We start from the raw sequence: 70,655 nt of genomic DNA, 5'->3' as shown, positions 1-70,655 counted from the left end.
TGCAGGAGGTTAAAATGCAGCTTAAGTAAAGATGACATAGCTGTGCAATATTTGCAGTGAATCAGTCCCAACCTCTGTCAACACTGTAGGACTAACAGTAGCTTCTAAGAGCAGATTTTGTGGTCAGCCACAGGGTCCGACAGAGAACCTCGTCAGCATCTAATATGCGTCATGCAGTGAACTGAGCAGAGAGAATGGTGAACAGTGTGGGTCAGAGCAGAGACTCACATCTCAGGAAGTCCTCCCTGTACTGAGGCTCCTTGACTGGCACAGACTTGTACACGGGAGCTTCGTCACCTGTGAGAGGAAACACAGAAAATGAGACAGAGTTGTGTGTCAGCAGTTTTTAATGTGCTGCACCTGAACAGCTAATACGTGTGCAGGAGGTCACGTTCTCGTCACACTATCAGTGATCAGGCAAACACCTCGTAAAGCAATCTAACAGGAGAATGGAAAGAACTGAGGAAACAGGGCCAGATGATGAAACGCCTGAGCGTTACGACTCAACACCACATCTCCTGGCTTTAGCCTGACTCTGTGCTAAAGTTGTTCCGCCCTCATTCATTGTTGTGTGTATGAGCAAGTTGTGAAATGATGCTCTTGAAAGACTGACTCACTTTTTATTGATTGATATTGTTTCTTCTTGGAATCCTCCAGCTCACAGAAGGTCATTTTGTTAACTGCAAATACAGAAAAACCGCTCAGTCATCGTGCTTTCTTCATATGTTTGAAATAACACAGTGAGATTACAGCTGGGGTGGCCAACTCCGGGCCTCGAGAGCCGGTGTCCTGCAGGTTTTAGATGTGTCCTTGATCCATCACAGCTGATATAATGGCTAAATTACCTCCTCAACATGTCTTGAAGTTCTCCAGAGGCCTGGTAATGAACTAATCATTTGATTCAGGTGTGTTCACCCAGGGTGATATCTGAAACCTGCAGGACAGTGGCTCTCAAGGCCTGGAGTTGGCCACCCCTGGATTACAGCAACATCACACTGCAGTAGTCAGATTCCCTGCTGCATCTGTTCTGTGAACATCGAGACGTCAGTCTTCACGCTCACCTGTCTTGGCTACCTTAACCAGTTCGTCATTGCTGGATTCATTCAGTTGCTGTTTCAGCTCAGAGACGGCTTTGGTCACCGGGCCGAAGGAGAAGTACGGGTTGACGCTCACCGACGGCAGCTCCTCGGCCTCTGTTTGTGCTATCAGCATGTGGTAACTCTAACAACAATATAAAAGTAAGATAACACTGATTCTGTCAGATTATATTTTTATCTTTATGAACATGCCTTCCTGAGCCGCTGGCGGCTGCCAGTTACCTGGATGAAGTGGATGTGGTCCTCGGTGCGAGACAGCTGGGTGATCTCGTTGTCTCTCGCCTTCAGGTCAGCGATCTCATGACTCAGACGCTCCAGATGGCTCTCTGCGTTGTTGAGTGCCGCCCGCTTGTTGGAGGATATCAGCTTTGCCATCTCTTGCTGCATCCTCTCAATGGAGCGCATCATGTCGCCAAACATCTTCTCACATTCCTGAAGCGCCCTCTGGGCTGAGTTCTGCACAGGAGACATTGGAGTGTGTCGTAAGGTGAACTGGTGTCGCACTGGTTTTTACGATGACACACTTAGAAGAAGGAATGCTGTCAGTGCTGTTAGCTTCCGCTCAGCCTGTAGCGGTCAGAGTGCTCGTATCTGTCTGATGGATGATAATGACGGTGATTGCGGCACAAACCTTGAGAGAGTCCACCGCGTGTTTTAGTTCCTCCATCTGTTTCAGGCGATCGTGAATCCTCTCCTGGATCTCAGCCTGGGTGGCACCCAGCCGTTGCTATAAGACAGTTGAAACATTGATGATTATTATGACAAGAGCTTTACGCAGAAGTAACTCAAATATATGAAATCGTCTAAAAAAATTAGCTTAAATGTTTGGCTTTTAAGTTCAGGGGTCCAGGTTCACTGGACGCCAACACCTTTATCTTTGTTTGCATGAATGGGCGTCTATTGTTGCTGCTCTTTCATGCTTTGCTCCCCACCCTTTAACTGCTGTAGTGCACCGTGTTACAGCTTTAATACGGAATATTTGACCCTTATTTCTCACACGTTTTAGCGTTATTGTTGAACCAAAGGAGGACCGGTACGAGGGTGTTGCCTACCTGTTCCTCAGATCTCTCCTGCTCAGCTGACACCATGTCGTGGCCCTTGTGTTCTTTCACTGTGCACAGCACGCAGATACACATCTGGTCGGTGCGACAGAACAGCTCCAGACCCTTCTGATGCTGCGGGCAGATCTGCCTGTCCAGGTGGCCGATTTCATCCACCAGCTTGTGCCTCTTAAAGGTGGCCGACTCGTAGTGGGGCTTCAGGTGCTTCTCGCAGTAGTGCGCCAGACACATCAGGCAGGACTTGATGGCTTTGTGCTTCTTCCCAACGCAGATGTCACAACCTACATCCTGGGGTCCAGCGACGTTGTAGTCGGGGGACGGAGGTGGAGGCGGAAAGGACTCCGAGTTGCGTTGGAGCGTGGAGTTCCTTGAGCCTCCGACGCGCCTCGGAGTTGGCCTCTTGCTGTAGGAAACCCTGCACTCCGGGCAGTTGAACGAGCCGGTGTGTTCAGCATGATCCCAGTATGTCTTCAGGCAGATGGAGCAGAATACGTGGCCACATGGGATGGACACAGGGTCCCTGAGATATTCCTTACAAAGGTAGCAGGTGTCTTGGTCAAAAGACATGGAGGCAGTTTGCTTCTTTTCCCTCTAACGCCGAGAAGATGATGTGAAGTCAGAGCCTCACTTGTGTCAGCACTGTGGCAAAGTGACTGCACAGGTAGTGCGGGTGCAACTTATATAGAGTAAACAGAGAGGGAGGATAAACAGGTTAAGCCGAAACCAGTAAAACAAGGGCGGAGAAAGAAAAGGACACAATGAGTAGATCCACGTGTTACAGAATGCTGAGAAAATGAATGATATGTGCGATCTGAAAATATTTGATCCAAAGAGTTGTAGTTTCCATTTATTACATTTTGACACTGTAAAAAAACAAAAGGTCCAAACTAAGATAGGAAATTTTGAGCAGCAACGATGTGTAATCAAAGGATACCACGTAATATTCACAGGAACTGAAGCATTATTTGTTTTTTAACAGAAGTGAAAGAAAAGCCATAAAACAGGTGTTACACATTTCAGGGAATAAGATGTGTAATAATAAAATAAATAAAATGGCATCAAATGTAAACGAGTAAAACCTTCTGCGAGCTCCGGTCAGATTCAGTCTGTTGGATTTGCTAAAGTTGACTTCACCCGTGACCAGTTAATTATTAACTGCGTTTACTTTGCTTTGCCACTGATTTCCTCTGACAGGATGCCACAGTTCTCATATACACGAACTCAACTGTAACGTTTCCACCAGTAAGAAGCTAAAGTATTTAATAATGTATCATCTTCTGCACACACACAAAATCCTTCCCTCTGTATATTTTACTTTACGGCGAACACGCCTCCCGGCCGGAGTTTCAGTGTCGGATAGGAATGCAACTACACTTGATAACCGAGATAACAGAAGGGCCAAGAAAGCCTGCTTAAAAGATTCCTTTGTGTGAGAGCCAGCAGGGTCTAAACAGCATTACAGGGTCGGCTGTGAACAACAGTAACTGCAGCTGACATGTATGACCACACGTAGCATTTAACCAAAGCTGCTCTGGCTGTGGTTACGCTCCTCACTGGAGGTGATTCAAAACTTTGTGAACTGATATTGGAAAAAGCATCACAAATATCTTTATGTAATCTCTGGTTTGTAAAAGTTACTTATTTTATTTCAAGTTCATTGGCATTCAAAGGATTTCCATCACTCTTCTCTGCAGTTAACTTATTTAAAGTCAGTGTTAGTTTAGGGTAAAGTTACATAGATACTTTTCACAGGATTTCTTTAATTTCATTTCTTATTTTATGCTGAATCATTTTAGGACAGTCTGTAACTTGTGCTCTGTAACACTGCTCATCCGTTTGTAATCTGATTACATGCCAGTGACATGCAACACACCCTTTTAAACTGACGACAGAACTGCTAGTGATGCAATAGAAAGCATGTCTGTCCTGATGGCAGATTTTCTGTTTTCTGATTTCGTTTCCATAAAACAAAAAAATTTCTTTGTTTGATTCTTTGGAGGAGAAAAACTGTCTGGAGCTACGAGACGATATTTCACTTTGTCATCTGTGCATAGTTTTGTTTTTTCATGCGCCCGTTATCCAGTTCCAGCAAACACAGTGATCGGAGCAAAAAGGTCAAATAAGCATCTGTCAGAGTTTATTCCTTCCATGTGACTCGACCTCTCCCTACAGGGGTGTAGAAACAGAGAGCGCTGAGATCTTAGCTTCTTTTAAAGTTCTCTGACTTTGTGATTCAGTTTTTTCCGCGTTGCTCAAAAAGAGGGCCCTCGAGCATCGTGACACAAAGTTCAGCTGTGAGGATGTCAGCATGGGAGCATAAACCATTGTGAATCTTTGGCAGGTTCACTGAAGAGGCGACAACAAGACACCACCGAGGCTTTGCTGCTGGCCACAGACCGTCGCTCTCTCCTTATCCCCCGACTCCAGCCTTACGTTCTGCTGATGTTCTTGTCATGGCTCGCTGCTGGCTGCAGGTTTCCTTATAAGCAGTTCAGCTGCATCACGACCTAAAATAGCGCCTAACAATGATCGTGTAAGGATTTGATACCGTTCCCTTCTTTTTTTCAGGACTCACTTTCGAGCAAACCAAAACTTTATATCATAACAATAACAAAGGATGTGCACATCTCTACATCCTTATCATTACCACAACAAATGAAAAAACACGGGAATGCAGTTCTGAGCTGCAGAACGAGCTGTTAGACACTTTGAACGCTGTTCTACGTTTTGGATCATCCCTATCTGAGTTATGCATCCTGTCAAGCAACATTTCTTCTGAATCTTGCAACAGTCTTTTTCACTGAAATCTTGTGTATGCACTGATGACCGATGCCTGCATTTTCACTTTTTAAGCTCTCATTTCACTCGTTTCCTTTGATCAAACAGCGAGCGCTCTCCTGCGCTCACCTTGAAGAAACCATGCTCGCTGCACTTTTATAAAGGGTGACCTTTCCCCTTGAACTTGGACTATATATGACTGTGGATGACTGCGGAGTTTCGGTCTGCTTTGTTGGAGAAAACAGCCTGATAACAAGCCTGCCACTCTTTAAAGTGGGCGTCTGCTCAAACCTTAATAAAACTGACTGTAAACACTGTTATGCTTCAGATTGGCTTCCTCGGAGCACGGGATACATTTGACCAAACTTGTGCTGTTAAGTTTTCACTCTTCTAGCAAGCACGCTCATTTAAAACTTTGATTCAAAGATTTTTCCCCTTTGGCAGTCGTGCTGTCCAAAAACAGGTGGTTAATCTGTAAGCACAATGCTCCCTTTACTCTGGAGGAAGGAAGGAAAACTGGCTTATCAGAAACCTGACCAAATACGGAGAGGTGAAACTACCTCGTGTATGAAGTAATGCAAGCTATGAATTGAAGGTGGAGCAAATGTAGCTTTTAGAAGCTTAAGATTACTTTGCCATGTGATTGCAGATCAGGCAAACATACATTGCACAATTTTATTTGAAGCTAATTTCAAACAGTGTTCAAAGAGTGTTTGTATTTCTTTTTTTAACAATGTGTACTTTCAATGTAATTTCAAGCAGGAAACATGCCTGTGAGTTGGACACTGGTGTAAGTAGGAGCAGATTGGGCCTAATTGAAATGCTAATGAGAGGCCGGTGATGTCAGCAGACACTTCAGGCTGTGGAGAGAGTCGGGTCACCTCAGGAGTTCTTCCCCTGCTTTGTTCTAACCAGTAATACGTGCAGGAATTATGAGGGGGACATTTTGCATTGCCACGTAACTCGAGTGAAATATGTACACAACTATGCGAGACATCTACCGCAACAACACCTGGACGCGACAGGAATGCGTCTGTTTGAGTATTTGCACCCATGCGTTTATGTTTGACACGTGAATGTTTTCTTACCACTGAAAACAGAAACCAGCCGCATATCTGCAGATACAAACGGCCACGTACGAGTGAACGGACGAGTCGGGCCAGTTACAGAACAAATATTACAACTTTTAAATGAGTGTTTCTCTGACGACAGATGTGAGCAGAGACGTTTGAGGTCATTCTCAAACCGTGTGCGTGTTTGTTTACTGGGTGGTCCCTGAAATTCCTTCAGTACCTTAGGCTGCATGTATGTTTGTCGGACTATAACCGGTTTAAGACAATGGCGATTCTGTGGGACAACAATAGGTGGAAATGCAGCTGCCAAGAAGTGTGTGCGCAGCTCACCCGCAGATGAGCCACATGAGAAATGCGAGTGAAAGAAGAGGAAGCTGCAGGGAAATGGAAACATTTTCTTGCACATTTATTGTCACGACTTTGGTGTTTTACTTTTCATTCATTCTCTCTTTATTTCTGCTCTCTCTCTGCTCTCCTGTCTGCTCTCTGCTTTGCTCTTTTTTCCTCTCCCTCCTTGTTCAACCTGCTTATCTGAACTGGGCAGGGCCCGATGTACTCACAGGACGGGGGAGGGGCCTTGCCTGCTTTCAATCAATAACCTTTTGGAATTTAGAAATACAAGTAGGTCCTGTCTCTGGCAGGCTGTACCACACTCTCGAGGGCGGGCTTTCAGGCACACTCGACGAAATCCCTATCTCCTCCTGGCATTCTCCCTGACTGTTTCTCCAGGGCTGACTGTTTGGAGTCCACCACAATGGCTGATCACACCTCTCCAGACTACTTCAGCTGCTCTCTGTGTCAGAACCTACTGAGGGACCCTGTGGCTATCCCCTGCGGCCACAGCTTCTGTATGGACTGCATCAGCGGCTACTGGAATGAAGCCGACTACACAGGGATTTACATTTGTCCCCAGTGTAAGATCACATTCACCCAGAGGCCTGTACTGAGGCCCAACGCCACTCTGAGCATGGTGGCAGAGAAGATCAAGAAGAGCGGTCTGAACCTCAACCTCAGCACGTCCCAGGGGAGCGTCTTTGCCGGATCAAACGACGTGCCCTGTGACTTCTGCATCGGGAAGAAATTAAAGGCTGTCAAGTCCTGCCTCAACTGCCTGGCATCCTACTGCGAAAAGCACTTGAAGCCACACTATGAATCAACCACGTTCAAGAGGCACAAGCTTGTGGACGAGTTAGGGAACTTGGACAGGAAGATCTGCCCACAGCACCAGAAGTCCCTGGAGCTCTTCTGTCGCACAGATCAAATGTGTATCTGTGCCATCTGCACAGTCAGCGAGCACAGGGGCCATGACATCGTGTCTGCTGAGGCAGAGAGGGGCGAGAAGCAGGTAAGAATAACTCTCAGTGTCTGTTGATGCCTCCTTTTAACAGACAGAGACCAAGTGAGAGAGAGACTGCAAGCTGAATGTTTTCTTTGATAGGTTAGGAGCACATCCTCTCTGGAATAACTTGAGCTAAAGCAAACAGGCTGTTTTTCTCAATTCCTTCCCATGAACTGCGACTGGTGATTGTACTTTGACCCATTTCACCAAGGCTATCAGCAACCCTGGCGAGCGTTCACAGCCGCCAAAACAAATCCAGCCCTGTGATTAGCTGGACACTGGCCGGAGGCGTGTCTTACAGGCGCCGTGAAAGCGGCTTTCCAGAAAATGCGGTGATCCAGCTGTGGGATAAACACACAGAAAGTGCAGCCTTCTTTCTGCTGCGCTGGTTCCCACCTGTGGGAGTGAGTGTGCAGCGGTGCAGGAATGTCAGGGAGTGCAGGCACTCTACACCTACATTCAATCTCTGTGAGCAATGTGCATTCAAATGACTCACTTTGCCTGTAACACACTGTGGGATAGACATGAATGTCAATAGATACTGTAATGTAGCAGCTGTGTGAGTAATCAGGGAGTGTTTTTACAGCTAATGCAGGCTAAAGGAGTCCTGTGCCGCCATGAACGCATATTTTATCCCACTGTTGGCTTTACATGGCGGGGAGTCTGGTTTCTCTCATCTAAAGATTTACAACCTGAGTCCAACACATCTCACTCCATCTCCCGCTCCGTCTCCCCTCCCCCTCTCCTGTTGATTCCCCCTCCCTGGATTCCCCACATTCCTCAAGCTTATCTTGAAGAATGGGTTGGTGGGCTCGAGTAAAAGCTGAATTAGAAGCCTTCTATTCTGCATGTCAGCGCTGCGTGCACCTTGAAACGTCTCTTTAAAAGTCAGACGCTGGTAGATTCACATTCCTGACATGGCCAGAATTCCTCCAAAGATTTTTCCCCTCTCCCTCTGAGATAAAAGCGGGATGTATTAAGAAGATCTTTGAGAGGGGCTTATTAAGGACGCCACAGGGCCACACCGATACTCCGTGATGAGAAAGAATGTTTGCAGGCTTTACATTTGGCATAACCTTTTTAAAAACAACATTCAGCTGCATTTTACGTGATAGTAATCTTAAAGCCAGTTTAGCTCCCAGCATGAGCACAAATGGTTGGGAAATTATTAAAACGCATATCTCTGTAATACTCCTTAATTCTGCAGAAACTTTTGGGAGTCTCCCAAGCTGAGATTAAACAAAAATGCCAGGAGAGGGTGAAGGAGCTGGAGGAGCTCAAGACTGCGGTGGATTCCCTCAAGGTAAGGCCTGAACAACCGGATCAGTTTCTACACAAAGCAAGATCAGTCTCCCAAGATTGTTTAGATCAGGCTGATGAAGATCAGGCTGTAGAGCGATGACATCCTGCTTGCTTTGCCCAGAACTCCGCCCACAGAGCCATGGTGGAGAGCCAGAAGATGTTTGAGGATATGATACGCTCCATTGAGAGGATGAGGTCAGAGGTGAGCAAGCTGATTGGAATCAATGAGAAGGCTGCTTTCAGCCAATCCGAGGCTTTGATCGAGCGTCTGGAACAAGAGATTGATGAGCTGAAGAAAAAAGAGTCTGGCCTCAAGCAGCTGTACAGCACTGAGGACCACATCCACTTCCTGCAGGTACCACGCAGCCTTAAAGAAACTGTGTCGACAGCTGTCATATCAGGCTAACAGGATACTTATTAATAAGTGATTAACGATGACACTGTGATGAAATATTGAGCCCTTTTTAAAAAATTGGGCAGATCAATACATTTCCATAATATAACACTTACAGTACTGAGAACCCAGGCACCCACGTGTCACCGTCCACATGACACTACCTCAAATTTCTCATTGGCTCTCATGTTTGCACCAGAACTTCAACTACCTCTGCACCCCCACTGATGACGGCTTCATACCCAGAGTGACCGTGAACCCCGACTTCTCCTTCGCGGCTGTCAGGAAAGCTGTGGCTGAGATTAAGGAGCGCCTCGAGGAGTTTGGCAGAGAGGAGTTGCTCAGGATTTCCAAGTCAGGTGTGAGCAGCACAAACGTAATGTTGAACACAAAGAGTAAAACTTCCAGGTTTCTAATCATGTATATCTTCTACTTTACAGTGAATGAGGTCCCGGTTTACACTACAGAGAGTCGAACGTTGGACAGAAGGAGCAGAGGTGAGGCTCCTATAGCAGTTTATAACCGCAAGAGGTTAATTATTATCCAAAACCACACCAGCCAAAGAATTACAGGCATTTGTGTGGGCGCATGGAGTTCACCTTGACCTAACAAAGAGATATTTCACGTGCAGGCAAAGAAATGACAGTGGACAACACTCCCCCAGAGCCAAAGACCAGAGCTGATTTTCTGAAATGTGAGTTGTTCTGGAACATAACTTGTACTCAAGTATTCATTTTTTTTACTTTTGTCAGTTTGGCAGTTTGTATTTTACTGCAGCGTGCTGCTTTACTTGTGCTCATGACATCTCAGGAAAATGCGTTTCACTCATTGATTTTTTTATGGCACAGAAGTCTCTTGCTGGAGGTTAATATCCTCAATCATTTCTCTCGTATCAGTTATGGTATAAGGCAGCACTTCAAAGCAACAAAGAACATTTGACTTCTATGAAAAGGTCAAATGCAGCAGTGCAGCGCTGTGTATCAGCGTGCAGGTTATGAAACAATAAATCTGTAACTGACAAACACTTTGTAAAAACGGCATTTTTACTGGATTTAAGTCTGTTTCAGGAACTCTATGACTGGTATTTTTTAAATTCATGTACAGCATAGATATTTCAGAGGTGCACCTCACATCCATTTGAGGATCACTGCTCTGTTCTGCAGTAAAACAGCTACATTAGGCTCAACTTTTAAAAACTCGACATTGTTCACACGGTTTTGAATTGGATTCAATGTCGTCTTTCCTTCTTCAGACTTCTGCCAACTGAAATTAGATCATAACACGGCCTACAAGGAGCTTTGCATCTCTGAGAACAGCAGGAAAGTTATCCGCACCAGGGAGCCGCAGTCCTACGGAGACAATTCAGAGAGGTTTGATAGCTTTGCCCAGGTGCTGTGCCGAGAAGCTCTATCTGGAGGCCGCTACTACTGGGAGATCGAGTGGAGCGGGGAGTTCTCCATCGGAGTGGCTTATAAGAGCATCAGTCGAAAGGGCAAAGGTTCGCTCTGTCTGCTGGGCTATAACGACAAATCCTGGAGTCTGCTTTGTTCTGACTCCGGTTACTCAGCGTGGCACAACCGCGTGGACAAGCCTGCCAATGGTCCTCACTCCCCACGGATAGGCGTGTACCTGGATCACACTGCAGGGGTGTTGGCATTTTACAGCATAGGCAACACCATGACCCGCCTGCACAGGTTTGAGACTAAATTTGTCGAGCCCCTCTATCCGGGCTTTGGAGTCGGAACGTCAGTCAGGATCTGCAACGTCAAGTGAACGCTGGCATTTGAGCTGTTTTAAAAAGATTTCTGCGAATATACACCAGCGCTTTTGGAATATCTATTTTTGCACCCATTATAAAATGTCTCAGCTTATTTTTAAGGTTTATGATGCTTCTTCCAAATGTCTATACACTTTTTTTGAACACCACATGTATTAAGCTTTGAATGTAGCTGTCAAATCATATTCTCATGGCAGTTTAACAAATATATATATATGTATTATTGAAATACACAATTCCTGCATAGTCACACAAGAAAAGTGTTATCCTGTTTGGCGTCTGATGATATCTGCTGGATAATATGATAACATACTTTTAAACATTTTAGCTGATAATTTGCATCTATAGATTTACACAAAGTTAACAATGTCAGTTTTGTGATGTCATTAGGTTGTTCACTATTGTTATTGAATAATTCTTTTAAAATTGCACTCCTACGACAGGTATGAGTACTATGAAGGTGCATTGTTATAATTTCACTACTGTTCCAAGAATGCTGTCATTTCATTTGGTCGTGTTGTGATATTATCTAAAGGTTGTCACATGAGTTTTTCCACTTGAACTAACCCTTATTTAATTTTGTGTATGTTTACTTACATAATGGACAGCAGAGTATAATTGCTATCAAAGAGAATTGTTTTGTAACAACATTGATGCATTTAAATAAAGAACTCAAATGAACAGAGCTTTGTCTTGTGAGCCGTGTGCAGAACTGGGCCAAAGAAGACAGGATCACCAAATGTAAACACATTACTGGATTAGAAATGGTGTGTGTGTCTCATGTTGAATACTAGCAGTGTGTTCCACATCATCCTTTGAAATCTCAAACTACACAGAGGGAGCAGTGCAGTATTGACACGCAGCTCCCCCTGCTGGTTGAATGTAAGAACTAAACCGTAAGAGAAAAAAAGGCCTCAGCCTATCAGTGACACTATTCTGCTCAGAGTTGATGTTAAAAATCCACCATATCATCAGAAAATACAATAAAGCCCAGTTTAAACGCAGTCCTTTAAAGTGCAGCAGCACAGCTCGTCTCCCATTTGGAACATGATCCAGTCCACTTGGATACTGAACCGTGAGCTGCCCTTGATGCATCCATCAGAGCGAGTGTCTGCATCAATGTTTGGCAGTGGAAAGCTCATCTACTGTTCACATTTAGCAGATAAGTACTTTAATTTTGCAGCACTTAACTACAGCAGGATAGTTATAGTACAACACATGATTTCATGTTGGTAGTTTTTGCACAATCCTGACAGCAACAGTAACGATGATTACACACGTTCAACTCAGCTTTGAGCAGAGGAATAACATTTTGTAGTAAACCTGCAGATTAATTCAATAATAAGGTTAAATTAATGAGTCAAAAACAGATTTTTTAACACAACAGCTTTACTGGTTCCCATATTTCATGGAGTAGGTTGAGCACACAATGCTCAAAAGAAAAAAAATGCTTTAAAGTCCAAAATTTAGACATTGTAGCCCACGATGCCTCCTTTGCCAATGCACTCTCCAATGTAGAACCACATCAGCACCTCGGTGGCCACCAGCCCGTTCCTTAAAGCATCCTGCGAGGAAGCAAGGACACAGGTTTGATTTGCATTAGAAGTAACATCAAAAGTACAGGATTAGGATTCACACACACAACCTGAAATTCAAAAACATTTTATTTGCTGCTCTGGATAATTACAGGTTTAAGATGTACTTCACAGATTCATTCATCATTTGATCCATTTCTGTCAGTAATTACTAATATGATGAAGGACCTCACTAATGAAATACTGAATTAACATTTCCTGTACGACACACAGTGATCAATAATACAGCATCACATCCCAGGTGCTTTTTCTTATCATTTTAAATACAGATGAAGGCGTTTCTAATCACACCGCTTCTCTATAGAAAACATTAATTATTACTATTTGCACACAATAGCAGACTTATTACCATCCTCCTCCTGAAAAAGGGAACTTTTCATTTAGCCATAGCACAAACTACTGCTGTGCAATGAATGAACTCTGTAACGCTCAGCTTTAAAATCAACACATGCCAAGTTCTCACAGCATTACAGAGCAACTGAGAAGTATTATCAACAAGTTCAAAAGCCTGTCACAGGTAGGAAGCAAAAGATTTCCAGGACTCTGAAAGGAAAATTAGTAAGAAGAGTCTCAAGACCACAGAACGACTGCCAGGACATACAGTGGGGCAAAAAAGTATTTAGTCAGCCACCGATTGTGCAAGTTCCCCCACCTAAAATGATGACAGAGGTCAGTAATTTGCACCAGAGGTACACTTCAACTGTGAGAGACAGAATGTGAAAAAAAAAAATCCATGAATTCACATGGTAGGATTTGTAAAGAATTTATTGGTAAATCAGGGTGGAAAATAAGTATTTGGTCAATAACAAAAATACAACTCAATACTTTGTAACATAACCTTTGTTGGCAATAACAGAGGTCAAACGTTTACTATAGGTCTTTACCAGGTTTGCACACACAGTAGCTGGTATTTTGGCCCATTCCTCCATGCAGATCTTCTCGAGAGCAGTGATGTTTTGGGGCTGTCGCCGAGCAACACGGACTTTCAACTCCCGCCACAGATTTTCTATGGGGTTGAGGTCTGGAGACTGGCTAGGCCACTCCAGGACTTTCAAATGCTTCTTACGGAGCCACTCCTTTGTTGCCCGGGCGGTGTGTTTTGGATCATTGTCATGTTGGAAGACCCAGCCTCGTTTCATCTTCAAAGTTCTCACTGATGGAAGGAGGTTTTGGCTCAAAATCTCACGATACATGGCCCCATTCATTCTGTCCTTAACACGGATCAGTCGTCCTGTCCCCTTGGCAGAAAAACAGCCCCATAGCATGATGTTTCCACCCCCATGCTTCACAGTAGGTATGGTGTTCTTGGGATGCAACTCAGTATTCTTCTTCCTCCAAACACGACGAGTTGAGTTTATACCAAAAAGTTCTACTTTGGTTTCATCTGACCACATGACATTCTCCCAATCCTCTGCTGTATCATCCATGTGCTCTCTGGCAAACTTCAGACGGGCCTGGACATGCACTGGCTTCAGCAGCGGAACACGTCTGGCACTGCGGGATTTGATTCCCTGCCGTTGTAGTGTGTTACTGATGGTGACCTTTGTTACTTTGGTCCCAGCTCTCTGCAGGTCATTCACCAGGTCCCCCCGTGTGGTTCTGGGATCTTTGCTCACCGTTCTCATGATCATTTTGACCCCACGGGATGAGATCTTGCGTGGAGCCCCAGATCGAGGGAGATTATCAGTGGTCTTGTATGTCTTCCATTTTCTGATGATTGCTCCCACAGTTGATTTTTTCACACCAAGCTGCTTGCCTATTGTAGATTCACTCTTCCCAGTCTGGTGCAGGTCTACAATACTTTTCCTGGTGTCCTTCGAAAGCTCTTTGGTCTTGGCCATGGCGGAGTTTGGAGTCTGACTGTTTGAGGCTGTGGACAGGTGTCTTTTATACAGATGATGAGTTCAAACAGGTGCCATTCATACAGGTAACGAGTGGGGGACAGAAAAGCTTCTTACAGAAGACGTTACAGGTCTGTGAGAGCCAGAGATTTTCCTTGTTTGAGGTGACCAAATACTTATTTTCCACCCTGATTTACGAATAAATTCTTTACAAATCCTACCATGTGGATTCATGGATTTTTTTTTCACATTCTGTCTCTCACAGTTGAAGTGTACCTCTGGTGCAAATTACTGACCTCTGTCATCATTTTAAGTGGGGGAACTTGCACAATCGGTGGCTGACTAAATACTTTTTTGCCCCACTGTAAGTTAATGATGTAGCCAAGTCTGGAATTGTAGTGCAATCACTGAAAGCCTGCACGGGAGCGCACTTTGAGGCTGCACACCAAAACGCCACTTCTGCAGAAGAGACACTTCAAGCCAGACTGAAGAATACTAAAGACAACCTGGAGAAGATGATGCATACTGTACCATGTCTTTTGGTCAGATGAGACGATACTATGGTTACTGACAAGCTGCTGATGTTTGGGGAAAGACAGCAGAGGTGTACAACCTAAGAACACCGTCCCCACAGTGAAGCATGTTGGTGGGAGTATTATGCTGTGGGGATGGAAATCTTATCATTGTGGAGGGAATCATGAAGAAAGACGGATATGTTAAGATTTTGAAAGAAAAGTAGTCAGCACCAAAACTTTACGTCTCTGCTGCTGCTTCCAACAGGACTACGACCCAAAACACACGTTGCTCCTGGTGAAGGATTTTCCCCTGAAGACCAAAGTGAACATTACTGACTGGCCTAACGTGAATGCTACTGAAAATCTGGGGGCTGAACTGAAATCCATTACATCTGGAGAAGCTTGAGAGATTTGCCAAAGAAGAATTGGCTGGATTTGCTCAGGAGACGTGTGAGAGATAAAACACAACAACAAACCACTAAAGGCTGTGTTAAAAACTTTCAAGTTTGTCCTCATCCATGTACACACGCACACTAAATTCAGTGCATTACTGTGTGTACAACCACAGCTTTTATAATAATCCTGAATATTTTCTTAAGACAACAACAATTTGCCCACAGTCTGAAAGAGGTTTTCTTTACTATCAGAAGCTAGAAATGTGTCCTTATTTCATGATGTCCTACAGCTACTGCTTTGTTAATGAATCCAGGAGATGACAGACGATGTAAAGTCAGCACAAGAGGCTTTGGTTGGAATTAATAATGTGACATCTGCTGTGGTTAAGATGCACGACCACGGCCGCAGGTTTAATTTAAAAAAGACGTGGACGTGTTTTTTGTTGTTGTTTTTACATAAACAACAATGACCTGTGTCTTAGATTAATACGAGCACCTTCACTGTGGTTTGACCGAGACGTCCCGTCTGGAACCCCTTGATGATGTTTGTGGCCCCCTCGATGGCTTTAGGGATTTCAGCGGGGGCAGGTGGGACAAGCTCTACACGCGCATAGTACCAAAAGTTTGCCAGGCGAGGTTTGGAGTAGGTGACAGCGGCTGAAAGAGAGAGAGAGAGAACATTAAATGCTGCTATCGATTCGCCATCCTAGCTGCAGAGCTTCTGAGATGTTAGCAGGTAGCGTTAGCCATCAGCTACGCGGATTGTGTTTGCTGAGAGCAAACCAAATAAACCGATGTACCTGCTTATCCACAACACATGTCAAAACAACAAAAACACAGCATATCAACGTCAAAGGCCTTCTACGTCTGAAAGCGTCAATTAACGTTACACCTGCTTCATTCAACTGACGCCCGGGTCACAGTGCCGCTGACAGCGTCGGCCTACTGAAGTCTTCTCACCGAGGAGAAAACTGCCTACCCCAGCCTCCACTAATGGACCCGTCCAAATAACAGGCTAGCTTACCGTTAACCAGGGTGGGTACTTTAGCAACCAACTTCTGCACTGCCTGTGCCATTTTGAGGCGTTTGTGATGTTAACTATTCCCCGTCTCTGCTAAATGTCACCTCCAATAGAAGGACCCTCGACTGCAGTTGACCACACAACTGCCTGAAGAGAAACCGCAGGAGTCTTCTTCTTTATATTGTTTATTGGCGGTTGGCAAACAGCAAAATGGTGCATTACCGCCACCAACTGGTGAGGAGTGTGGACTGAAATAAATAAAAAAATCAAATCCTCCCGAACAAATGAGTCTGACTTAAAAACCAAAATATCACCTTATAACTTTCACTACTCGAATTCTTACGAAATAAATCAACCAGTTTGACTTTCAAGCTTTTTGATCAGCTGTCTTCTTTCAGCATCATATTTCTGACAATGCATTAAAACATGTTCTATTGTTTCCTGTTCTCTACTGCAGTCACACTCCCTGTACGGAATTTCTCTATTAAAAGCAACATGTTATTCAGACCAATGTGTCCAAATCTAAGTTGAGATATAACCTTCGCCTCTCTCCTGTTCCTTCCTGTGCTTCTCATTTCTCCTGTTTTCCTTTGGATTTTGTAAAACCTTCGCCAGTATACACTGATAAACCAGTGTATACTGGTTTATCAGTGTATACTGATAAACCATCACTGGTCCTTTTCCTTACTTTGATATTAAATTCAGGAACAGTAAATGCTATCCCGCTTTGGTTGGCTGTATTCTTTGATGCATCTGTGTAGATTTTGACATAACTGTAATACTGATTAATATATGTCTGGCTACGGGCTTCCTTCTTCTTGCCAGCTTTTATTCGCGGTTGGCAAATAATGAAATGTTGCATTACCTCCACCAGCTGGCATGGAGTGTTGCATGCCCCGGTCCAGGTCTGCCAGGAGATCCTCCAGGACATCCAACCATCGTCTTTTTAGGAGCCCTGGCACTGTCAGCCATGCATACAAACAGGTGGGGCCATATAAAGTACTGAGTAGGCCTACTGCTGACAATGTACATCTCACAACCATGAACTGCTGCAGCACTGCAGGAGAGGCAGACAGCAGACAGACAGAGAATGCATTAACCCACCTAGTAACACACACACATGCAATGAAAGCAGCTAACACTCATAAACATGGCCATACCGCTCATCACTGTTAAAAATGAAACAAAAACTTTACAAAAACACTTGCTACCAAATGCTGAGTTCATCCACTGCTGACATAGACCTGCCACATTAGGACAACAGGTTGACTTTTTAGTAGAGTCTGTGTAGACTGTGTTAAACCCACAGCAGCAGATGGTTAACCACATGATTTTATAGCAGCCTGTTCACCCAGACCTGACCTACAGGACGCACCGCTCGCCAACTCTAACCTGAAGGTCTTTGTGGACAATTCGACATCACGCAACCTGGACACCAGTTAAAATGAAGTAGGCCATGTAGCGATCACAGAACACAGGCAAACACATGGGGTGATACATGATTTTAGACACATTATGGAAACAACAGTTTAGGATGTTTTCTACAGAATATCTTTTAATTTTTCTTTTGGGAATGAACTAAAACCCAACACCACCTTGGTCACACACTGGCTGAGTCGCAGTACGTGACCAGGAGTTGCCAGGCTGTTGTGGCTGTGTATGGTCCTTCCACGTGTTACTGAGGCCCCTATTTGTTAAAAGAATAAACCGTTTAATTGCAGATATTCTTCAGAATTCAGTAAATGACACCCAACAAGTGTCAGTAGCAGAATAAGCTGTCCGGCATTGGCAGAGAACATTCGACGAGTTTTTCATGGCCACAGCCCACATACTCAACTCTGCTGCTCAACCCACATTTTCCTTACAAACGTGACACCATTGAAGGGGAAATAAACGGGCTTTCCAGCAGTAAGACCTTTATAGCCAAGAAGCATAGTTACAACAAAGAAAAGACTGAACAAACACAAATTGCCTCAATTTTTGTTCTCACTGGGACCAGTGAAACATTCATTTTTGTCTGAAGCAGACGTGGACAAGTTTCCCCTCAGGGAAACTACGACTCCAGCAGCACAACACCAGGTCACACTAAATGCAAATAAGAAAAAATACCAAGCAGGTAAAATAGTTCAGATCCAAATATCAGCAGCTCACCAGCTTAATCTGTCAGGCTGCACCGTGTGTTTATGGCTGTGGTGACAGAGGTATTTTTAACCTTATGTTGAGGCCACGGCTCCGATTCTCATGATGAGCGACGGTGTCCCTGTGTTGGTGATGTTCCTGCATCAGCATAATAGTAAGAATAATAATAATAATGATGATAGCAGGGCAATTACTTTTGTCCCCACAGGTAAGTTTGGATAGGTTCTTTCCATTCTCACAGATACTTTCACAGCACTGCAGCTGGAGTGAAATTGGAGTCAGTAACGGGAAATTCCTCAAAAAATATTATTTATATTTAATTATTTTTATTCTTTTATTTGCTAACTCTACTGCTGTTAACGCACATTTATTACCATTTCCGATTTTAGGGATGCTTAGCTGCCTGAATCTCAACCTTATCCTTCCATCCTCTATCCGAACGATCCTGAGGAAGTATAGCTGTAAAAAAGAAAAACCCCAAAACAAACTTGATAGATCCTGAGGAAGTCAGTATTGCAAAAGGTGGAAAACGGTCCGTGTCTGGACTCTGCTGATTTTACAAACTGCAACAATGGTTTTGTGTTCTCAGATGCATGTCTCCTGTTTTGTAGACGTTCTGTGATTACATGATGGGCACAGACGTCAGCATCAGATAAATTATTGGGAAGCAGCGGTCATGTGCTCCTTATTCTGTTTGTTTCCCGGCAACATGAAACCGATGAGCTGAAAACCTGTTATATCACCTGCAGCTTCTCTTACAAATGTAACTGGACTGCCAGTGCTGCGAACATGTCAGCGGCCAGGGCAGAGAGCCATGCCCACTCCCTTGTCCGGTGCATTCTGGGAGTTGTAGTCATACTCACCTAGCCAAAACCCCAACAATGCTAAGAAGCTTTTATGTGGTTGAATTTGTCCATTTCATAAGTCTGGTGGTGCAAACACACAACACCAATTCTTTTTTTCCTTTTTTTTTTTTTTTTTTAAACAGACCCTAATCAACAGCTTTTCAATGGACACAGTTGTACAGATTTCTTAGCTTAAGCCTTAAACCCTACAGCAAGCTATCGATATTAGGTACTTATACTTAGCATAGAAAAAAGTCTGTTTTAACCAACGTGTGCGGACCAAGATTGGTCCACGTTATGCTCAACGTGTGTGTTGCCTTCTGACGAGCTCTGGGGGACAGATACATAATATCGGATCAGCCCATCTCTAGCACAGTTTGAAAAAATGCAAATAAAGTTGAAATATTTACAACGATTTTTATTTACAGAACTTTAACAAAAAAAAATTAGGCAAGTTTTTCAAGTAAACCAAACAGCCTTCTCTGCTCTTTCCTCCATTTCCCTTCACATTCTCATATCCAATCTTTCTTTTCTTTCTTGGTTGCAGCTGGTCCTCATCCTCCTGGACGAGTGGTAGAAGACCTCCGTCCTAACACCTCATCCATGAGGGAAACCAGGGCCATGTAGCAGCAGTGGGCTTCCCACTCACTCCCACGCCTGACGCTGGATACTAGCAATCGTAAAGGCAGAGGAAAGGTGGCAGCTGACAAACGCAGCAACAGTGCAGGTTTATATGAATACGTTCAATAACGTCTGGTTAAAAATTCAGATTTGAATACTGCTGTACATACTTTGTTTTTCTTTTTTTTTGACACTTTTTATTTGTTTAGGAACATTTTTATGCAACAAGATAAAATAAAAAAATAAAAAACAAACAGTATGAGGTCATGAGACACAACAGGCAGCTTAGAATACAGTTGAATAAACATTAAAAACAACAGATGATGAAATCATTTCTGATAGTATGATGTCATATTTTGACCAACACAGTGCATCTGTTTACATTTCAAAACCCATCATTCTAAATATTTTGTTAATGTGACATTGCTGTTACATGTTGGTACGAACATATGGCTTCTTCATACCGCAGTCTTCGTGAATGATGCGGTGTGCAGCGGTGTGCAGCTGTGGGCCATAAGCACACTGGTTCAGCTTCACATGGGAGACCTTTATGTGGTCACAAAGTGGTGAATGGCTGCCTCCCTCCACAGGGAGACTGTCATGGTTCAACCATCCTGGAATCACAAACATGACAGAATGAAAGATTTATTCATTAACTAACACACAAAGCCCACAGGCACACAAAGCCCACAGGCACACAAAGCCCACAGGCACACAAAGCCCACAGGCACACAAAGCCCACAGGCACACAAAGCCCACAGGCTGATACAATCTGCTCACCTACCGCCAAATGTACCAGATGACTTCCAGCTGTCAGTATCACACTTCAGGTGCAGCATTACCTGCTTCAGCTGGAGAGTTTTTATAGGAACGTGTTGTTTCCCTGACAACCTTCCTCACTGCCAAACACAGAAAAGTCCATTAAAATTAACGTCAGTTATAGTGAGTGTATAGATCCGTGACAGGCGTTTGTTTCTTGACGAGTCTACAAACACCTTGGACACACAACACGTTTGAGTATTTTCCTTTAAACCCATGCTTCAGCGACAGCTTTCACTACATTATATGTCGACTACTTCCATTGTTCCTCCTTTTGTTTTCATTGTATACATCACACTCACTAAAGCCGTTTGTCTGTGCATTTAAAACGATATAATCTAATCCTTCCATCATTGTTAGCGAGCACATAAAGACTGTTGAGTGTAATCTAGTCCATACAATACAAATGTATGTAGGCATGATGGAAATGGACTGTATGAATACCAGAAACACAAATGATAAAATAATAGTGGTTGTTCATGTTCCCACAATTTAGTGTTTGACTGACAACAATTTTGACTGGTAAATGCATAAAAACAATAACGGTTTCTTTGAAAAGCTAAATATCAGTTCTGATGGGACCACAGATACTGACCTCCACGACCCCCCCTTGGTTGAGCTCATCTTTGGCGTCGTTACAGGCCAGGAGGATGCAGAACATCCTCCGCTTTCGCAGTAAGACCTTCTGCCAGTGGAAGGGCAGGTGCCCTGAAAAACTGAGTCCATGCAGTGATGTTTATGACCTAAGGGGGAGCTGTGCCTCTCAGTTCATGCCCCCTTATTATATATATGAGGCCCCCCCTCGTGGACTTTGGAGAACTCCTCAAACACGCTTCACTACAATCTCCCCATCGGTGATGGCTGCCACCTTATTACACTTTGTAATGTGTGGTTTAGCCACTCCCTCTTTCAAGTCCCAGGTGATCACCCCGACCTGGTCGCATCGTTTTAAAACCCGGATATGCAACGGTGGTGGAAATAAGGCATCTCTTCATCAAACACATTAACAGGTTAATACATTTCTGCTGGATCCAGTTCTGATATAATACAGTAACACCTGCTGCTGTCATGGAGTCTCTTTGCATTTTGAGATGGCACAAACATCGTTAATCTCTTAAACACCAAGTGTGTTTCTGAGGTTCCTGCTTGAAATTTACACGCCCGAAATCATTACAATATTTCTCTGAAAGTACAAACTCTGTCTACAAAATTAACTTGACACTTATGAGCCTTCATCAAATACATACAAATATTACAGCTCATGCACGTCTGTCCAACTCACTCTGATAGAACCCAGTCACTGTTTTTGTAGCAAATAATCCCTTTTGAAAATAAGTTACAGTACACAATACACTAGAAAACAGGGAAGATGTTCATAGGAAGATTATGTGAGACACGATTCATGCGGCTGAAGTGAAACAGCAACGTTACAGATATTTTCCTGAGGAGCAGCCGAGGATTGTGCAGCCTGTGAGTCCTTATTTGTGAACAGCAGAAATAGAAGAAGAAGAAATGAAGTTATTCAGAAAATGGTTTCTATCAGTTTTTGGCAGATCTTGTTTATGGCCCTATATTGTCCATAACATTAACAAAGAGCAGTAAGAACTCAAAGTTCAATACTTACTGTAGTTGTGTCGTGAGGTGGCATGAGTCGATGACAACTCCGGATATTATTCCGGGATCACCAGGACATATGGTACGACTCTTCCTTGACGGCATTGAGAGAGAGAAAAGGGATCAGGCTTTTCCAAACCATCCCACCCCAGCCGAACCACCGGAGCGGTGCATCCAGACCGAGGTTGGTCCCAATGGTGTCCTTCGCTCGTGCTTCCCCACGGCGGATGTAGCCGTCCCCAGTGATGTAGATCTTGGGTCCTGTTGATTATGAAATTTAGTATAAAATGGGGTGATGATTTTTTGAAATGTGTTTTTGGTAATGTAATATTCACTATTTTTGTAATGAACAAAGATGGAGTGTCACTTTATTATAGATTAAGTTTTAAGGTAAACATTTAAACACACTCAGGTCTCTAAGAAGTTGAAATAAGTTTCCACATCACTTCCTCCTTGCTGTCGTTTTGCTCACCCACTGCTGTGCTTGGCCCTGGAGTGTCCTCAGGGAGAGAGGACACTAGGACAGGAGGCCTAATGGAAGGCATCTGTCCTCTCACCTCATCCGTGAGGGCAAACCAGGGCCAAGCACAGCAGTGGGCTTCCCACTGACCCCCTCTCCTGAGCCTGGATACTTCCTAAAGGCAGAGGAAATCAAAAATGACAGTAGACAAATAAAAACACCACAACAGCTCTTAGTATTTGTACATTTCTTAACTTGTGTTCTTAATAATTGTCTTCTTGATAACACACATACGTACTTTGTATTTTTTTTTTTAAGTTGTCCCATTTCTTTCTGGCCTGCGAGGTGGGTGACTTTCCCCAGCAGGCCCAACTTCCCCAGAATTGTCCTGATCACACACAACACATAAGAGAAGAGAGGAAACCATGGCAACTATATTAATCTCTAAATCCAAAAGTTTTCACAGGAGAACATCAGAGGAACATCAGAGGTTCTGTACAGCATGAGGGTTAATAAAACCGGCCTCGTGTGATGTGTAAACTGATTTATTCCTGCACCCCAGTGAAGAGGGGATCGTTTTCTCCTCTTATTTTTATCAATTCAGCCGTTTGATCTTTGGTCCCTAAAACATATCACAAAAATCGAAATTAGCCGTATGTAAAAACCGCGGGACCCACCGTACAAGCTAGTTTACGATTATTTTAATTTAAAAAACAAAAACATGTCTATGCAGATGCCAAAGTCTAACAACACAACCGCTATAAAAATGTAACTTTTGTACCAGCAGATTTTCATACACTTACATTTGAAAGCGTTTCCTCTCCCGCATTAACTCCCGTTCTGACCGCCATCGTTATCAGAAAAACTCCTGTATGGCCCGCAATGAATCCTGGGATATGGTAGGACCCGAAGGATACCCGAGCCATCCTTCGAATTCAAGGAAAACAAGAAGGCATTTGTCGCCACATTTGGAGGACTCTTTGAATTTGCACAGCCTTCGTCAGTGTGCCTAGTTTGGCTTCCCCTGCTCTTGTTGTGTTTGATTACTCCCAGCTGTGCTCTCCTCCTGTGTGTCCCATTCCCTCGTTATCCCTCCGCGTATTTTATAGTGATGGGTCGTTCGCGAACGAAATGGCTCTTAGAGCCGACTCTTTGACGTGAACGACGCGAGCCGGCTCCTTATCGCGAGCCGTCACGTGGGTTTTTTTTTTCTTTCTCTCAGCCTCTCTCTCGCACTTTTTTTCCGTTTCACTCTGCACGCGAGCCTTGTGCTTTACGCTGGGCAGAGGGGGGAGGGGCGGTAGTTACACTCAGTAGCACAGGAACAGAGCCAGAGAGAGAGAAAGAGAGGCAGGGACAACAACATTAGAAAGGTATAGTAATCATCCACAACTATTTTCGGTTGCAGATGATAAAGGATTGAGAAAGTTTATTCATGCAGGTCCATATGACAGAGAATATGCATGTTCTTTTAGTTTTCATATTATAATTTATATTTAATTGTGTTGTGGTTTGCAGTGTTTTGTGTTCTTTTCACTTTAAATTTGTGAAAGGAAAAAGCTGAAAATTTAAATAGTTAAAACTTGAAATGTGAATAGTTGATTTTTGTATTATATGATTTATTTATTACATTTTATGTGGAGTGAATAAATAAAAGTATATTTACGGTGGCCCCTAGAGACAAAGCACATACAAACTTCAAATCACGTACGAACTCTGAAGCATGTACAAACTCCAAAACACGTAAAAACACGTACAAACTCCAAAACACGTAAAAACTCCAAAACACGTAAAAACACGTACAAACTCCGAAGCACGTAAAAACTCAGAAGCACATAAAAACTCAAAACACGTACAAAAGACAACAGAAGTGCTCCAGGATGCTGGGCGCAGTGTTGAGCCTTTGTTATCTTGTGGCTACACAAGCCAGCAAGTACCAACGACCGGATTTGGTGTGTGGTAATAACAGGTAAATGAACTTTTTTAAAAATTATTTGAATATATATATATATGAGTGCCTGTGTATAAATACACAAACAATACACACATGCTTTCAATTGTGTAATTTAAGTGATCTAGTAGCTCTGCTTTGGAAGTTCAGTTAATGCTAGAAATGTGTTTTGGAGTTTGTACGTGTTTTGTCTCTAGGGGCCACCGCATATATTTATATATAAACATATATAAATAAAACCACTTGTTTTTACGTTAGTAATTCCTTTTGTGCATAATTTTATATTATTGTTAATAATAAATTAATTAAAGCAACAAAACAACCTGAAGAGCCCGTTGGGAGCCGAAAGAGCCGGCTCTTTTTAGTGAGCCGAGCCGGCTCTTTTTAGTGAGCCGAACCGAAAGAGCCGGAAATCCCATCACTAGTATTTTAGCCCCGTGTTTCTCTCAGTCATGCTGTGTGGTAGTGATGGGAATTCCGGGTCTTTTTTAGAGAACCGGCTCTTTCGGCTCGACTCACTAAAAAGAGTCGGCTCTTTCGGCTCCCAATCGACTCTTCAGGTTGTTTTGTTGCTTTAATTAATTTATTATTAACAACAATATAAAATTATGCACAAAAGGAATTACTAATGTAAAAAAAACGTGGTTTTATTTATTATATATATTAGGGGTGCAACGATACACAAAATCCACGGTTCGGTTCGATACTTTGGTGTCACGGTTCGATATTTTTTTCGATACAAAAAAAAATGTTCATGCCTTTTTAATTTGTCATTTATTAAATTTTCACGGCACATTCCGCACCACATCTCTGTGCATTCATCATTTGTTTGAAGCCAGCTCACCTCCTGCAACTACTTTTCCGAGAATACATGCTTCTTTTGTGGTTCGGACTCCTTCTGACATTTGTTTGGAGGTGGAGGAACACCAAAGTAATTGCTTAAAGGAGCTTCTTCGACATCTTTAAGAGTTCTAAACAAATGTCTGTCCTCCTCCTGAAAATCTTATGTACGCAAACACGCGTTGCAACTTCTTATCTTGTGTGCGTTTTTTATTTTGACAGCGAATGCGCACCTGCGGACCACTTATGTGCAGCCCTGGTTATTTAGCTCGTCATATTGCAGCCACAGAAATTATTTTGTCCATGAAACCATAAAGCTGCACTTTCTTTTTGCCTTATAGTCTGATTTGTCATAACTTCTCCGTTTTGTGGTAAGCTTTTCTTTGGCTGTCACTTCTTCACCCTGACCTGTCTTATTTGGCTCAGCAGAACTAAAATATATATCCTGCTGCTTTTACACACGGACTCACATAAGCTCAGCGATTCTCTGCGCGATCAACCTCTCACATGTTTAAGCTGCGGGAGATTTCACTTGTCATGTTTGCATAGTAAGCTAACAATTAATAAGACGATGTCAGAGGAATTGGTGCGCAAATTATCATCACTCACAGATCAGTGCTGTCGCTCTCTATACACAGTTCGCACGATTGCAAAGTGAAAGCAAAAAAACAAGCGCAAATTCAAACGCGATTTCAATATGTCACATATTGACAGTGGCTCACCGATGCCAATGACATAATTACCCGGCTACATTTCTGAAAGAATGCAAAAGCATTGACATATATTTTTCCTTCCTACAATAGCCCGACGGGCAGGGCAGAGATAGATTTTGGTAGCCCGACTGGAAAAATCGCTAGCCCCAGGACGTCGGGCTAGCGATATTGCAAGCCCTGTATCTGATTGAGGAATCACTCATCTTTGGAAAAGAGAGTTTATTACAGAGAAATGGCTCTTTCCAAAATAAAAGCTATACTATACGCTTCTTCTGGGCTATATTCTCAGCAGCATATTAAACATATCAGGTCCCCATAAGGAGAATCCTGTGCTAACGGCTGTCTAAATGACTCGGGTAAAGTTTGTAGCATGGTGCTGGTTGTTTTTGTCTGCTTCCACTTGTCTTTGCACTACGATGATGTCGGAGTAAATGTGCAGTCATATTCATTTTGTTCCCACTAGTGCTGTCAGCGTTAATCTGAAATGACATTAACGCCACAACACGGCAAATCTCCGTTAACGAGCTACCGCGGATCGCCCCGTGCGTGGGGCTGGACGACCAACACGTTAACGAGCTAACTGCACTAACACACTAGCTCCCACCAATGTAATTGAGCATTGCGTGGCACATCCAACATACTGTTTTACTTTAGTCCATGACTCGCTTACCTTCAGGGTCATACGTCACATGAAAACCAAAATAGTTCCAAAGGCCAGATCTGAATGAGGGTGGGGGAGGTTCAGTTTGCCATGTTGCAACGAGCTTAGCTTCTGTCTCGCTAGCTTGCGCTGCACTCAGTGGATCTAGGCTGCACTGTCGAGCGCAGATCCACTGAGCTCTCAACACAGACAGCATCGTCAGAAGGAAAGTTGATAAAATAAATTAATTTTTGTATTGTTCATACATATGCGTACCGAACCGAAAGCACTGTATCGAACGGTTCAATATCGATACGAGTATCGTTGCACCCCTAATAAATATATGTTTATATATAAATATATGCGGTGGCCCCTAGAGACAAAGCACTTACAAACTCCAAAACCCATGTCTAGCGTTAACTGAACTTCCAAAACAGTGCTACCTAGATCACTTAAATTACACAATTGAAAGCATATGTGTATTGTTTGTGTATTTATACACAAGCACTCATATAGGGCTGTGCGATATGACCAAAATCTCATATCCCGATCTATCGTTCCGATAACGATATAAATCACAAAAATTTAACATTTTCTGAAAATTCTATGAATCTGGTGCAGCTCGACTTGCGTGAAGTGTTTCCAGCTGAGCGTCGTGTACCGGGAGTTGAATGTTTTAACCGATGCATGAAACTATACATTTTTAGACATGAGTTGTAACGGCCGCCATTTTCTTTGTATTTATTATACAGCGTGCTGTTCTAACGTTTGAGTCTAAGGTTTATTTTTTAGCACCTGACGGCTCTTTTTTACTTCTCATCCGCAAGCACTCTGCATACTCTTTCACATGATTCAGTTTATTTTGAACAGGATCTTGAGCTTTATTGTGAAAGGTCTATGTGGAAAATAAACAAGCAAACAGGCGACGGTGTTACCGTCGTCGTTGCTAACGACAACACATAAAAACAGGCGCTTGTCTGTCTGTAGTGTGGTTATATTAAATATAAGACAAAGAGAGAACTTTAAGAATTTAGAAAAAGCCACTACAGTGACCATCAAAACCATGAAAAAATATTGCCATAAACAGTTTATTTTGTGACACCACGAAACAAACGACAGACATTTTTATATTGTCATCTGATATATATCGTTATATCGAACAGCCCTATATATATATGTCAATATAAATAATTAAAAAAAATGTTCATTTACCTGTTACTACCACAAACCAAATCTGGTCGTTGGTACTTCCTGGATTGTGTAGCCACTAGGTAACAAAAGCTCAACACTGCCCCCTAGCATCCTGGAGCACTTCCATTGTGTTTTGTACGTGCTTTGTCTGTAGGGGCCACTGTAAATATACTTTTATTTATTCACTCCACATAAAATGTAATAAATAAATTATATAATACAAAAACCAACTATTTACATTTCAACTTTTAACTATTTAAATTTTCAGCTTTTTCCTTTTAAACAAATTCAAAGTGAAACAACACAAAACGGCAGAAAGAAAAAGGAAAATAGTGAAGTATTTAAAAAAAGAAGGGCAAAAATGGATTTGTGTGTAACTTTTGAGGACTCACGAGCTTCAATCCACACACAAATACGAAGCACAAGTATTTTACAAATGTAAATGATCTGATTCTTATATAGCGCTTTTCTGCTCTCCCGGAGTACTCAAAGCACTGTATACAACATGCCTCATTCACCCACATACAAGCACTTCTAAACACAAGTGTAAACGAATCTACATTCATACTCATGGGGTTAATATCTTGCCCAAGGACATTTGGCATGCAGACTGGGGAAGCCAAGGATCGAACCACCAACCAGCAGCTGACCTGCTCTACCACCTGAGCTACAGCCACCCCGAAAGTGTACAAGCCTGAATAAATGCTGATAATTTATGCACGATTTATAAGTTCAGCTTCACGAGTCTGTTCATTTTCTCTTTCAAAAAACTTCCTGTGCACACAAATACCTGAAACTACACGTAACATCTCTCGCTTGCTCACAAAACCTTAAATGCATGTGCACCTGATACGTACCAATCACATCCCATGCCCACCTGGGGTTTTAAGGCTTTAATGCTGCCCGCTTCACACAGATCACAAATATAAGCTATGTTCAAGTCCCCGTGTAAAAGTGGGACATCTGGCCGTCCACTGTATACCGGCATCTAAAAAAAGTCGTTTGTTTATTTCAAATAAAATGGATCCGTATATGCACAGAAATGTTTTTTTTTAAAAGAAAATGATTCATGAAGCTGAACTTTATAAATGTAGTATTTATTCATTTTACAAATAATGTGCTCAATGCTTCTTATTCATGTGTGGATTGAAGAAAGCACCTGTGAGTCTAAAGTTACACAATGATTGTGCACTTTTGTAAATCTTAGTTCACGCCTGTCAAACATATCATAAATATGCATTTGCAACACTTTTGCTGCAAATTTCACTCCATAATTAAAGAGGGGAAGAAAGGGAGCCTCTGAAACTGTTCACAGCTATGAAGCCGTGTAGAGATTTAGTATCTGTAAAATTGACTGGGACTGTCCAGCGAGGATGTGAAACAGAAAAGAGGAAATGCAGGATTTTCTTTATTTCATTTTTCTGAAGTCAAGTGTGTGTGTCTATTTATATCATAGATAAATAACACTAAATAATTAGATATTATGATCATCCAGACCTTTGCTTCAATAATTGTTTTCTGACTCACCACTTTAAATTTGAGTTGATTTGCCCTGTTGTAGGCCTGTTGGAGAAGAGCAGAGCAGGCCACTGGTTTATTTTAGTAGTGTGTGACTACTACTACTGAGATATCCTGATGCTTTCTCCTCAAAAAAGGTTAAGGCCCATTCTCCATTCCAGGTTTTTTTTTTTTGACACAATTGGCCGGAAGAGTTTGACATGTTCACGGGGCTTCAGAAACAGCTTGGTTCGTCTGAACAGAGTCACGTGATCAGTGACGTACTGTTCTCTCTATGTGTTGAACTCCCTGAGTGCGAACATAGATAAACAGCCAAATTTGGCCCGCAGACTAATTACATTTGGCCCGCGAAGCCATACAAAATTAACAATAGAGCTGGCCTGCCAGTATTATACAGTGCATGTACTGCCAATACTACAATTCCCAGAATGCTCTGTTGGTGTTTTGGCACGTCAGTCATGACAGGACTTATTAGCACCCTCTCCTCTGTTGACCATAGTCATAGCAACCATGCAAATACTGCCATGCCACCGATCCCAAAATGTCAAAAAGAAAGGCAGAAAACAGGAGCTTTCTGGACAGGTGGGAGAATATGATGAAAATCTGATAAATGATAAAATGATCAAATTTAACTCAGAAGGCTGCAAATACAATTTTTATTTAAGAAATGAATTCCACTGATGTGTTATTTAATTGGAAGTTTGATTTTGTATGTGTGCAATATTAAGTTATATATACGTTTATATAAGTTATATATATTGTTTAGTATTAAGCTTTGATTGTTCCATACTTAGTTTTTCAGCAAAACTTGTTTGAGTCCATAAGAAAAGATTCCTTATTATATTTGGAGGAAGATTTTTTTTCAATAAATATTAATGTTAGCCCGCCACTTTGATCCAGTTTTGAATTTTGGCCCACTGTGTATTTGAGTTTGACAGCCCTGCTTTAAAGGATAAATTGATCCAGTTTAAAGTTGTAGACTCCAAAGTGCAGCAGTCACTTTAGAAATAAACACAGAAAGCGCACTCAGTGATAAAAGAGATCACTGGAATTAAAGTGTTTACCACTCACTAAGTTAACAGGTTAACAGATTTCTGCAGCAATTCAGTTCAGTTCAGTTCAGTTTTATTTATACAGCGCCAAATCACAACAGCAGTCACCTCAAGGAGCTTTATATTGTACAGTAGATCGTACAATAATGCAGCATTCACATCGTGTCCTTTTTATAACAGTGCTGCATTTGCTTGTACATTTTTTGTTCTTTAAAGATTTTTAATCACCAATTAAACATTTCTGGAAGGGTTGGTGCTGGTAGGGATCATTTCCTGTGGAAGAAAAGTCATATGACCAGTGAAATGTTCTTTGTAGGTTAGTTTGATGGTACTAACCCCACCCCTTTCATGTGAACATGAAAGGGGTGGGGTTAACATATTAACTAACACAGTGAGTTAATAACCACTTTAATTGCCAGTGTTGTGTAAGTGTATCCAGGTCGTGGAAAGATACGTGTGCTCCACTCACACCGTGTATAGCAGAGGTGCGGTGCTGCTGACTTCAGTTGAGGATATAATCAGGCACTGACTGACACGCCTTCTATAGATGAAATAGAGTCTAGGGATGAAGGGGACGGCTTGCCCGTCACTGGGGGCGAGGTCACTGAGGTAGTTAAACAATTCTTTGGTGGCCGACCCCGGTACTGACGAGGTTCGCCCTCAGTTCCTAAAAACTCTGGATATTGAAGGACTGTCTTGTTTGACATGCCTCTGCAACATTGCATGGAGATCTGGGACGGTGGCTCTGGACTGGCAGACTGGGGTGGTGGTTCCTGTTTTTAAGAAGGGGGACCGGAGGGTGTGCTCCAACTACAGGGGAAATCACACTCCTCTGCCTCCCTGGAAAAAGGGAACACGGAAAGGAGCATTCGCATAGTAGTCCAACCACGGATACAGGAGAAACAATGTGATCAAGTGTATATATTTGTTTGGTTATTTCCTATTTTCATTCATTATTGACACATTTAATAAATTATTTAAAATTATTTATGACATATGACGTATTTAGTTGATTAATTTTGGCACAGTTGGCACTCCACATTTTTACGCTAAAATAAAAGTTTGAACTGAATCTTTATTTATGGTTTAAAAGGGCACTGTGTATCAATGTAGAAAAAAATATCCTATAGTTTGATATTTAGTGGTATTGCTCATTGTTGAGTATATTGTTCTGTTTGTTTTCTTGTTATGTGCAAACTATTGTCAGAGTGTAATTTTGGTTGCCTACTTGTCTTATCACAGATAGGGGGCAGGTGTCAATAAGAATTTATTCTTCTGGCTCCTTTTCATGCATGGAACCAGTGCTACTTTAATTGAAAGGAAGGTTGTGAATAGGAAATGAATTACTAGTGTACCATGTGTGAAACTAAATAAATAAATAATAAATAAATGATGCACATTTTATTTCAATGGCAACTGAAGTGTTGGATTTCATATAATAGCTTCACTTGAATGGAAAAATTACTGGAGACCGAATCTGTGAAAGCCCGATGGTGGCGGTCCATTTGCACTACTTTATTTCTTTTAGAGCTGTTCTGTTGATCGCTTTGTAAAGACTAAATTCAAAAAACACTGAACACATAAAATGTTAGTGGTATTTCATCGTTGTGCTTTTATTTTTCCCCCCTGAAAATCAGGCTACACTTATTGTGGAAAATGTAACCGGAAGTAACTTCTACTTTCATTTAGTCCATCTGGCGACGACATGTGAGTTGACTTGAACAGGAAGAGGAAAAAACGGCTACAGACCTACCGCATCGAGTAAAAGGCAGGGTGCGTATCACACCGTTAGTAAGTGCCAGGCTTTTATTTGTCGCTGCACATTCAGTTCGTGTTTTTAAGCTGTGTGAATAATTTATCTGTAGTCGGTTGGATAGCTAGCTAGCTTATGAGATCAATTTAACGGCTGCCGTCTTCTCATCACTTCTTCTCTGTCTGGTTGTTTCCTGTGTTGTCAGGTGGAACAGAACCTTTGAAGAATCTAAGCCAGTCTGCTGAGACGTTTTTAACAGCAAGAAGAGTTTGTTGGAGCCGATACAGAATGTCCGGACAGAGCATTACTGACAGGATCACGGCCGCTCAGCACAGCGTCACCGGCTCGGCGATTTCGAAAACTGTCTGCAAGGCAACCACTCATGAAATAATGGGGCCAAAGAAGAAGCACTTGAACTGTAAGTTTCGTTTCCCTGTTTAGAAAAGTTGCACATTTCCTTCCCATTTTTTCGGTTAATACTGGATTTGAGCGCTGTGTCTGTGGGGCCTGCACATACTGTAACGCTATAATCACAGGGCCAGACGGTGCTTTTACGAGTTTCAGGAAACTTTCGAGAAAAGTAAACCCACCGTGTTTGATGTAAGCAGGGATCTGTACTGTACGCTTCATACAACTGTATTTACCAGCAGGATGTTATTGCCCACACTTTAACTCCACCTGCAAAGAACTCGCCGAGTAGCTTTAGAAAGTTTAACCCGCCTGTTCCACGTGAGGCTAAAAGGCTCAAATCTGTGTTATTCTTTTGAAATACATGATGGGACTTTGGGTCAACAACCAACATCCAGAAAGGCTCTAAAGTCACAGAGCTCGTTCTGTTATACAGAACACACACAGGCTGGACTTTGATAACCACAGTCATAATCATTTACAGCTCTGTACAACATGCTGTGTAGCTGACTCTGCTCTTATTCCTGGAAGCAGCTTCGTAGTTACCGACTTTACAACTTTACCAAGAGTTGGTAAATGCAGATTACTTTCAGCACAGCTTACCTTGTGCATTGTATTCCTCCACAATAAGCCTACTGAAAGCTGCTTTCTGGGTTCTGTTGGTGGTGTTTGATGTTTTAAGTTACTGAAAGGAACTTTTTTATTTTTTAAACAATTATCTTTACTATATATCATGGCAGAATGATCTGCATCAAAAAGTACATTTTAAACTAGGGCTGCCACAAACGATTATTTTGATAGTCAACTAGTCACCGATGATTTTTGCGATTAGTCTGCAAGGCTACATGTATGTTTCCCGTCCAATGGACCATGCATCCATTGGATGGGAAACGTACAGCTTCTTGCACCAGCATGTGTCTGCTCTCATATAACTATCATTAGCTTACAGCTTTAAGTGTTTAAGGTATGTGCTAACTAAAATTAAGACAAGATGATTGTTTATTACACTTAATAAAATTAGCAGATTGTCTCGGTGGAGTTTAATAAACTCAGCCGGCTGCTCCTTGCTGTCTAAAATGTAACAGGACCAATGTTCCCTCTAAGCTGCGCACTGCTGGCTTGGTCTCTGCGCACAGGAAATCTGCGTTGCGCACAAAAAAAAAAAATCTAACCTGAATTGAAATGAAAACAAAAACTTTAACAATTCTGTTCTGCATGTTAGTCAGTGACTGGCTGCTCCCGTATGGGATCAGAACGATGCCGCCTTATCCCAAAGTCCAGCCAATGATGCGATTCACATTCGTATATACGCAGCTAATCAACGTGGCTGACAGGCTATGACAGCGTCCTCATGTGCGACACTGGTGTTTTAGCAAAGCGGCTGATGTGGAGTGAAGCCACGTTAATGACAACGTGTCCAACCATTGGAGATGTGAGCAGGACAGACGGAACAACTGACGGACAAAGTGTGGACTTTATACCAGTTTTTAAATTGTGTTGATCGGCCACGTAAAACCAGAGTTATGATAAAATATCTGCAATGTTTGTTTTTCTTCCTGAATACTGTCGTTGTTTCTATTTACTGCAGGAAGAAACGGTGAAAACAGCGTTTTATAAGGAAAACGCTGGAAAGCCTGTGAGCAAAACAGCCCCCCTCCCCCAGCCTTTCCTATTGGTGGAAAAATGACATGGCAACATGGCATTTAGTTGTTTAGGGAGGGGGAAGTTTTAGGAGTGACGGCGTGTTTTGAGAGATTTGAGACGTTTAGCACAAATCTTGTGTAGTTAGTGTGTAGTTAGTGTGTAGTTAGTGTGTAGTGTAGTCAATAGTTGTGTTGTGTGTGTCAGAACAATGGTTTACAGGTGTTACAGCAGTGACACATCTGCTGCTGTCAGGCCTGCAGGTATCAGGCTGTTGTTCTCCTTCATCTCATAGTGGACAGAAATTATTTTTTGGAGCGACACAAATAATTTGTGTGGCATCAGATTTGATGCAGAACAGCTGATTGTTCTGTAAATAGTTTGAAATGTTTGTTTAAAAAACGCCTTGGCTGCATTTTTAGGTACCGTATTTCCCGGACTACAAAGCGCACCTGAATATTAGCCGCACAAGCTAAAATCAGGGGAAAATCCTGTTTTGTACATACATTAGCCGCACCTGACTAAAAGCCGCAGGGTTCAAAGCTTGTGCAAAAAGTAGCGGCTTATAGCCCAACAATTACGGTAAACAGCTGCAAAAAACTTTGTTTGCAAAACTCAGTTACTTTTTTGAAGAAGTAACTATATAATTAATTGCCCAACATTGGTCATTATTTACTGTATTTTGCAGACAGAGTTACAGACTCTCTCCCACAGACTCATAATACAGTCAGAGCTTTATAAAAAAATAAAAAAGAAGAAGTTTTTTTTTCAAAATTGGAGTTCAGGTTACTTTTCCTTCCAATAGTGTTAACATGCTGCACAGGTCATGAACAAGATTTATTTAAATTTTCATTGTAAGTGGGCTAAAGCAGTCAATTAAAAGTAGTCTAACATAAATGCTGTAATTTGATTACTTTAATAAACATGTAACTTGCATGGATTGGATGCTGGCGTGACCACAGTGCACACGTCTGTTGTTGCTCACAGTGGTCCAAGTGTTCGCTCAGGGAGTTTGTGTGTTCGCTCAGACACGTGAAACATTAGAGGGGACGTTGAACTGGACACTGGAGTAAACTCTCGACCGTCTCACACTTCTGTTTAATCAGTTTTCTGTTTGACGTTTATTCAGCTGTGTGAAAACCAAGGAGGAACCCACCCGATGGATTAATAGTTTTATTTTATCTAATCTAATAATTTTAATCTCAGCCAAACTGATTCACTCAGGCACAAATAAAACACTGAAAAAGACAAACAATAACATTTTTAAGTTATCTAAGTGACTTATATATCATGTTTAGCCCGAGTAGCCAAAGATCGCGGGGGTTTAAAACGATGTGCCGAGAGTTTGCTGTTCTCACCCTTGAACCCCCGGCTAGCTGTCGAGCAGCACTTTTGCAAATATGTGGTGTCTTGATAAACTGAGCAGATATTCGAAGTTTACACAGCCACATTCTCGCCTGAAAATATCTTAAAAGTTTATTTTGTGACTCAGAAAGATTAATAAGAGTAACATTAAAACTTAGTAGCGCCGCCATTGCTGGAAACTGGAATTTGCAGCGCCGCGCTATGAATTCTGGGATATGGTGGGCCATGAAGGACACACCCGACCCATCCTTCAAATCTGGGGAAATTAAGGATGCATTTGTCGGAGTCTTCGAATTTGGACAGGCTTCGTCGTGCCGCTGTGACGTAATCGGCCTACAAATGCGACCAAAAATATTTATCACGATATACATTTGAAAATTTGTGATAACGACATAACTGACGATATAATTGACACGAGACAAAATACTTTACAACTCCTCAACTTTATTAGTGCAAAAAACCCATCAATGTATTTTCACTTAAACAAGCAGCTGTTTTATATGTGCATTAAAGTTATATAAAAATGTAACAGTGCAAATGCAAATTCCTCGCTGACAGTTTAACCAAAAGGCATTTCCAGTGGAAACTGGCCGACGTATCCTGAGCACAACCATGTATAATATCCACAACACTTAAAAAGAGGTTATACACACACAATACGGAAACATTATGTTGAAGCACAGTGCGTATCACTCTGCGAGGCTCCGCCTACGATAGACGTAATGCTCCCACAATCCATCAAGCGGTGCGGCTTTGTAGCTCAGCAAAGTCGTACTGAAACATTTGACAGATTTTCGAGCGCCGTGCACATAAAATCGTTTCGAGGTCAGTAAACACGACCAGAGTTCATACATAAGGCACACGGGATTATAAGGGGCTCTGTCGACTTTCAGAAAAATCAAAGGATTGATTTTAAGTGCGCCGTATTTTCCAAACAACACGGTAATAACGACGGCCCGCTAGCATGCTCTACCAAAAATAGTGCTTTGTTGTGTATCTGACGGACCAAAGCTAAACCAGTTCCACACCAGTGAAGCTGCAGCATTTTTACAAACCAGTTCAGGTTCATCAGTTTCATTCAACGATCCACTTTCGCCCTTCTCATTCTCCGTCACCGCCATGCTTTTTCCTTCCATGTGCGTATGAAAACAAAGGCACTGCGCATGTGCGTTTTACCCATACTCTATCACCATATTTCTTTTTCCTATCGTTGCCCAACGTTACACCGGTATTACCGTGGACGGTATGATATGGCCCAGCCCTAAGATGTGGTTTAATTTAGTTAAATCTGCAAGCGTAGGAGAGATCTCGTCTGATCTCGGAAGCTAAGCAGGTACTGATCAGAAGGTTGGTGGTTCGATTCCCCCAGTCTGCATGCCATATATCCTTGGGCAAGATACTAACCCCAAGTTGCTTTCCGATGCATCCATCGGAGAGAAACTCCATCCTCATCGGAGTATCAAAATGTCATAAAAAGTCATCTTTCAGAAAAACTACTGCAACTTCCATTTAAGAGTCAGTGTGTGTGAATGTTAGGTAGAAAGCACCAAGGAAAATGTGGTTGTGCGAATGGGAGTGAGTGGGTGAAAGCACAAGTTGTGTAAAGCGCTTTAAGTGCTCAAGATTGAGTAGAAAAGCGCTATAAGAACCAGTCCATCTACCATGTGCCATACCTAAATATTTAATATTTCCAGATTGCAGTGGGGCAGAAGAAGGGTTATGGAAGGAGCAGTTAATCAGAAGAACTGCAGATTTTAACCAGTTTATTGAGTAATCTGAAACTCTTGCTAAAGAGTTTATTAGTGTGATTACCTCAGAGAGATTGGTTTGTGAGTGCTGGAGAAAAAGCAACACATCATCCGCATAAAGAGGGATGATCACTGCAGCCTGTCTAACTGCTGCTGCAGGTGGTTGGATAAAAACTGCAAACAGTGACGGGGAGAGTGGGCGTCCCTGCCTGCTGGGCGTCCCTGCCTGCTGGGCGTCCCTGCCTGCTGGGCGTCCCTGCCTGCTGGGCGTCCCTGCCTGCTGGGCGTCCCTGCCTGGTGCCCCTCAGGAGACAGAAGCTGGAGGATGTTTGGTCATTTGTTTTGACACAAGCTGTTGGGGAATTATATCATATTTTTAACCAGTTAATGAAAGAGGTTCGAAACCAAAGTTTCCAGTTAACTCTGTCAAACGCTTTTTCTGCATCTAGAAACAATACTGTGGTTTCAGTGTTTTTTCAGCAAGAACAGTCTATCAAATTAAGTCATCTACGTGTATTTGTTGATGAGTGCTGCCTTTAGTGAAGCCAGTTTGGTCAGGATGAGTTATGAGGGGGGTTCTCTTCTCTGATCTCAGAGCTTTGCAGATTATTTTAAGGTCTACATTAATGAGGGATATTGGACGATAGCTGGTAGTAAACACAGGGTCTCTGCCTGGTTTTAGCAGGAGATTCATGTTTGGTGGATGTCTGTCATTTTCCTTGATTTCTGCAGCACTCTGTGGAATAATGGTGCCAGAATTGTCCAGAATTCTGCTGGAAAGCCGTCTGGACCTGGAGCCTTACTGTTGGGCAAACTTATCAGGGCTTCCTGCAGCTCACCTGCTGTCAGCAGTGAGTCCAGTGCCATTGCCTGACTGTCTGGTAGTTTTGGAAAAGTTATGTTGTCAAGAAACTGATCAACTTTATTTTTTGATGAAGTTATCTGTTGTGAATATAAAGTTTTGTAAAAGTCCCTGAAAGTGATGTTTCTTCTTTCAGGATCTTAGATGGTGTTGCCTGATAAATCTTTAATCGCATCACAGTTGTTTCTTTATTCTTAACTGGTTTGCTAGAATCCGGATTTATTACCATGTTGAACATTTTGAAAGTGAAGTCTTTGTACTAGAAATTGTTTTTTTTTCTTTTTTAAATATAAACTTTTCTTTTAATTCAAGTTTTGCATTACAAACTTTTTCAGTATTTAGCAACTGCATTTCGTTGCCTTGTACTTGTAACATGTGCAATGACAATAAAGTTGAATTGTGTTCAGTATTTCCTGTTCCTGGTGGGACATGTCGGCTTCTCTAAAGATTTGATGATTTCTTCTAATTCCTCAATATGTTTGTTTTCTTTTTAACGTGATGAGAATGAAATGATTTTAGCTCTCATCACAGCTGTCCTGCTTCCCAGAGAACAGACTGATGTTTCAGGCAGGTCATTATTGCCTCAGTATGACTTCAGCTCATCTTTTCCCACTTTGCATTTTTCACTCCTGCAGACTTGATTCAGTGCACCAACGAGATGAATGTGAACATCCCTCAGCTGGCTGATACCCTGTTTGAGCGGACTGCCAGCACCAGCTGGGTGGTTGTCTTCAAGTCTCTCACCACTACACACCATCTGATGGTCTATGGCAATGAGGTCAGCAAGCGGACATGAAACACTACAAAGGCTCATTTACACCACGGAGCCCTGAACCGCCATAGCTTCAACACCGTCTGTGAACACTGGTTTAAGAAATGGGTGTTTAAAGTATTTACGACATGTTTAGCGCCATCTTGTGCCAAAACAGAATATGAGGTCAACAGGTTGGTTAGTGGCAGCTAATAGGCTAACATTAGGTATGTTAAATAATTAGTAAGGTAACCAGTAACTAAGTGGAAAACAAGGCTCCTCGCTGCAACAATGAGCTTTATGTGAAGAAACTGAGAACATACTGTCTGCTTCCACTGTCTTTAGCACTAACTGGTTCTGGTTGTTTGGCTAGCTGCACTGAAACAGGAAGTGTAATGTTTGTATTAATAAAGGAGGACCGCCAAGCTGCAGTGAGACACTCTGACCTTTCCTCTGAGTTGTGATGCACTGAGTGGCATAAACAGCTGATGTCCACAAGATGCGATCTATGCAATAAAAACGGGTTCCTACATGCGCATCACGCGCAAACATAAATATGTTTCTGGACGTTTCAGTGGGAGAAACGTTTCATCATCATCATCCAGGTGACTTCCTCAGTCTCAGCTGACTGCAGGTTTCAACCTTATAGCAGGACATTTGCACAATAACTGAAACCAGCACCAGTGCAGTCAGCTGAGACTGAAGAAGTCACCTGGATGATGATGAAACGTTTAAGTAAGTAAGTAAAATTTATTTATATAGCACATTTCACAGATAAAAATCACAAAGTGCTTTACAATAAGATCAGACACACAAGTTAAAACGTCCACGTGGACAGAATCGACCTTTGGGGATTTACTTACCTGGATGATCGAGCATCAAGACCTCTATTAGACCGCTTTTTAGTTTTAGTGTCCTTTTTTTGGTTCCGTTACTAGTTAGCTACCATAAACTAATCTAAGTATATGAGCCCCAACCAATCAGCCCAGTGCTGTTATGTTCTGTACTGGTACAAGATGGCGCTAAACATGTTCTTAAACACAGGTGTCCAACTGCAGGCCTCGAGGGCCGGTATCCTGCAGGTTTTAGATGTGTCCTTGGTCCAACACAGCTGACTCAAATGACCTCCTCAACATGTGCTGAAGTCCTCCAGAGGCCTGCTAACAAACTAATCGTGTGAGTCAGGCGTGTTGACCCACGGTTATATCTAAAACCTGCAGGACGCCGGCCCTCGAGGCCTGCAGTTGGACGCCCCTGGTATAAAAGCTTTAAACAGTTCATAGTTAATCCAGCTTCACAGACAGTTAAATCTGTGACAGGCTTTGAGCATCTGTGGGCGTGCAGCGCTGCTGCAGACATTCATGGTTCATTCATGTGGTGTTTTTTTGCAGAGATTTATACAATATCTGGCTTCAAGAAACACACTTTTTAACCTCAGCAACTTTTTGGACAGAAGTGGCCTACAAGGTATCTCACAAACATCCACGACAGCCACGTTTCCCTGCGATACGCCGTCTATACTCACTCGTCTCTTCTCTGGTTTCTAACGTAGGCTATGATATGTCAACGTTCATCAGGAGGTACAGCCGCTACCTGAATGAGAAGGCTGTCTCCTACAGACAAGTCGCATTTGACTTCACTAAAGTGAAAAGAGGGTAAGGTTCATGTTTCTCACTGACTCGTGTTCGTCCTTTCTTACACCTGAGCCCCAAAGCTTGAATTTCTCGTTCAGGTGATCGTGTGTGACACTCCGGGGTGATATTAAAAATATCGTTGCACTACTTTTGTTTCCTTGTGACAGTTTTGTTAAAGTTGCAGAAAGCAACATATAACTTCTGCAGCTCTGTTTGAGGAAAGCCGAGTTCCTGGTTTTGATTCACTTCACCATTTTAAAGGCAAGATATTTCCAAATAGCAGCGTTAGCATCTTTTTGTGAATTTGATTATCTTTCTTATTTTATTTCATAATTTGTCATATTGGGCCTAATTTTACTGGTTAGTTTTCATCAAATGCAGCTGTAGTCATAATTTTACTTCACTCCGTAGGACAGCTGCACGTCTCAGTGTCGGACTCTAAATTAAATTACATATAACTTCATTAATTCTTCATTAATATTTCTATTGTGACGTTTGCAGTCTTGACATCCTTTAGATAGTAGAGACGTATCTGCTGGCTAATGATGTTCATTTCAAAAGTGCCAACTTGGCAGACGAGCCACACAAAAAGACTTAAATGAACATTAATTATCCAGAGCTCTAAAGAAACGATTATTACCATGGGTGACAGTAAAATTAAAATACGTTAAAATAATGATGCTTTCTCTTTGCTTTCACAGGCCTGATGGAGTCATGAGGACCATGAACACAGAGAAACTCCTTAAAACCGTTTCTGTCATTCAGACTCAGATGGATGTGTTGCTTGATTTCAATGTGAGTGCTCGGCATCGTCAGACGTCTCAGCACAAGTAACTTACAGTGATGGGAATAACAGCGTAAACGTTTCAGTAACCAGTAATCGAACAACGCTGTTACTGTTACCGACACGAAAACGTGGTGCGGACATGTTACTGCGTTTCCACACACAGACGGTTGGCGCTGTCATCAGCTTATTGCGAAACAGTCGCACGAGTGCTGCTGATTGGCTGAGGAAGAACAAAACAGTCGTAGTAAATCAATCACATGACCAGTTTAAGATGACATAGCGACAAGATGCTGATGTCGACCCAAGACGACCCAGAGTATCGATTTCTGTGTTAAAAGTGTCGACTTTATACCAGTTTTTAAATTGTGTTGATCGGCCACGAAAAACCAGAGTTATAATAAAATAATATATACGCCATGTTTTCTCCTGAATAATCGAACACTGGAGTTTACTGTGGGACGCGCTCGAATGACCTCTCTGCTTGTGAGCAAAAACAAAACCCCCCTTTCCTGTTTGTGGAAAATATACCATGTCCACCAATCAAAAAATGGCATTTGGTTGTTTGGGAAGAGGGCGAAGTTTTAAGAGTGACGGCGGTGAGAGAGAGAGAGATTTGTGACATTTAGTGTGTAGTGTAGTGGATATTGTTGTTGTGTGTGTCAGAACAATGAGGCGACTGCTGAAGGTCACAGCTGCTGCCAAAAAGCCACCAAACAGTGTAAACGCTGTCTGCAGGTGGAAACAGGAGCAGCGACACACCTGCTGCTGTCAGGCCTGCAGGTATCAGCCTGTGATCTGCTTTTTTATCTTACAGTGGACAGAAATTATTTTTGGGAGGGGCACAAATAGATTGTGTGGCATCTTATTTGATGCAGAACAGCTGATTGTTCTGTAAATAGTTTCAGTGGTTATAAAATAACAGCTTGGCTGCATTTTAGGTAAATAGCTGCATATAACTTTGTTGTTTGTAAAACCTGTGCATAGGTTTATATTTGCATTTCAAGTTAAGAGAATGATTTTTAAACATGTTTGTGGTTGTTACAGTAAAAACATAACTTTTTCTACTCGGATTTTATATTTTGTGTCTGGTTTCAGATCAGCTGTGCTGATACAGTATGTCAAATGAAAAAATAACTGTAAATTCAGACGTGTGAGGTTGTGCTGAAAAGAACGGCACCAAACAAAACAAGGCAGGATAAATCGTTTTTAAAGGTGAAATGACAAGTAGTCAAAAACACCCTCGACCACAGAGGGTTGAACATGTTTTAAAGTAACGCAGTAGTTACTTTTTCTAGAATTTAGTTACTGTATAATATTGTAACTCAGTTACTAACATAGTTACTTAACACAGTAAAAGTAACTATAACTACTTACTTTTCTTGTTTGTTTGTTAGCCCGGCGTGTTTTATAAGCGCTCTTTACATGGCTTTAACTTTGTTACCGTTTTAGACCAAATTAAGGCAAAAAATGGTTTTGAAAGAAGAGAAGACGAACTTTACTGGGCAGCACAAAGTACTGCTGTCTGAAAAAGCAGCACTGCCTCGATCTTACCACGTGCGCCACACATTATCATTACTCCTCAACCATTTTTACAGAAAATTCAAATGGTTCATGAAAGATGAGAATCAGTTTGTTTTGCCACAATTATAAAATAAGTGCAGGTGAGGTTGATTCTGTTTACCTGGACGTTTCGTCACTCATCCAAGTGACTCCTTCGAGACTGAAGCAGTAAGGCTACGTTGAAATGAAGAGACTCACTCTTTGGGGATTTACTCACCTGGATGATTGAGCATGCATCGAGACGGTTAAACACGATGTTTTAACACCGGCACCTCCCTTTTAGGTCAACGCCAATGAGCTGACGAACGGTGTGATCAATGCAGCCTTCATGCTTCTGTTTAAAGATGCAATCCGGCTGTTTGCGGCCTACAACGAGAGCATAATCAACCTCCTGGGTAAGGACAGGTTGTTTTTTGTCAGCCATGTCATCCTTTTATTTTACCTTTACAGGACCTTTTACTAGATGAGGCTCTCCACCTGAGTTTAGACATTTATACACAGCTTTAATTAACAAAGTTTTATGATGAATGTTTAGGAATTACAGCCGTTTTTACATATAATACCTTATTTTAAGAGGCGCAAAAGTAATTGGGCAGTTGAAGGAGGTTTAATGGTATCCTTGTTATTGTATTGTATGACAGATTAGGGAGATAAAACATCTGGACGAGTTTCTAGTGTTGAATTCGTATTTGGTAGCTGTTGACTGGAAGTAATGGTTCCAGATACTCTACTGGTCAATAGATTAGAACAACCCAGTTTTTCCAGTTATTTATTTCTGTTCAAGTTGTTCAAATCCAATGAACAGCTCGAAATGGTAAAAAGGTAAGTGGGGACCTCCCAGAGGTTTAAAAAAAGGTAAGGTTACCCAAAACTGAAAAATAATGCACATTTCAGAAAATGGCCTTTTTCAGGGAACAAAAACAGGTTAACAATTTAAAGCTGCTCTGCAACAGTGGAGGTTGATCCAGCCGTGAAAGCTGGTGCTGCTAAGTCCTACAGCTGTTCCAAAAAGGCGATTAACAGTAGAAGACAGACCATCGTAACACTTATAAATGTAGGTCTGTCCTACAGAGAAACTGCAAAGAAAGTCAAGGCGTCAGTGAGTCCAGCTTCCTTCAAACTGTGACAGGAAGAGGTCTGCAGACCCAACGACACGACTGAATCGGACACACGTTCCTGGGAGTTAACAGCTGTGTGATGGCGGCTCACAGGACATCAGCTTCAAGCAGCTTCATAGTGGTCGTAGTGAGAAAGTCTCAGTTTCAGCTGTGAGGAGAAACTTCGAGCTGCAAGTTTAAGAGGACGAGCTGCAGCAAGAAAGCCAGACGTCAGAATAAGACAGAGGCCCGTCTGGGCCATGAAACATTGGACTGCTGAAGACTGGAAGATGGTTTCATGGACTGATGGATCAACATTTGAAATCTTCGGTTCATCATGCAGGATCTTTGCTGTGGAGTAGGTGAAAGGATGGATCCACAGTGTGTGGCATCGACTGTCAAACATGGAGGAGGAAGTGTGACGGTCTGGGGCTGTTTGCTGATCCAGGGTCTGTGACTCGTACAGAGTGAGAGGCTCCCTGAACCAGAACAGCTCCACAGCACTCTGCAGCTCCATGCAGGAGCCTCTGCAGCTCCATGCAGGAGCCTCTGCAGCTCCATGCAGGAGCCTCTGCAGCTCCATGCAGGAGCCTCTGCAGCTCCATGCAGGAGCCTCTGCAGCTCCATGCAGGAGCCTCTGCTCAGTCAGAGGTTCATCCTACAGCAGGATAATCACCCAAACAGTCCAACTGTGCCAAGCTTGGAAACACGGAGTGTCCAGCACAGTCTCCAGACTCAAACCCCATCGAGCTGGTTTGGGATGAACTGGACAGAAGAGTGAAAGCAAAGCAGCTACAAGGTCCACGTTTATGGAACGTCTGCAGCAGACATGGGAGAAGATTTGATTTCTGTTGCAGACAGAATGCAATAGAAATCATTCAGCATGTAGAAGAATGTAGAAAGTTATTACTGTTGTTGTTGCTATTATAAGACTTTGCAGGGACGGTTAATAGGGTGTGTTTTTTGATTTTTGTGGACCAAATCCTGATCCTCGACGATCACACCTCAGAAATATCCTGCAGAAAAACTTTACCTGAAAATAAAGTGAATTTCTTTTTTGTGTGTGATTAACAGAGAAATACTTTGACATGAAAAAAGTTCAATGCAAAGAAGGACTGGACCTCTACAAGAAGTTCCTTACACGAATGACAAGAATCTCCGAGTTCCTCAAAGTTGCAGAGGTAAGTCTTTAGCCTGTCAGGGACTGCAAAGGAGCGTGTGATCACTGAGATCAGCTGGCTCTTGTTTCTGTCTGATTTTCAATACGTTTCGGTTTGTTTGCCTTCAGCAAGTTGGAATTGATCGAGGAGACATCCCAGACCTGTCTCAGGTGAGCCTTCACACAAACACAGTCATTTAGTGCAGCAGATAACAGGACTCAGCGCTGCGCTTTTTATTACAGCTTTTTCCTGAGTAAAAGGTGGAGAAATTAATAAAGCACATGTAACTGTGGAGCCACCAAAATTGAAAGTAGTTGGAGCAATTCACTAAAACTTGCAAACATATGTGGAAATCCAGTATAATCTGTCACAGGTGTTTCATATATGAAGGTGAAATTTCACTCCAATGTTAAATGGTGATGTCACGAGATGACGCAGATAATGTTCTGAAGATTAATGAACAATCACATAAAATGATGAGAAAACTCTGAAAACCATCAGGTGCAAGAAGCAGCCAAAGCTACGCTGTGCTGCTGTTAGACAGAGTTACAGGCTAACATACATGAGCGGCACATTTTCAAGAAAACTCGCTGCATTATACGAGTGCAGTCACAGAAGTTTACAGTCGCAGCAGCATGATTGTGAATGATTGTACTTTCGTACAGTGATGCAGCAGTGGGCATGTTATTAAATGTGGCTGTTATTGTCCTTTCACAGCTGCTAACTCGCTGAAGCTTCAGTGCTAACAAGCTTTAACACCCACTGCTGTGCGCAGCTGTTGCATGTGTTGCATAGGGCTGGGCGATGTGGACCAAAAATCATATATCGAATGTCTATATGCAATATATATCTTTACATGTTTTCTACCCATAAAGGAAAAACAGAGTTCTTAGTCAAAGCTACGTGTGCGAGATGTCACATGCACACTCATGTACAGCTGCAGATGCACTTGAAAAATTACTCGGATACAAATTATTGGTCTTTATTAAATAATAATTCTTCTTGAATAAAATACAGTGATGGTGTTTTTCAGCCTTGTGAAAGGATTTTCAGTGTCGGTGGCCACGTTGTAACCTTGAAGCCTGATGCTGTTGACAGATTAGTCTGGCACAAAATCAGGAAGACGTACGGTCGTTGGCGTGTTCTCACTACAGTTTTATTGTCATTTGATATTTGATATCATATTTCTTTCTTATTTCAAATCAGCTGATTCAGTATTGCACTCAGCAGTGTCCAGTTGAAGCCTGTTGTTGAGCTGTACCGCCTCGACGACATTAGCCTCGTTTAAGCCAGGTTGTGAGAGCATCCTGCAGGGCTTCAGCTGTGTGCTGCCCGCTGTGGTCTGGAGACAGGCAGGTTTCAGTCCAGTCTTCCATGTATGGCTCACATGGACCACATGTCATCAGTGTGAAGTGAGACACTTTGTTGAGCCGGGCAGCGAGCTTCTCGGTAACTTGAGTAAACATTTTTGGCAGCAACTCTCAAAGTATCTCTGACTGGGTAACTGGTGTTTCAGCAGCTGTTCCACAGTTGAGATGGAGACCATGTCTTCAGCGATGGTCACTGCTTTAGTAATGTCACTCTCCCTCCCATAATCCACGAGTGTGTGAGTTTTATAACGCCGTTTGTTTCAGGTGCAGGAGGCTGGCAGGACTTTGCGCTCTGAGATACAGCACGCACTTTGTGGCGCTGGTGTAAATGGTGGAAAAGATGAGCAGTGCTCGAACCTTTTGTCAGGACACTTTATTCTGCTGCTGAAACTTTGAATCCAAACCATCTCCAAATATTCGACCAACCAGCTTCAATAGCTACCGTGTCCATCCTGTCGCCGCCTGCAGGTGAAGCGATGGGGGGGAGGCAAACGTGGATGAGAGAGCGGCTCCACAAGTATAATTACAACACAACATAAACGATGTGGATATAAATAATATTGTCATGTCTTATATCTCGTATAAAAGTATACCCCCTGTGGTTCAGGGGGGTGGGAAGCTCATCTTGTAACCGGAAGGTTGCCGGTTCGATCCCCAGCTCTCTCTGTCCGTTGTGTTCTTGGGCAAGACACTTCACCTACTGGTGCTGGCCAGAGGGGCCGATGGCGCGATATGTCAGTCTGCCCCAGGGCAGCTGTGGCTACAACCGTAGCTGCCTCCACCAGTGTGTGAATGTGAGAGTGAATGAATAGTGGCATTGTAAAGCTCTATATAAATGCAATCCATTATTATTATAATTATTATTATTATATTGATATTTTTTAGAAACTCAGTCTATCGCCCAGTCCTAGTGCTGCACTTACAGACAGGCTCACACCCACTCATGAATGCATGTCATGCAGAAACTAACGGTGTGAATCCAGGCTGTCTTATTGGATATCAGACCAGCGACTTATGTTTAAAAGTAGCTTTATTTGCAGGTTTCGTTTTCTTTCTGCACCTACATTAAATCCCAGTATGCTTTGCTCCACATGTGTTCCTAATATCTTGGCCACCTTTATTTTCTGTATTTCTCCTTTCTTCTGTTTCTCTTTCTTCAGTTTACAGTGTGTGTAAGTATCTGGCTTTTCTCTCTCCATCTCTGTATTCAAAGCTGTATTTTGACTCTTGGCAATTACTCGGCTTGTTTTCATGCTTTTTTTCCTCTACACAAGATCCAGATCAGGTTTTCTTCAGCATTTGAAATTGAATATGTGTCATGACATTCATGTTAGGCCCCAAGCAGTCTGCTGGATGCCCTGGAGCAGCACTTGGCGTCTTTAGAGGGAAAGAAAGTCAAAGATTCAACAGCAGCCAGCAGGTAGGTCTGTTTCCTGGTCCCTGCTAGCCCAGTGTTTGCTTCAGCGATTTGATGGCTCTGCACTGGCTGAGATCAAAAAGCATTATGCATGCTAGTCAGGTTGTAAGACACTTGTATCTTGAAATAATTCTTGATCTTCTTCTTCTGTTTGTCCCGTGATTAAGAGCTAGCACCCTCTCCAGTGCGGTCTCTTCCCTGGCCAACACCGGCATGTCTTTCTCCAAAGTGGACGAGAGAGAAAAGCAGGCTGCCCTGGAGGAAGAGCAGGCTCGCCTCAAAGCCCTGAAAGTACGTTTCAGCCTCACGTCTTAGATTCTCTTCTCCTTGATGCACGTGAGGCCAGAGAAGCAGCATCTGTAAGCATGTTGTGTAGAGCTGACATTCTGTGTTGTGTAGTTCAGACGTTGGGAGAAATTTGCTTTGGGTTCGTCTGTAGCAGCGACCCAGTTTGGTAGCTTTGCCTGTACTGGGAGTCTGGTAGTATACCAGTAGTAGTACCTCATTACCCGCTGAGGAAATTATGGAAATTATTGTCTTATTATTAGTCATTCAGTCCTGGTGGTGTTTGTGATGGGGCGTTTTTGCCGTTTGAAATGTTTGAATCTCTGTGACTGTATCACGACGCACCACAGCTGTAAAGGTTTACCTGCTGCGGCTGCTATAGTTAGGGTAACAGTAGGTAGATGTACAAAAACAATTAGCAAAGCAAATATTATGTGTGTGGCAAAAGAAATGATCTCAAATGAAACTGACAAATTAAATATTTGATTTTGTAATGTTAGGAAGTTCATTCTGCAGGCGCGATGGTTGCAGGTTTCCATTGGGGAGCGTTTCAACAAGTGCACAAAAAATGATATTTTGTTTGTTTTTGTTTTGTTCGTGTTTCTGGTTCCTTATGACTTAATTAAAAAATACTTTGGACTTACACACAACAAAGTCTTATTGGGTGTAACAAACACCAAATTTTACTTGTGCTGTTTTAAAAAAGAAAGATCATTATTGCTTCATCATCAAAAAAATGTTTAAATTGTTTTGTTCCCATTTCGTCATCGGATGTCGTTTATAGGGATGACATATATGCATATTTGCGAGGCCTATTATAGGTTATAAGTAGTTTGGCTCTCCTGGGCTGCTTCTCTCACATTCTTCAAAAGAAACCCTGCAAAGACAAATTGTGTTTGGATCCAGATTAGCTTACGTTGCTAACACTCACATAATTATTTCAGGAACAGCGTCTGAAAGAGCGCCAAAAGACCCCCACTACAGCGACCACAGACTCCTCCCCCATCTCTCTGGATGGGACCATAGACTCCGCCCCTGTTCTTGACCCCTTCTCAACCACCAACTCGACCAGCAGGTGAGGACATAACCTGTGTCTCCTACTTTTATAACCAGGAAAATAAAACAAACAGCACAAAATAACTTAATTTCATACAATCACACACCATGAGGGGGTGATCCCCTAAGGCCTTAATCCCAGGCAGGGGCTGGGCAGAGGGGGAAAGTTCATTACAAACAGGTACTGAAAGCCAACCGACCCCAAGAACCGCCCACCTCCTTTGGTTTTTTTGGACTTGGGAGGGTGGCAGAATTCGATGGATTCGAGTCACTTCTTTTTCAATCTGAGGGCACACCTGCCTCCCACGTAGGACCCCAGATATTGTAACTCTCCATCCAGCCCCACACTTGCTCAGGTTGGCCATGAAGCCCACCTGCCACAAGGACTCCAGGACTGCGGCTATTCATAGTCTTCATCCAAGTATCACTATGGATAATAGCTTCATCCAGATAGGTGGTGGTATATGCAGCTTTCGGATTGGTCCATGAGGCACTGGAAAGTGGCAAGGGCTCCAAATAAGCCAAACGAATGACGAATTGCTACAGTCCACACGGTGTGGAGAAGAATTTCTTTCCTTGGACTTGGAAGACAAGGGAATCTGCCGGTAGCCCTTGGTTTCTTCCAGCATCGTGAAAAAATCAAGCAGCACCTAACCCTCCAAGAGCTCTTCGACTGCCATACTGTGACACCTCCCTCACGTTGAGCTAGTCCACACTGTGAAGACACATCTTTCTTCACCACAGGAACTATGGGGCTACACCACGCACTGTGCGACTCTTCTGTTGTCCTCATCCCCAGCACAGCATCTGAACTGTTTGTCTCTTATGGTCAGTGTGGTGCAACCAGGCAGGGGAAAGAACAAATCTGCAAAATGCTTTTGCAGCAACATCCGCTCTTGGTCATCACAATGGAGACACAGAGTCAGTATCGGACAACCTGCCGTCACTGCTGAGCTCAGCACAGACGATGCACGTTCCTAATGGTCGTGAGCACAACCCTACACAAGGCCCCACTGACCAACTGAACCTTGCTCTAATCTGTTTCTGTCTCTAACTGCAGCCTTAAGTCTGTACTTTTAGCCCCATATTTAATTTCTACTGGTGGCGAGGGATCCATAACCCCATGGCTCCTTACTGGAAGACTGTGTATCTCTCCTGCACCATGGGAGGGTGATGAAGTGCTGGCGATGTGGATCACCTGCTCTACCTCTGTACGTGGGCATTCTCTGCAGTAGTGTCCGCCCACACTTCCACCACTCCTGCCTCAAAGCTCATGCAGCTCCCAGTGAGCGGGGTGCAATGTCCATGGCCTCTGGGACTTGCAGAGAGACTGGTTAGTTGGTTCTCTGCTGGAGCTGGTTGAGTCTGGGACACGTAACGGGGCCACCTCCTCAGGGCTTTGACCGGCTGACTGCCGCTCTAGCAGGACCCCTGGCTGCGCTGACAGGTGTCCCGTGGCCAGCCTGATGTTGATGTCAAGGTTCTTCAGCTGGCTGCAGCGGACCCACTCCGCCATTCCCGTTCCACGAATTGCTCCAGGAAGGCTAGGTTCAATTCCCTGGTTTCTCCATTCATGGGGCCGGGCTGCAGCCACTTGGCTGCTGCATCATGAAGCCCTGTGACACATGTGAAGGGCTGACCCTCCAACCCCATCCAACCTCCCTGGAACCAGTGGCGGTGTTCCTTCAGTAAAAGCCTCAGCTGATCTAGGATCAGGATGTTAAAAGTGAACGCTGCCACCTGGGCCTCCCCTGACAGGTCTGTCGTCATGTGCCGGGTAGTTGGGTGCGACTGTAATAATAAATCCACAGATGGGTTTGTGGCTGATTCTTAGTGCTTGACTGAATGTTTGATGCTTTCTGTGCCTCAGCTCGCTCAGCTTGTTTTCTCCTCTCTGCTCACCGGGTCCCAGCATGCTTTGGAAATAGGGAGACATGATTAGAACATGGGCGCCATCTGTGTTGGCCATCCTTCCCTGGCTTTGTTGTAGTTCGTCCAGGCGATGGACTCGTTGGTCAGTCTGGTCTTCTGTCTCTCAGAAGCTGATGTTTTGCTCCTCTGGGATTCCTGCCCATTCCTTTCAGTGCCTCACTCATGTATTGATCCATGTGCCTGTTTATCTTAACCAGCGTGATGCGTGACAGCAGCTTTGATGTGGTACTGAGGAGGATTATTGTCAGGTAGTTTGATGGGACCAGCCCCTTCTGGGGATCCTTAGGGACAGGACTGTCCGGCCTTCAGCTAGCCATCCTCGTCCCACAGCAGCTGCCAGACATTTGTAGCGTACCGTTAGCGTCTTTAGCCAATAGGTGTGAATCTTATCAGGGCTCGGTGTTCTCCAGCTCTTCCTACTGGAGACCGTTTGTTAGATGTCCGCTCTGTGATGGTTACTGGATCCTGTTCAGGAAGGTTGATGGAGGGCGGGCCCTAACCCGGGCAGAGACACTAACTCTTACAACTTCATACAATAGAAACAATTTTAATATTGCATATCCTGTATATATTACCCCGTGACAGGACTTGCACTTCAAATTCTGACTACACCCACACATCAGCTACATCAGCTACAAAGTGCTGTTTTACTTTATTATTTTCTTTGCTCAGAGTTCAGTTTATTCTTATTTTAGATGGTTGTTTATTTAGCTGTGTGAAGAGTTGCAAATAAGAATTTCATTGCCCTGCGTAACCACTTGTGCATATGGCAATAAACACACACACACACACACACAGTAAAACCCAGTTACTGTTAAGATGAAAAACAAAAACACCTCAGTTTTAACAGAAAATGTAACTTTTTCCTCAGGAAGTGGATGATTGTTTTTATTTATTTCATTGATTGGTTTTCCTGCTCGTTCTTTCCAGCACCTTCAGCGCAGCCAGTGACCTGCTGGACCTCCAGCCGACCTTCCAGCAGCCTCTCTCCACCGCCACCAACATATGGGGAGGTGAGGACACCTTTCTGCTTGGAAACACTTCAGCCTACACAGTTACCACATTAAGACACATGTCACACAGTTATAATTCAATTGGTAAATGGTAAACAGACTGGTTCTTATATAGCGCTTTTCTACTCTGTCCGGGCACTCAAAGCGCTTTATACAGCTAATTCATTCACCCAATCACACCCATTCACACAAGCACTTCTAAGCTTAAGTGCTGAGTATCTAACATTCATACACATTCACACTCCGATGGATGCATCGAGAGCAACATGGGGTTAGTATCTTGCCCAAGGATATTTGGCATGCAGACTGGAGCAGCCTGGGATCGAACCACCGACCTTCTGGTAAGTGGCTGATCCGCTCTGCCACCTGAGCTACAGCCCAATTCAGTTCAGTTCAATTCAATTTTATTTATATAGCGCCAAATCACAACAAAAGTCGCCTCAATGCGCTTTATATTGTACATTAGATCGCACAATAATAGATAATAAGCACACACTGTCCAACTATCCTGTACTGATATTCTAAACATCACCACTGGTGTGGCTCAGGACGTACAGTGGTGTACACATCTGTACGTGCCTGACGTATACATCAGAGTGATTGTTAGAAAAATACTTTCAAACATTGAATGAATGTTTGAGTTTCAGTGGTTTAAAAGGGCTCTGCAGTAAAATGTGCGTTGAGTGCTCAGTTTGAATACAAAAACTCTATAAGTACAGTTTTCATATTTACCTTGGACCATGAATTTAGACGAGAGGAACTGAGTACAAGCTGAGAGAGTTCGTCTGTGATTTATAGACGTTTGAGAAATGTCAGAATATTTTATTAATCCATAAGGTAATTATATGGGTCACATCGTCCTGATGCTCAATCATCCAGCTAAGTAAATCCCCAGAAGTTGATTCTGTTCATCCGGACATTTTCAGTGGGAGAAACGACTTCTTCAGTCTCAGCTGACTGCAGGTTTCCAACCTTATAAGCAGGACATTTACATACTGACTGAAACCAGCACCACCGAAGGAGCCATGGGCTGGGAGGTCACCTTCATCATAATTATAAAAATTCAACAACCACTGATCAATGGCCATGAGTACCATTCACACAGAGTTGGGGAATGGCTGCAATCACAGCATGTTTCCGTTTCTCCCGCTGAAAACGCTGCGTCCAGATGAACATGTCGACATTACCACCGCTGCTGAAGTGAAACGCAGCGAGGGGGATGTGGAGCACACTGTTGGTTTCCTGATGATTGTAAATGGAATAGATGGTAACATTAGTGGACACGTGCAAGATTATTACAACTCAGGACTAAGAAGAAACAATGTTTTAAAGTTGTATTTCTTTTCAGATGTTTTGAGATGCATTTGTCTGTCATAGCGAGTCGCACAGCTCACAAGAACATGACTGGAGTTCCCTAAACAGCAATAATTTATATAAAATTGCTTTTACTACCCTTGTGTTTGTAATTTGTTGTCCTGTGTGTCTGTGAGGTAACTGCCTGTTGCCTGTGCGAGAGACGGCTACAGTATATTTATCCAGCCATCCTCTTTGGCTTATCCTTATCAGGATTGCAGGGGAGCCTATCCCAGCTACCATAGGGAAGAGGCAGCGTTACGCCATGGACTAACAGGGCTACCCTACGTTACCAGAAGCACCCATCCAGATATATTCATTCATGTGTTCACTTCCATGGCCACAGGTTAATAAAGTGCGTAAGCATCCAGACTGTGAAAGAACAGGATCTCAGGATCTGAATGAAGTCCACTGTGGTACCGTGACAGGATACCACCTGTGAAACAAGTATTACAGAGTCAATTAGTGGTATTGGGAACTACATTATTACTAGAAAGCTGCTTGGGGCTTACTGTGATGCATATTCCTACTCCTTTTATAAGTTATTTATGATGATCTTATTTATTTTTAGAGGTCAAACTATAAACTAAAAACCATGAATTTCACACCCGAGCCTCAACTCGCACGGCCTGGTACCAAACGACTCATGGACCGGTACCGGCCCGGGGTTGTAGGAGATGCCTGGAGCGGCTTGTTCCACTCCTGCAGCTGCTTGGTGCTCTCACTGTTCTTTCATTGATGTATTTTTCCTGGTCTCATATCTTCATCATCTTCTCTTATTGCATGTGTGCTGTTGCTGCTGGGAGTCAGACTCTTTCTGTGGGCCGTGCCCTTCCAACACCACTGCTCTGTTCCACTCTGAGCCTGCTGTAGCTGGTCTATTCACAGGTAAGCTCAGCCTGTTCAAAGTGTTACAACTCATTCATTCATCCTGAGACATTTATCCAAGAAACTCATGTGTCAGCTGTTGTGGTAATTGCACAATATAAGAAAGTTAAAGAAATGTAAAGTTTGGGTGGGCAATGTGATTTTGGACTACTGGACAAAAACTCTACACTAACATTTCAGTGCGTTGTGATTAAAGTAATATGAGATGGAACTAGACTCCTCCTCCTGCCCTGGGCTCTGCTTTGGGGCTTTAATCTGGCCTGTGATGACAAGCAGATCCACTCCAGTGAAATACTATAAATAGCACAGTAACAGCAAGTATAATGAAGTGTGGAAAAACGGATTCAGAGCACATGTGACAGAGCAGGGTGAGAATCCGCTGTGAGCCCAAACGTGATATTAACATATGGTTCATGCACATGTACATTAATGTATTAGCACTTTTGAACTGTCAGTGTGAAATGCAGCAGACAGTTGTGCATGTATATGTTGATCGTCACCCGTTGGGACTCATCATTAATGTTTGAATTCTGATAGAATTTAGTGTTTTTCCTCAGCAGCGTTTACAGCCTCCCCAGCTCCGAACCTGCGAGGCATCAATGCAGAATTTGACTCAGTGTTTGGCAACAACACTAATGCCAACAACTTGGATTCCACAGGTAAGTTTTGTATTGATACAACTGCCATCTAAATTTAGTGGCAGACATTAGGAAGATAGATCGATGACGTAGTTGATGTACTAGTCAACCACAGCAATACTTAGATTTTCTTTGTCTTATACAGCGGATAAATAAGTATTCAATACCTCACCAGTTTTCTAAGATATGATATTTTTAAAGCTGCTAGTGACATGAAATTTTCACTAGATGTCACAACAACCCAACCAATCCACACATGCAAACAAATCAAACCATAGCTGTCCAAAAATGAGCTTATGGGTAATAACGAGAACTTACTAAGGAGCTTCGGAAAAATGCAACTGTGCTATTTTAGGATTCTTGAAAACGTTTCCCCTCTCATCCAAGAAGCTTCTTCAGTTTTTAAATCACGTGGTGCAGAGAGTGGGAATCGGGAAACGAGACAGTTATTGACCCACTGTTGATCATGTGCAACATCATATAGACACGTAGACCCAAGGTGTGAGTCATTATTAGCATCGGTTTCTGCTGAAACCATTGTGAGACCTTGCCTCACCCTAAGAGCATCGTATCGTAAAGATGGTGCAGATGTACCGCTGAGTCTTGTCATGGTGGCTCTTCTGTATTATACCATGACCTGACCGAGAACCTACACAGATCAAGAGAAATGATACAAAGAAATGGAGGAACTCCATCAGTAATTAGAAAACAATCCTGCCACTTAGTGCAAATTTACATCAGCTGCTCAGTCCCAACTGATGGTGTATAAAAAGGTCTCTTTGTACCATGGTGTCACACATGGAATACCCCTCGATGGGGAAACCAGGGAGCTCTCAAGATCTTTGCAACCTTATTGTTACAAAATACAGTCATAGCATTGGTTACAGAGGAACTACTGAAGGATCCAGTGTGGAAAGAACATAATTTCACCATAAACCGGCCACGACCAGGATTTCAGACAGAGAATTATCAGTTGTTCAAGAGCCAAGGCCCAGTTGTGAAGAGCTGCAGAACTACCTGGAATCAGCAGGTACAGTTGTTTCAACGACAACAATAAGTACGCAACCACCGTGGCCTAAATGCACATTTACCAAACAAGACTCCATCGCTGAAGAAAAAATATGTTGAAATGCGTTTAAATGTGAAAGCATTTAAAGTCTTCTGAACAACATTTAGACAAGTCTGTGAAATACTGGGAGAGTATCTTGTCAGATGAGACCAAAATTAAACTCTTTGGGAAATGATAAGAATTTAGCCATTCCAAGTCCATTATCGACTTGATTCCTTATTGATTTTCTTATCAGTTGTCAATGGTTTCTTTTTGGCTCCATTTTCAGAGTCATCATCATTGCTAAGCAGCAATAAAGAAATTACATTCATGCAAATTAAATTCATGCTGTGGGTCAAATGTTTGAGGCAATTCCCCCCATTAGACCAACCATTAGAGAAAAACTTACCAGTAATCATCCCACAGATGTAATATTATCTACAGCTACTCTTAGTACCATTGATGTTAAGCTAGACTCTTTTTCTCCAATTGATCTTTCTGAGTTAACTTCAATAATTACTTCCTCCAAACCATCAACGTGTCTTTTAGACCCCATTCCTACAAAACTGCTCAAAGAAGTCCTGCCATTAATTAATTCTTCGATCTTAAATATGATCAACCTATCTCTAATAATCAGCTATGTACCACAGGCCTTCAAGCTAGCTGTAGTTAAACCTTTACTCAAAAAGCATCTCTAGACCCAGCAGTCTTAGCTAATTATAGGCCAATCTCCAACCTTCCTTTATATCAAACATCCTTGAAAGAGTAGTTGTCAAACAGCTAACAGATCATCTGCAGAGGAATGGTTTATTTGAAGAGTTTCAGTCAGGTTTCAGAGCTCATCACAGCACAGAAACAGCTTTAGTGAAGGTTACAAATGATCTTCTTATGGCCTCTGACAGTGGACTCATCTCTGTGCTTGTCCTGCTAGACCTCAGTGCAGCATTCGATACTGTCGACCATAATATCCTATTAGAGCGATTAGAACATGCTGTAGGTATTACAGGTACTGCACTGCAGTGGTTTGTATCATATCTATCTAATAGACTCCAGTTTGTGCAAGTAAATGGAGAGTCCTCTTCACACACTGAGGTTAATTATGGAGTTCCACAGGGTTCAGTGCTAGGACCAATTCTGTTTACATTATACATGCTTCCCTTAGGCAGCATCATTAGAAGACATAGCATACATTTTCACTGCTATGCAGATGACACCCAGCTCTATCTGTCCATGAAGCCAGATAACACACACCAATGAGTTAAACTGCAGGAATGTCTTAAAGACATAAAGACCTGGATGGCCGCTAACTTTCTTTCTTTTTTTTTCTTTTCTTTTTTTAAAACGTATGTTTATTTGTTTTTTCAACAGTATCAACACCAACATAAAATGAACGTATGGCAGTCATTAAAATAATAATAATAATAATAATAATAATAATAATAATATTATTATTATTATTATTATTATTATTATTATTATTATTATTATTATTAATAGTAATAGTAATAACGATAATTGAAGTGTTAATCCTAAAAGATTCCAGATAAATGCATAGTTAAATAAATTAAGATAGCAAACCATACAAATAAATACAATTTTCAACTTTTTTACAACTTTCTTCCATTTGTGCAACATCTCTAAAGTTAGAAATATCCTGTCTCAGAGTGACGCTGAAAAACTAGTTCATGCATTTATTACTTCCAGGCTGGACGACTGTAATTCATTATTATCAGGAAGTCCTAAAAACTCCCTGAAAAGCCTTCAGCTGATCCAAAATGCTGCAGCAAGAGTCCTGACAGGGACTAGAAAGAGAGCAGATTTCTCCTGTTTTGGCTTCCTGTTAAATCCAGAATTCAAAATCCTGCTCGTCACATACAAGGTCTTAAATAATCAGGCCCCATCTTATCTTAATGACCTTGTAGTACCATATCACCCTATTAGAGCACTTCGCTACTAGAATGGCTTAGCCAATCACCTGATCTAAATCCAATTCAAATTCTATGGGAAGAACTAAAGTTCGGAGTTCATAGGAACGTCAGGATTTGAAGCCTGTTTTTGTGGAAAACCACACCTGAGCAATACTTTGACGAGCTTCTTTACAGGATGTGTCTTGAAGCTTTCGGGTTGTTACCAACATCTGGTGAGAATTTCATGTCAATAGTGCCTTTAGAAATATATTTATCTAGGTGATGTCTGCAGTACTTATCTTACCCGCTGGGTATTCTGTGGAAAATGAAACTGATCTTTGAAATTAAGATTGTCCTAAAATCTCAGTTGTGGGTAATGTTGTAGAATCAGTAAGTGATCAAGTTTTTGGTGGAAATATTTTTTTTAGATCAGTGTCAGTTTAAACACGACATCGGTTTCAGGTTTCTTTAATGGGCGAATCACATTTTTAACCATGAAATGAGCTCACTGTGCTCATTACAATAGAGTAAGACAACTTCACAGACAGGACTTGGTAAAAATATGACACATGACACAAATGTGTACTTTTGTGTCATGTGCTGCTGTCGTAAACATGTTTACCTTTAGCGTGTGTGCTGTCTGTTTTATATCAAAAATGAAAAGCAACATTTACGTTTTAACCAGTGGTGCAGTGTCATTATTGTAACTAATGAGAAGCACTGGTCCCAGTATTGAACACTGTGTGCCACTGCGACAGACATTTGATTGAGGTTAATAACTACTTTACACTAAGCCTCAGCTATACCAGTTTATCATCATTAACTTGTCAGAATAATGTTTGTACATGCATTGAATCATTTTCACCCTCGTTGTGCTCACAATCTCACAACCTCCACCATCACCCCCATCCTTCCTTTTCCCCCGTCCTGGGTCAAACACCCGTCCTGGGCTTTGCATGTCTGGGTGAGTTGGACCAACACACATTATTCTCACTGTCTTCATCATTTTTTTAAGGTCCCTGCTTCTTGCCTCATCCTGACTCAGCGCCCTCTCTCTTTCTGTTTGTGTGCGTATGTACACCTCGTGTCTTTACTATGTCCTCGTTACCTGTTCTTGGCCCCCCAACCTGTCACCCCTCCCTTACCTTCCTTTCCCTTTGTCCTGCCCCAATTTAATTAAGATGTTTTAGGTGGCATCCTAAAACCTACAGTGGCATCCTCACCACATCAGCGCATGACTTTAAACAGCCAGCAGCCCCACCCCAAGCTGGTATGTGATGATCTGGATTCGTCACTCGCTAATCTTGTTGGCAGTAAGTTTTTCTCCTTTTACGTCTGCTTGTTTTCCCCCAAGAATTCAGAATATAGTTAAATTACACACATTGCTGTACAAGATCAATGTATCCAACCCAGATAAAGAGTGAAAAATGTTTTTTCTAATATGAGTTGTCCTACCATTGTGACTCATGCTGGATGATGCTGGATGAATAAAAATGCCTCGTACATACATTGTAGATAGCTTTAGCTATGTTTCCTCTACTTGTTCTTCCGCACTGTTCCCAGCTCAAGCTCACATTTACAGTCTTAACTGATCTTAACTCAGCTCCTGAGACTTTTCCAGAAGTCTGAATTTTCATCGTTGGACACGTTTGTCTCTGGATGTTTTCTGAACTTGTCAAATTGTTAGTGAGGAAAAACAAATGCTTTTACTTTGACAGAGTTTTTGTGTCACTGTTGTTATTGGCAGCAGCCATAGTAGCAGCAGAAGTATACCTAAAAAGATGTCAGTTTAGACCACAGCTGTAAAAGTAGCACACCACAGATAACTTTAGCTCTGGGTCAAATCTGAGGCAGCCAGGTCTTTGCTACTTTCACTCCTTACATTTCCTTTTGGCTGTACTTTCCCCCTTTTTAAAGTTAAAGTATGTCATTGTAAAGGTTTGAAGACTATAACATCAGCTTTTTCCCCATAAAAACGATTTAAAAACCAAATAGATGAATAAAATGGTTTCATGCTATACATTCATTATTTGACTTCTGCTTTCTTCAGATCTAGGAATTGGGAACGGCAGAGCAAAGAAGTAAGTGCGCTTCAGTCGTGTTGAACTTAACTTCCCTGGTAATGCACTATAAACCTGACGAGCGTTTCCTTTATCTCTATAGTGATCTTCACTGGAATCAGTCGGATGAGAAGAAGCTGACTGGTGGAACCAACTGGCTGCCCAACACAGCTCCTTCCACCACCTGGAACCCTGCAACCATGGTGAGGCTGCTGTTCCTGCTCAACCAGCATCACACATATTTGTTATAAAGTGTGTGAATGGGTGGATGACTGGAAGTGTAAAGCGCTTTGGGGTCCTATGGGACCAGTAAAGCGCTATATAAATACAGGCCATTAAAGAGGTTACAGTAGAAATGAGCCATAAGAAAGGAAATGGGTGGACGTGCTGGAGGGTAACAACTTGGTATTTACCAACTGATGTCAGGAAGAAAGGAGCCAATAAACTGAGTGCTGACTGAGCAGGAGGCTCGTTGTTGTGACATCGTTGGCAAATAAAATCTATTTAGCTGTTCATCAAATTGTGATGGTCTCACACACACTGACACACTGGGGCGATTGTGGCTCAAGAGTTGGGAGTTCGCCTTGTAATCGGAAGGTTGCCGGTTCGAGCCCCGGCTCGGACAGTCTCGGTCGTTGTGTCCTTGGGCAAGACACTTCACCCGTTGCCTACTGGTGGTGGTCAGAGGGCCCGGTGGCGCCAGTGTCCGGCAGCCTCGCCTCTGTCAGTGCGCCCCAGGGTGGCTGTGGCTACAATGTAGCTGCCATCACCAGTGTGTGAATGTGTGGATGACTGGATATGTAAAGCGCTTTGGGGTCCTTAGGGACTAGTAAAGCGCTATACAAATACAGGCCATTTACCATTTACACACACACTCAGACTCAGACTCACACTGACACACTCACAGAGACACACTGGTTCATCCCAAACACAAACTTAACAACATAGTGTAGCTGTACAGTGCAGCGAGGAGTGCTCAGACCTCTACACTGGAGAGACCAAACTGCCACTTCATAAACACACAACACAGAAGAGCCACCTCCACGGGACAAGACTCAGCTGTACAGCTGCATCTAAAGGTCAAAGGTCACTCTTTCGAGGACACCAGTGTTCACATGTTGGACAGAAAAGACAGATGGTTTGAAAGAGGAGTGAAAGAAGCATCTACAGTGGGGCAAAAAAGTATTTAGCCAGCCACCGATTGTGCAAGTTCCCCCACCTAAAATGATGACAGAGGTCAGTAATTTGCACCAGAGGTACACTTCAACTGTGAGAGACAGAATGTGAAAAAAGAATCCATGAATCCACATGGTAGGATTTGTAAAGAATTTATTGGTAAATCAGGGTGGAAAATAAGTATTTGGTCAATAACAAAAATACAACTCAATACTTTGTAACATAACCTTTGTTGGCAATAACAGAGGTCAAACGTTTACTATAGGTCTTTACCAGGTTTGCACACACAGTAGCTGGTATTTTGGCCCATTCCTCCATGCAGATCTTCTCGAGAGCAGTGATGTTTTGGGGCTGTCGCCGAGCAACACGGACTTTCAACTCCCGCCACAGATTTTCTATGGGGTTGAGGTCTGGAGACTGGCTAGGCCACTCCAGGACTTTCAAATGCTTCTTACGGAGCCACTCCTTTGTTGCCCGGGCGGTGTGTTTTGGATCATTGTCATGTTGGAAGACCCAGCCTGGTTTCATCTTCAAAGTTCTCACTGATGGAAGGAGGTTTTGGCTCAAAATCTCACGATACATGGCCCCATTCATTCTGTCCTTAACACGGATCAGTCGTCCTGTCCCCTTGGCAGAAAAACAGCCCCATAGCATGATGTTTCCACCCCCATGCTTCACAGTAGGTATGGTGTTCTTGGGATGCAACTCAGTATTCTTCTTCCTCCAAACACGACGAGTTGAGTTTATACCAAAAAGTTCTACTTTGGTTTCATCTGACCACATGACATTCTCCCAATCCTCTGCTGTATCATCCATGTGCTCTCTGGCAAACTTCAGACGGGCCTGGACATGCACTGGCTTCAGCAGCGGAACACGTCTGGCACTGCGGGATTTGATTCCCTGCCGTTGTAGTGTGTTACTGATGGTGACCTTTGTTACTTTGGTCCCAGCTCTCTGCAGGTCATTCACCAGGTCCCCCCGTGTGGTTCTGGGATCTTTGCTCACCGTTCTCATGATCATTTTGACCCCACGGGATGAGATCTTGCGTGGAGCCCCAGATGGAGGGAGATTATCAGTGGTCTTGTATGTCTTCCATTTTCTGATGATTGCTCCCACAGTTGATTTTTTCACACCAAGCTGCTTGCCTATTGTAGATTCACTCTTCCCAGTCTGGTGCAGGTCTACAATACTTTTCCTGGTGTCCTTCGAAAGCTCTTTGGTCTTGGCCATGGCAGAGTTTGGAGTCTGACTGTTTGAGGCTGTGGACAGGTGTCTTTTATACAGATGATGAGTTCAAACAGGTGCCATTCATACAGGTAACGAGTGGGGGACAGAAAAGCTTCTTACAGAAGACGTTACAGGTCTGTGAGAGCCAGAGATTTTCCTTGTTTGAGGTGACCAAATACTTATTTTCCACCCTAATTTACGAATAAATTCTTTACAAATCCTACCATGTGGATTCATGGATTTTTTTTCACATTCTGTCTCTCACAGTTGAAGTGTACCTCTGGTGCAAATTACTGACCTCTGTCATCATTTTAAGTGGGGGAACTTGCACAATCGGTGGCTGACTAAATACTTTTTTGCCCCGCTGTATGTCCACTGTGAGCGACCATCTTTGAACAGAGGGCGGGGCTTACCACACCAACTGTCTGCCATCTATAATCCAGTTTTGAGATCCTCCCCAGACGCCTTAACGCCCACTCACATCCTGGGCCATCTGACCTCAGGAAATCACATGATAGGGTGGGGCCAGGTTTCACAATGAGCTCACCTGAAACCTTGGCTGATTGGGACCCACACCCGCTTTCACACCTCGGCTCATGTGATTAGGTGGAGGATCAATAGGGGGTCCATTGTCCCTCTCGAGGGGGACTGTCCACCATTTGACCCTAGAACTGAAGAAGCTTCTTGGATGAAACATCTTCAAGCAACTTAAAGAAGTCCAGACGCTTTTCTTTCTGAGCTCCTTAGACTACGATGACTGAGAACCCTCACAGACATCTGCATGCCGAAGTATCCTTGGGCAAGACACTCGCCTCTGACGTGATCCTGGTATGTTAATCTGAGTGTGAATGTTGGATATAAACCACTATAAACACACATAGGGTGTAGAAAGTGCTCCGAGTGCTGGAGTAGAGTAGAAAGGTGCTTTATGAGAAGAAATGACATCGTTCTGCAGAAGACACGGGAAAGATGATCCTGTAATTCCCAAACTGCACGATGTACTCTCCCTGCACTCCACCTCCAGCCTGATGGCTCACAGTCAGAGCGTCCTCTGTCACAGGGTCCTCCGTCACAGGTGCAGACGCGTTGTGAAGTGTGGGCTGATCTTTAATCCGTCCAGTTTCAACAGGAGGGATCAAAGTGGTCCCTGCGTGTGACATACAACGAAAAACAAACATTTTTTTACCCAAATACAGAACGTTTCTGGGAATCTTGACTTAAAAAGAAGCTATTAAAAGAAATGTATGAAAATACTGTTGCACGCTGTAGTTGGAGTTACATGAAAAGAAGCAGGAGAAAGTGATTTAAAGATTAGCGTTGCTAATGTTTGTAAGATATGAACACAATACTGTTAGAGACCCACCCAGCCTATTTACCGTTACAGCACGACAGCGGCACACATGAATCAAATCAATGAAACCTGTTCACTCATGATTTAGCTCGTCACGAACTGTTCAACCAATCGATGGACGCCAGCAAAGTAAGATGTATTTCTCTTACTCTGCCACTATGACCTGTTTCCACTCCACACAAACAAGCTACTCATGTAGAAGCTGCAGTCCCGAGTTCGCTGGGAGCAACAATCCCACTGCAATTTCTCCTGGAAGTACAAATTCTAGTTTTTCTTCTTTTTCCTCCCCTAACTAGTCTCAGTGTTTGTCCTACAGACACTGTTCATACCTCAAAACAAAAACACTGAAACGTCCATAGCACCAGAGCCTAATTATAAGCTATAATTAACTTAAATGTATATTTTTAACTTTAACCTCCTAGGACCTGCGTCCACATATGTGGACACCACATTTTGGGTTATTTAGACCAAAATACTCGATCTTGCTCTACGAGGGCCTGATATCCACTTACGAGGACGTTATGCTGCTACTGTTCTATCGAAATTTTAAATGAATATCCTCAGATGTGGCTCTGATTTTTCTTAGAACAAAAATTAGGTAAAAAAAAAAAATCGGGTAGTTCTTTGTTTTTAGATTCATCAGGTCCCAATCAGCCCAAATATCACAGAGATATTAAAAATGCTGCTGTGGAAGAGTTCAGGTCTTAGGAGGTTAAATTTTATTGAAATATATCTTAAAACTCAAACGTAAAAGTCGTCACAAAACAGTAGTAATTACTAAACATGTCCATCACTACACTGGTAATCCAGGGGAAATGTCTGGGATGTTTAAATGCTCACACCTGAAAACATCTTCATCATATTTCAGTGAAATTTGTAAGATGTGATGTTTGTGGTGACACAGAAAATCAACAACATTTTAGTTTCTGAGAATAAAGCGTAACATGCTGTTCAATAGAATAAACATAGCAGCTCAGCCTGGTGAGTTGATGCACTGAGCTCAGCTGTGTCCTGCTTTATGTGCTTCAGGCTCCAGCATGGATTTGTAAGCTAATATTCCTAAATTACCTTAAATATTTGGCAACTTCATCAGTAACGTATGTGAGACGGGTCAGTATGAAGTGACAGAGCGACTGTGTGAGCTGGACAAGGACTTCACTGCTAGCTGATGTCCTTGTTATAGAGAAATGATCATCTCTTTGTGTCTTACTGCAGGCACCATCTGCTGTGGCTTTCCCTGCAGCCACACCAGCGGGCATGTTGGCATATGCAATGGTAAGTCTGCTGGTCGCACACTTTAAGGCAGGGACCCATTTCACAGTGAGCAGTAATGACTGTGGAGTCTGAGGTGAGAATTTATTGAAGATGATTTTAGAAGGAAGAAATCTGAGAATATGTGAGGACAGCTGGCTTTGTTTATCGGAGTCGCTTTTGGAGACGGATTAATTTACATGATGACTGGATGAATGAATAAATGCTATGTAAATTAATACTTATCATCTCTTTTTCCCCATCAGCCTCCCCGAATGGGCTCCATGATGATCACACAGCCTACTATGATGTATACTCAGCCTGCGATGAGGTCACCCAACCCCTTTGGGCCCAATCCTGGTGCTCAGGTAACCGATGTCTGCGTCTACAGTATACGACTCGTCTGCGTCAGTGTCCACAATGTTCCTATAATTATTATCTCTAAGTTCAAGAGGTCGATTAAGCAGAGCAGGTTGTTGTAGTCAACAGTCAGTACTTCACACTTGGCTGGACTAGTTTCCACGTCTCCTTTAAACCATGATGGAAGCACAGACGTGTGCTACATGCGCTGGAGTTTGTTTGTACTTTAGCTGCAAATTTGGTTTGTAATAGATTTTTTTAAACTTTGGCTGCATTGTCAACACACAAGAGTTTGTGTTACTAATCCTGCAGACAGTTAGTAACATATAAAAGGGAAAAAGTCTTCAGGTAATTTTGCGATGTGTTATTTGTGTTTGTCCCAACGAATGTTTCTCAGACTGAATCTCACTTCAGTGAGAGTGACTGACACCGAGCATGCTGCATGGCTGTATTTTCATTAAGTCATTGGTCATGTGATTATAATGCATGGCTTACACACACACATATAAGCTTTTTGTTCCATTACACCAGGGGTGCTCACACTTTTTCCGCATGTGAGCTACTTATAAAATGACCAAGTCAAAATGATCTACCCACTACAAAAATCCAAAACATATACTTATTTATAAATATATTGAGGATTCTTTATATCTACAATGTATACATGCATAACCGCAATATCCAATATTTCACAACACAATTAACTATGTAAATTTTTTGTCATTACCTGAGTTTACTCTGATGACTTGCACTGAATTGAATCAGCCAGGGATGCATAGTCCGGACAGTAGCTGCTGACGGCCAGGTTTAAGAGAAAAAACCGAGAGCTAAAAATTGGAGTTAACTCGCTGACTAGCTTGTCAGTTTTACTACACTTCGCGCCGCTGTTTGCGCATGCGCAGCGACCTAAGCGTCAGAAAAAATCTGATGTCATCTGACTGGCTTCCCTGTATCAATCAAGTGACGGGATGGATGATAGGCTGGCATCTATTTTTTTAATGCCATGCGATCTACCAATACTACCTTTGCGATCGACTGGTCGATCGCGATCGACGTATTGAGCACCCCTGCATTACACCATCTGAACATAAATCTTCTTAAATCCTGTGTCCAGGTAGGAACAGGTGTAAAATCCACTCCCACAGTGGACCCTACATGTTAATCTTTCCACAGTGTTCCCCAGTAAAAGCAGGTGAACCCTTCTGCACTCACATCGCTATGTTTGGATGGTGTTTTCTTAAATTCTGCTCTATTCTTGTTTCATGTCCTTCCAGATGCAGTTCATGTAACCAGCCAGAGGAGGCGTCGTTCACATCTGAGGATGATTCGCAGCAGAGTCGATTATTCAGGCAAACTTCCTGTTTGCTTCTAATGAACTCGCCTCTCTGAGAACGAACAGCTCAGAAAAAGACGTCTTGAATAAGATCTCAGTGACTTCACACAGGATCACAGTGGCTGTGGACGTTTCACAGAGGATGTTGTGCCTCTCTGATTAAATCCAAGTCGTAAAAGGAGAGAAAGCGTGCTTGCTGCCATTTCAAACCATGCAAACCGGACATTTCCTGACTGTCTTTGATTAAGAGAAACTCAACCTCCATAGGAAGAGCTTTTTGATGTCACTGCTTGATCTGCTGGGAAAATCACGCTGCTTTGTGACCACGCCTCCTGCTGTTTGATTTGTCTGTTTCGTTCCTCCTGTCCGGGCTGGGAGAGTCGTTTCTTTCAATGATCGTTTATGATTAACCTCTTTAAGCATCCTCATATTAGCAAAACAGGCAAACTCCTGTTATGATTTATTGTTTGCAGTAGACATTCATTGTGTATTGTTTGTATTTATTTATAATTACCACAGACTGAGTTGCATTAAAAACAAAAACTGCTGTCTGACCTCCTGTTAGGGAGCGTCTTCAAGTTCATAATTATTCTTGATTGGATTTTGTGTGATTGAGATTATTTAAAAAACAAAAGAAGTTAATATAAAGAGATGTTTGATGTTGGGGCACTAAATAATCTTTGTATTCTGTTCTGTGGCTCAGAAACACTGAGATGAATGTTAACGTAATAATTCACTAGTACCAGCAAACGACTGGACTCAGTTTCTATGAATCTGGTGTTTGACCATCATTCTGCATGTAGTCATCAGGACAGTGTTGCACTGAATGCTCATTTATGCTTTTGATGCTTGGCATTTACTCTTACATCAAAGGTGTGTCTGTGTGGGGGCAGGTGGGTGTGTGTGGGTGGGTGTGGGTAGAGACATAGGAGAGTTGCTGTTGATCAGTGCTCTGTGTATGTAGAAGTCATGCTGCCAGTCACAGGATGGGTGGTTGCAGGTATGAAAGATTGTTTAAACATGACCTGACTACATTAGCTTTGTCACTCAGATTATAAAGTACACATTTCCACACTTGTGCGGCTTCTCTGTCGTCTTTGTCCCATTTTGAGCTGCCGTTAATGTTCCAGTTCGTTCACTGTGTCCAGCAGTGATGCTGCAGAGCTGCATGATTGTGTTTCGACAGGAACTGGTTCTTATACAGCGCTCGTCTCCTCTGAGAACTCAAACCACTTTACACAAAACGCCTCATTCACACGAGCTCTTTCTATCCAACATTCATGCACTTTCAGACTTAAAATGAACAAATACTGCTAAAAACTAACTAGTGGTATATCAACACGGTGCATCATAACAGTAAGAAGTGTTTTTCACTTGAACGTTTTTCATGATTTGTGATCCTTTACAGAGAACATAAATTAATAGGGTCTATAGGTAAATGTGGTCTCTTTTGAGTAATAGTAATGGGGTTTTAATGACCTCAGGGCAAATTGAGATGTGTGTATATGTATATGGATGTGTGTATATGTATATGTATATATGTATGTGTGTGTGTGTGTGTGTGTGTGTGTGTGTGTGTGTGTGTATACACACACACACACACACACATATATATATAGCGTAGTGGTTAGACTACACGCCTTTGGAACAGAGGATCGCAAGTTCGATTCCTGCCTGGGGCGTCTGTATCCAGTAAGGGTCCTAAGGCTAGACCCCCTATGCTAAGCAAGCCTACCGCAGACATGAGCGAGACAGATAAATATGAAGGCATGCCGGCTCGGACGTCGCCCGGATCAACAAGGTCCGCGTCAGGTGTTGAGGAACCAGGGCACCCTGACGAAAAGTGGGCTACTGGAACAAGAAGGCATCGGTGGGCAAGAGACGAAAACAGGGCGTTGTTGGAATGCTACTACGCAAGTAACCCCGGCGGAAGGGGCTACATGAATAGGATGAGGGACCTATGGATTCTTCGATACCCAACATCCACAATGACGGCGAAACAACTAGTAGCTCAGTGTTCCAACATTCGAAAGAAGGGACTGCTCTCACAGCTAGAGATTGACGAGGTACAACACAAATGCTACGGCAAGGAGGAGTCAGGACGCCAGGTCAGGGGGGAGATATCATCACCCCCACCCGAGATTGGGTACATAGCCCCAAGTGCGATAGGAGAAGGATCGTTGAGTGCCAGAGGAACTGACCTGAAAAATAGGATCATGGCCAAGCTTGAAACCTGGATCCCCCGTAGCCGGTTACCAAGATTACGTGAAGTACCCTCAGAAGGTCTGCTAGATGATGTTAATGCAGCACTACGGGCAATACCTACAACCACGATTACCGACACTAACAAGCTGATCTACAATACGGCAGCAGTGATCAGTGAGATGCTTGGCTACAAGTTGAACAGCCACAAGGGGCAGTACCCTCCATGGAGAAGGAGGCTAGAGGGCAAGATCAAAGTAGCACGGAGGGAAGTTAGCCAACTAACGGAGTTGCAGAAAGGTGCGACAAATAAGGTGCCTAAGAAATACAGCAAGCTGTCCATACCTGAGGCCTTGGAAACTGCCAAGCAAAGACTCACAGCCTTGGCCAGCCGCTTGAGGAGGTACACCAGAGAGATAGAAGGCAGGAGAATAAACCAGCTGTTCTCCACAGAACCAGCAAAGGTGTACTCTCAGTGGCAAGGGAACAATAAGAGAATAGCACCACCAAGGCTGGAGACGGAGCAATACTGGAAGAGCATATGGGAGAAGGATGCAACCCATAACGGCAATGCTCAGTGGCTAGAGGATCTGAGGGCAGACCACAGCGACCTCCCTGAACAGGGTCCAGTAACCATCACAGTGGCAGATATCCAAGAAAGGGTCTCCAGTATGAAGAGTTGGACAGCACCAGGGCCCGACATGGTTCACGCCTACTGGCTGAAGAAGCTGACTGCACTCCACGAGCGTCTGGCAGCACAAATGAACCAGCTGCTAGTTAACGAGAGACACCCGGAATGGCTAACTGAAGGCCGGACGGTCCTGATCCCCAAGGACCCCAAGAAGGGACCGGTCCCTTCCAACTACCGACCAATAACCTGCCTCAGTACTACATGGAAGCTCCTGTCAGGCATCATATCGGCTAAGATGAACAGGCACATGGGTCAATACATGAGCGGGACACAGAAAGGAATTGGCAAGAATACCAGAGGTGCAAAACACCAGCTACTGGTAGACAGAACAATCAGCCGAGACTGCAAGACCAGACTGACCAACCTGTGCACTGCCTGGATTGATTACAAGAAGGCCTATGACTCAATGCCCCACAGCTGGATACTGGAATGCCTAGAATTGTACAAGATCAATGGGACCCTAAGAGCCTTCATCAGGAACTCAATGGGGATGTGGCGTACAACACTAGAGGCCAACTCCAAGCCCATAGCACAAGTTACCATCAAGTGCGGGATCTACCAAGGAGATGCTCTGTCCCCACTGCTGTTCTGCATAGGCCTGAACCCCCTCAGTGAGATCATTAACAAGACTGGCTACGGATACCGGCTACGGATACCGACTACGGAACGGAGCAGTTGTCAGCCACCTCCTGTACATGGATGACATCAAGCTGTATGCCAAGAGTGAACGAGACATCGAT

The 70,655-nt window shown here is 42.9% G+C and overlaps 4 protein-coding genes and 1 long non-coding RNA gene across 14 annotated transcripts in view; 2 read left to right on the top strand and 3 right to left on the bottom strand.

Moving 5' to 3' along the window:
• The window catches only part of ftr83 (finTRIM family, member 83), a 4,474-nt gene extending 1,653 nt beyond the window's left edge, over nucleotides 1–2,821 (bottom strand). The window contains exons 1-6 of the mRNA XM_085288079.1: nucleotides 2,150–2,821; nucleotides 1,729–1,824; nucleotides 1,320–1,553; nucleotides 1,062–1,221; nucleotides 618–680; nucleotides 229–297 (exon numbers count right to left, since the gene is read on the bottom strand). Of these exons, the coding sequence (XP_085144205.1) occupies nucleotides 229–297; nucleotides 618–680; nucleotides 1,062–1,221; nucleotides 1,320–1,553; nucleotides 1,729–1,824; nucleotides 2,150–2,725 (1,198 nt within the window). The 5' untranslated portion in view covers nucleotides 2,726–2,821. The remainder of the gene's footprint in view (nucleotides 1–228; nucleotides 298–617; nucleotides 681–1,061; nucleotides 1,222–1,319; nucleotides 1,554–1,728; nucleotides 1,825–2,149) is intronic.
• A 3,786-nt stretch (nucleotides 2,822–6,607) lies between these two features.
• Nucleotides 6,608–11,502, top strand: ftr82 (finTRIM family, member 82). The gene is made up of 7 exons (XM_085288080.1): nucleotides 6,608–7,354; nucleotides 8,556–8,651; nucleotides 8,772–9,005; nucleotides 9,244–9,403; nucleotides 9,485–9,541; nucleotides 9,676–9,738; nucleotides 10,297–11,502. Exons 1-7 carry the CDS (start codon nucleotides 6,764–6,766, stop codon nucleotides 10,815–10,817), a joined length of 1,722 nt encoding a protein of 573 aa, XP_085144206.1. The 5' UTR covers nucleotides 6,608–6,763; the 3' UTR covers nucleotides 10,818–11,502.
• A 765-nt stretch (nucleotides 11,503–12,267) lies between these two features.
• atp5mg (ATP synthase membrane subunit g) lies at nucleotides 12,268–16,351 on the bottom strand. The gene is made up of 3 exons (XM_085288092.1): nucleotides 16,192–16,351; nucleotides 15,664–15,824; nucleotides 12,268–12,386 (listed from the first exon to the last, which is right to left on the bottom strand). The coding sequence occupies exons 1-3, from the start codon at nucleotides 16,241–16,243 to the stop codon at nucleotides 12,288–12,290; spliced, it is 312 nt and encodes a 103-aa protein (XP_085144218.1). The 5' UTR covers nucleotides 16,244–16,351; the 3' UTR covers nucleotides 12,268–12,287.
• A 2,928-nt stretch (nucleotides 16,352–19,279) lies between these two features.
• LOC146565168 (uncharacterized) lies at nucleotides 19,280–24,658 on the bottom strand. Of its 4 annotated transcripts, none has more exons than XR_014894050.1 (5): nucleotides 23,490–24,658; nucleotides 22,985–23,074; nucleotides 21,208–22,487; nucleotides 20,574–20,692; nucleotides 19,280–20,407 (listed from the first exon to the last, which is right to left on the bottom strand). It is a non-coding gene; the product is annotated as an uncharacterized LOC146565168 (long non-coding RNA). The 4 variants fall into 4 exon arrangements; XR_014894049.1 differs by having other exon boundaries at nucleotides 20,578–20,692; XR_014894048.1 differs by having other exon boundaries at nucleotides 20,578–22,089; nucleotides 22,237–22,487.
• On the top strand, nucleotides 23,799–68,096 carry LOC146565167 (phosphatidylinositol-binding clathrin assembly protein-like). 7 transcript variants are annotated; one of them, XM_085288075.1, is made up of 22 exons: nucleotides 23,799–24,059; nucleotides 32,281–32,364; nucleotides 32,550–32,762; nucleotides 39,004–39,146; nucleotides 40,511–40,586; nucleotides 40,672–40,774; nucleotides 41,455–41,548; nucleotides 43,384–43,495; nucleotides 45,272–45,378; nucleotides 45,486–45,527; nucleotides 48,062–48,147; nucleotides 48,312–48,435; nucleotides 49,374–49,504; nucleotides 52,348–52,430; nucleotides 54,594–54,671; nucleotides 55,232–55,330; nucleotides 59,455–59,577; nucleotides 60,315–60,345; nucleotides 60,428–60,527; nucleotides 65,294–65,353; nucleotides 65,596–65,697; nucleotides 66,964–68,096. In XM_085288075.1, exons 3-22 carry the CDS (start codon nucleotides 32,633–32,635, stop codon nucleotides 66,976–66,978), a joined length of 1,839 nt encoding a protein of 612 aa, XP_085144201.1. In that variant the 5' UTR covers nucleotides 23,799–24,059; nucleotides 32,281–32,364; nucleotides 32,550–32,632; the 3' UTR covers nucleotides 66,979–68,096. The 7 variants fall into 7 exon arrangements, with proteins under 7 accessions (XP_085144201.1, XP_085144198.1, XP_085144199.1 ...); XM_085288072.1 differs by having other exon boundaries at nucleotides 59,446–59,577; XM_085288073.1 differs by having other exon boundaries at nucleotides 55,229–55,330.
• Nucleotides 68,097–70,655: the final 2,559 nt, after the last annotated feature.

The sequence above is a fragment of the Mchenga conophoros genome, linkage group LG10 (genome assembly GCF_057382185.1).
Source record: "Mchenga conophoros isolate Kocher_MC1m ecotype Shallow Benthic linkage group LG10, M_conophoros_male_GT1.1, whole genome shotgun sequence".
Taxonomy (NCBI): Eukaryota; Metazoa; Chordata; class Actinopteri; order Cichliformes; family Cichlidae; genus Mchenga; species Mchenga conophoros.
This window is presented reverse-complemented; position numbering and strand designations above follow the sequence as displayed.

Bases quoted from the DNA above. Each gene is read 5' to 3' on its own strand.
- LOC146565167 (XM_085288070.1), top strand. From the start codon at position 32,633: ATGTCCGGACAGAGCATTACTGACAGGATCACGGCCGCTCAGCACAGC. The intron at 40,775-41,454 runs GTAAGGTTCATG...TTGCTTTCACAG, and splicing joins TTCACTAAAGTGAAAAGAGG to GCCTGATGGAGTCATGAGGA. The intron at 43,496-45,271 runs GTAAGGACAGGT...TGTGATTAACAG, and splicing joins GAGCATAATCAACCTCCTGG to AGAAATACTTTGACATGAAA.
- ftr82 (XM_085288080.1), top strand. From the start codon at position 6,764: ATGGCTGATCACACCTCTCCAGACTACTTCAGCTGCTCTCTGTGTCAG. The intron at 7,355-8,555 runs GTAAGAATAACT...TTAATTCTGCAG, and splicing joins CAGAGAGGGGCGAGAAGCAG to AAACTTTTGGGAGTCTCCCA. The intron at 9,739-10,296 runs GTGAGTTGTTCT...TTCCTTCTTCAG, and splicing joins CAGAGCTGATTTTCTGAAAT to ACTTCTGCCAACTGAAATTA.
- atp5mg (XM_085288092.1), bottom strand. From the start codon at position 16,243: ATGGCACAGGCAGTGCAGAAGTTGGTTGCTAAAGTACCCACCCTGGTT. The intron at 15,825-16,191 runs GTAAGCTAGCCT...TCTCTCTTTCAG, and splicing joins AGTACCCACCCTGGTTAACG to CCGCTGTCACCTACTCCAAA. The intron at 12,387-15,663 runs GTGCTCGTATTA...GCTTCCTCGCAG, and splicing joins TCGGTCAAACCACAGTGAAG to GATGCTTTAAGGAACGGGCT.